The 72,089-nt window shown below is 41.6% G+C and overlaps 2 gene segments (V, D, J or C); both read right to left on the bottom strand.

The window, feature by feature from the left end:
- Positions 1–2,418: 2,418 nt before the first annotated feature.
- On the bottom strand, positions 2,419–3,110 carry LOC127187156 (T-cell receptor alpha chain V region 2B4-like). The segment is given in 2 exon segments: positions 2,419–2,873; positions 3,062–3,110. Coding segments are annotated over 2 exon segments (504 nt in total).
- Positions 3,111–46,812: 43,702 nt separating this feature from the next.
- Positions 46,813–47,311, bottom strand: LOC127187155 (T cell receptor alpha variable 9-2-like). The segment is given in 2 exon segments: positions 46,813–47,147; positions 47,260–47,311. Coding segments are annotated over 2 exon segments (387 nt in total).
- Positions 47,312–72,089: the final 24,778 nt, after the last annotated feature.

The following is a 72,089-nucleotide window of genomic DNA, read 5'->3' as shown; positions in this document are numbered from 1 at the left end:
GACCAAGTAGGCTTCATTCTAGGCATGCAGGGATGGTTTAATATTCAGAAATCCATCAATATAATCCACCATATAAACAAACCCAAAATAAAGAACCACATGATCATCTCCTTAGATGCAGAGAGAGCATTTGATAAAATCCAACACCCATTCATGTTTAAAGTTTTGGAGATATCGGGGATACAAGGCACATACCTCAACATAAATAAGGCTATATACAGCAAGCCAATAGTCAAAATCAAAGTAAATGGTGAGATACTCAAGGAAATTCCTCTAAAATCGGGAACAAGGCAAGGCTGCCCACTCTCTCCATATCTCTTCAATATAGTACTCGAAGTTCTAGCCAGAGCAATAAGACAACAAAAGGAGATCAAGGGTATCCAAATGGGAAAGGAGGAAGTCAAATTATCCCTATTTGCAGATGATATGATAGTGTACATAAGTGACCCCCAAAATTCCACCAAAGAACTCCTACAGCTGATAAATTGGCTGGATATGAAATTAACTCAAAAAGTCAGTAGCTTTCCTATATACAAATGACAATCATACAGAGGAAGAAATTGGGAAAATTACACCCTTCACATTAGCCAGAATCAATATAAAATATTTAGGAGTTATTCTAACCAAGCAAGGGAAGGACTTGTTTGAAAGAAATTTCAAAACTCTGATGAAAGAGATTGAAGATGACATGAGAAGATGGAATGATCTTCCTTGTTCATGGATCAGGAGAATTAACATGGTAAAAATGGCCATCTTACCAAAAGCAATTTACAGATTCAATGCAATCTCTATCAAAATACCTACAAAAATTTTTAAAGACGTTGAAAGGATAATTCTCAACTTCATATGGAAAAACAAAAAACCCAGAATAGCTAAAACAATCCTATACAGTAAAAGATCCTCCAGAGGAATCTCCATGCTTGATCTCAAGCTGTACTTTAGAGCAATAGTAGTTAAAACATCATGGTACTGGCATAGCAATAGGCTGGTGGATCAACGGAATTGAATCGAAGACCCAGATATGGATCCACACACATATGGTCACTTGATTTTTGGCAAAGAAGCCAAATCTATTCAATGGAAAAGGGATAGCATCTTCAACAAATGGTGCTGGTCTAACTGGTTGTCTACATGTAAAAAATGCAATTGGACCCATAGTTGTCACCACGCATAAAAGTCAAGTCCAAGTGGATCAAAGACCTCAATATAAAATCAGAGACACTAAATTGGTTAGAAGAAAAAGTGGGGAAGAGCCTGGAACCACATTGGCACAGGAGCAAACTTCCGGAACAGAACTCCAACAGCCCAGGCCTTAAGGTCAACAATTAATATTCCACTCCTTGGAATATACCCAGAAGATGCTCCAGTGCACAAGAACATTTGCTCAACCATGTTCATAGCAGCCTTATTCATAATAGCCAGATCATGGAAAAAAGCCTAAGTGTCCCTCAGTAGAAGAACAAATAAAGAAACTGTGGTACATTTACACTATGGAATACTACTCAGCTATTAAAAGCATTGGAATTCCCAAAATATGTGTACAAATGGATTGAACTAGAAATGGTCATAATGAGTGAGTTAACCCAGAAGCAGAAAGACTCAAATGGTATATACTCACTAATATCTGGACACTAGCCCAAGGGACATGTTCCATGAAAGTCTTTACATACCAGGAAAGTGGGTCAGAGGGGAGGACATCCTATTGGGACTTTAGGTGAGAGAAGCATGGGAGAATGGGGAAATAGAAGGATCCAGAGGGTCCTAGAAACCTACAAGAAGAACATTATGATGGGCAAATCTGGGCCCAGGGGTCCTGCTCAAACTGTGGTACCAGCCAAGGACAGTACAGGCAGTAAACCTTGACCCCCTACCCAGATCTAGCCAATGGTCAGAACATTCTCCACAGTTGAGTGGAGAGTGGGGTATGACTTTCTCACGTACTCTGGTGCCTCACATTTGACCACATCCCCTGGAGAGGGAGACCTGGTGGCACTCAGAGGAAGGACAGCAGGTTACAGAGAAGATACTTGATACCCTATGAGCATATACAGGGGGAGGTAATCCCCCTCAGTCACATTCATAGGGGAGGGGAGTAAGGGGAAATGGGAGGGAGGGAGGAATAGTAAGATACAAGGGATGGGATAACAATTGAGATGTATTATGAATAAATTAATAAAATATATTAAAAAGAAAGAAAATGAAGGAATGAGATGTGCTACAGGGGTGATCATGGACGTTATGGAATGGTGTGTGGTGAGTCTCAGAACCATGTTTTTGTCTTCCAACTCATGAACATCAGCACATTATGAGTGTGCACACTGTTGTGGAACCATCAGTATGTGAGAAAACAAAAGTGGAAAATATTTCAACTAAACCAAAAGGGTGCATTTCCTTTCAGGATTACTTAATTTCAAAATGTCAAAATATTTTTCCAATGACTCGAGCCTTCTCTACCCCTGGCCTTAATTTCCTTTGCATATGAAATAGAAACATAATTTCTCCACTGTGTGCTCTGTCCCCTCCCTCGGGCCTTGAAGGGCACAGTAGGTTTGGGTGCAGGCTGCAGGTGCCTGGAGAGCACTGTGTGCTCACTGCACAGAGGTAGACAGCTGAGTCACTGGGCTGAGAGTCTCTGATGTGCAGGGAAACATACAGGCTGGCTCTATTGAGGTGAGCTGTGAATCTGCCTTCTTCCTTGTCACCATTGGAGAAGATGGACATCAGTGCCTTGGGGCCTTGCCCGGGATGCTGTCTGAACCACCAGAAGTACTGAGAACTAGAATCAGTGAAAGTGCAGTTGAGAGAAGCTATGGATCCCTCTGGGACACTGAGGGATTCTGGGTCCTGTTGCACCTTCTGCTTGCAGCTCACCCCTGTGCAGAAAGACAAAGGTCAGACAAACAGGCCTGGATGTACATGGATGCTAACCCTCCAGAATGCCTTTTCCATGGGCCTCCCACCCCTAACATGAGATTTAAAACATTTTGTTTCTCCCATGAGCCTGGAAGAGGCAACAACTTTACATCTCACACCTGGATCCTGAAGACATTCCCACACTTACAGTTTAACTGAAGCCACAGGACCACTAGTGACACACTCAAGGATGTCATACTGTCTTCTTCCCTCTCAATGAGGACTGAGACTCTCAACCCTAAGTTAGCAACTAGAAAAAAGACTTGTCGCCACCTGAGCAGCACCAAGCCTTTCCCCCAGCCCTTTCTCCACCCCCTCCTCCTCTTCCTGCACCCTCCTTCTTCCTCTCTCTCTACCCCCTTCTCCCCTACTTGAGACATTTGCTCAGGACTCCTAAGAAAACACTGCCACCTTGTGGGCTCCTGATAGTGACCAAAGAAATAGTCAAACTGCAGACTCTTCTAGCTTTAACTGTTAAAGAACAAAACACTTGAGAGTTTAGTTCCAATATTGAGAGATATTTGCTCCAGGTCAGGATGGGGATGTGAGCAGGTGTGTACACACTCAGCAGATGTTGTCTTCTTTGTTGTTAACAACTGTTATCACACATAGGCTGTCACCCACACTGAAAAACCACCTAGAAATGTCAGCCCTGGAAAACTGAGTGAGGCTTTTTCCACACCAAAAATCAAATCCTTGTCCCTCCACACATGCTCATTCAAACCCATCTTCAAGTTTGGGCATGGCCTGCACCTGAGCATGGCAGTGTATGGTGTGGGAGATGACAAGGTGGGAAGGGGTAGCATTGGGTTGGGTCCTTAGAATCTGAACTGAGACCATGATAGGGTTAAAAGGGCAGGCAGGACTTTTACCTGTTCTTCTGACTGGCCTGGCTCATACCTGAGTAGCAGATATCTGCCTAAGGTCATGGCAGGGTTACTTCAGTGGAGCAAGCAGTGGGATAGGAAGGGATGGTAGTGGATTGGGTTCTGGGGATCTGAACAGAGTGCATGAAAGGGTCTGTTGACAGGAAGACAGCAGGAAAGGCTACCTGCCCTTCTGGCTGCCATGCCCTACACCTGAGCACTGGATCAGATGGATGCTCCCAGTTGACCCTGGCCTCCACAACCATTGGCTCCTGAACAACCACCAGAAGTACCTCACTGGTATCTCCAGTTTGATTATTTCTTGACATCTACTTCTTTTGATGTATTTCTTCTCTTTGTTATCTAGAGCTTTCATGTGTGCTGTAAAGTTGCTAATGTAAGATCTCTCCATTTTTTTCTCATGTGGGCTCTTAGTGCTATGAACTTACCTCTTAGAACCACCTTCATTGTGCCCAATTTGTCCGGGTAAGTTGTGTTTTCATTTACCTGCAATTACAGAAAATTTCAAATTTCTTTCCTAATCCTTGTCTTGACTCATTTTTTATTCAGTACTGATCTGTTCAGTTTACATGACTTTGTAAGCTTTCTGTTGTTTCTGTTTGTGATAGCATCTGCAGTGCCCAAAAAGGGTGTAGGATGTTGTTCCAATTTTTTTAATATACCCTGAGACTTGCTTTGTTGCTGAGGGACAGCTCTAGCAATGCCCAGGTTCAACAGAGGAGATAAGGATTCAACAAGGGAGGAGTGAGTGAGTCAGGCGTGGTAGTTGGGGGAATTTTGTAGCCTCACTAGGACTTGGGGTGCTTCTTTATTTGTACAGAACTCAGTAAGCAGGGATAGTTTGATGTTGTTCTACGGCATAGTTCATATCATGTTTGTCTGTGGACGGAAGTTAAACTTCTTCTGTGTCATAATCTTAGTCACCATTGATAAGCCATGATAGAAGAGTGTCATCTTTTCAGTCATACTGACGCCATAATCTGTCATCATTGTTAAACCGTGATAGAGCAGAGCTGTCTTGTATGGTCATTTTCCCTCATTAGCCCCTTAGCCCAACTTTCAAGAATCTTGCAGTTTCAAGGGTACTCGACAGAAAGAAAATATACAAGCCAGCCTGGGCAAATTGTCATGACCAAGGACCTGTATTAACAGCTTTGAATGGTCACTGTGCAATTGTCATTAGGCCCAAGAAAAACCTTCATGCCAAATCTGCTTTAGTTATCCAATTTCTGGCATAATATGATGTTTATATTTTATATATTTGTATAATTTAGTTATATGTATAATCTTGGTATTCTTTTGTTCCTTGGTCACACAACACCACAGTGGCCCTGCACTAGCAAACTTTTCCAAGAAATGGGGTAGTCCCAATACCTTATTCTCTTAATATTTTTCCACATCATCATTTGTCCATCAGTATAAGCCCCTGTCTAAGACAGAAATAATTCCAGCCAATCTAATTTTGTTGCTGTATCTTTTCTTATAGGGACAGACCATATGTGACCCCCAATCTTATATGTCTCATAATCATCTGAGAGTATAGTAGGAAGAGACTTGATCTGCTGCCAACTCCTCTAGCCAGCCAAAGCTTGCTTACCTTTTTATGTTTACTTTTTTCTTACTACCTTGTTCTTATGTAAATACACAAGCAGATATTTTAAGAGTATCTTGGAGCTGGGGCCTCGGTGGGAGATCTCTGAAGTCTTTTTGTGAGACACAACCTCCAGGGCATAAGGAAAACCTTCAAGTAGAGCCAGAAAAGGATATGTTCCTGAAATATTCTCAGTACTTTCCTTAGGAAGCACAGAAACAATACTCCTGGGAGAGGGCATAAATGATTCATAAGAAATTTTCCATCAACCCAATTCCCCAAGTTGTATAAATATTAAATGCCCTGAACCCACCCCAAGCATGCAGCATGTGAACATCAAGACCAAAAGTGAAAGACAGCAGGACAGCAACTGCATCATGCAGCTCAGGTTTGCTGAGCCTTTGTCAAGCAGCTGTGTTAACTTTATGACTTTCTCTGTTCCTTGCCAAGAGGCATTCTATAAAAGGAGCTCATTAGGTATGTGGGCTTTCTAGGAGGTGATCTGGTATTTTGCAAGATGCATGCAAGATTACTTCCAGCCTCTGACACAATGTCAAGAGCCATTGACTTGGAGAAGTTTGGTAGGCATGAAAGATCTCTGGAAGGGATCTGGTATTTTGCAAAGTCTGTACCATGATGCACCCCAGAATTGCTTTCAACCTCTAACAACCCTGTCAATCGTTCACTGTTGTATCTTTCTAAAATCTGACATTGGTGTGAACTGTCAATTTCTGGGTATTGACTAGCTCTGATTGAAAAAGCTTCCTAATGGGATCTTATTGAAGATGCACTACTACTCGGATGAATTAATCCCTGATTATGGAACTCATGACTTAATTCAAACAATTTTAAAAGTTAAATTGTTTTAGATCTTCTAAAAAAATTTAGAAAGTTTATGGCTGTAAAAAATATTTTTGTGGACCTCCAGATGCCTCATTAGGAAACAGCCTTGAAGGAGATTTGTGGTCTCAAATAAGTCTTCACTTCAGATGGCACCACAAATCCTGTTGTACACCATAAATATAGACAAGTTAGTTTAAACTTCCCATGAACCCATAATATAATGGGACTACCAAGAAATGTCTAAATTAAGTACAAACCTTAATGTCTAAATATACAAACTGTACTGATATAATTCCTTATACCTTGTCACTTTGTGGAATTGTATGCTGTCATTTTAAATTGAAAGACAGATATAATTACTGTTCTGAACTCACTATAAACTAAGAGATAGCCAGAAAATGTGTAGTCAAGTCAGTCCTAACTAAAAAGACTTATATTCTTGTAACTTTCATACCCTTTTAACCTTTATGCCTTGTCAACATTTATCATTCTGAACTCACTATGAACTTATAAAACAGATACATAGTTAAGAAATATTTAGTTTTAAAACATATAACCTGTTGTATTTTAGAATTCATCTGTTTTGCAATTAATTGCCTTTTTAACTATGAGGTAATTCCTCTTTCTCAAAAGCACAGTGACCAACAATAAATAGCATTGAAATTAAGATGTTTCATTTTCCAAGATGGTGGCAAGTAGTGAAGACCTTGCCTACAAGCCAGAGTAATTGAGTCAGGAAATTGCACTGATTTCTTAGCCAGGAACTCCAAGCTCATTCCTCACTACAGCAGGACAACTCCATGCTTTGGAAGGAACAAACTTAGGAAAACCTGTGCTCCCTGGAATAGGCTAAAAAAACACAGACCCCCCCACCCCCAGTGTCGGGGAATAGAGCAGCAGCAGTGGGATGGGCTGCAGAGGGCAGTAGTGAACTATGGGCATCAGTGATCAGCGGGCAACCAGGAGGGACAGTTGTGAGCTACAAACATTGGTGAGTGGTGGAGAGACTTGCATGTGACCCAGCTGCTGGCTGCAAACAACAGAGAGAAGCTGATGGAAAGCAATGACTACAAGCTGGAAGGTGCAGCACAGCAAAACAGGTGAGAGAACCAACGGGCCACTTTGCAAGACATAGACAAATAAGGAAAAGGAAAAGAAATCCCCACACACACCCCACCTCCCCAACCTGGATGGCCATCCCACGGGGCTGGGAATCACAAGCTCTGAGCACACTGCACTCTTTAGAGCCCTGAAGCAGTGTGGACCTCCTGAGGAGCAAAGGATTAACACAGCTTAAACCACACAGCATCTGGCATTCAAACCACAGGCTTACTGTATGGTTGACTCCTCAGAGAAGAACAAGCAGCCAGAGGAACCCTACAATATTGTGGATCCTAGGTGGCAGAGCTTAGACAAATATCGATGCAGGAAGACAGAGTCTGCCAAGACAGTATAGGAAGCAGCTGCCGCCAAAAGGTACTCACCCCAGTGACTACCAGCTCAGGAAGCCCAAGCCCTCTCAGAAGATGCCTACAGGAAAGAATAAAAGGTCAAATAACAAAACCCAAGGCATTATGCCTTCACCAGAAAGCCCAGACAGACACACTAATACAGTGGAATCACAGGAAAATGACCTCAAAATTCTCAAATACAGCTACTTGAGAATTATAAATAGGAAATGAATAAATCCTTCCAAGAACTCCAGGGAAACACAAACAATAGAGGCCACCCAGGAGAAACAAGAAACCACAAACAAACAGGTGAAGAAATTAAACAGTTCAAGACCTGAAAACAGAAATAGACAATATTTAAAAATCACAAATTGAAAAACACTGTAAAATGGAATAATTAAAGAAAGAAGCACGAATCCAACAGACAAGTATAACCAACAGAATCCAAGATCTGGAGAACAGAATCTCAAGGGCTGAAGATACAACAGAAGAAAATGATACAGCTCTCAAAAAAATATTAAAACAGAAAAATTGGTGACACAGAGTATCCAAGAAATCAAGACACCATGAGAAGGCATAACCTCAGCATTATAGGAGTTGATGAAAAGGAGGATGCAGCATCCCAAGGTCCAGAAAATGTCTTCAAGCAAATCATAGAAGAAAATTTCCCCAACCTAAAGAGATACCCTTGAACATACAAGAGGCCTACAGAACACCAAATATACTAAACCAGAAAAGAAATTCTCCCCACCATATAATAATCAAAACACTAAATCTGCAGAATAAAGAAAATATATTAAAGGTAGCAAGGGGAAAAGGCCAAATAACATATAAAGGCAGATGCATCAGAATTACACCTGACTTTTCAACAGAGACCAGAAAAGCCTGGGCTGAGGTCATGCAGACTCTAAGAGACCATGAACACCAACCTAGACTACTATATCCAGCAAAACTTTCAATCACCATAGACAAAAAAAAAAAAAAATATTCTGTGACAAAACCAAATTTAAACTGTATCTAAACACCAACCTAGCTCTACAGAAAATAGTAGAAGGAAACCTTCATCACAATGAAGTCAACTACAGCCAAGAAAATGCAATACATAGATAATCTCACATCAGCAAAACCAAAACAGACACTGCCACATAGAATCACTACTAACTCCACAATAAAAGGATCCAATAACCATTGGTCACTAATATCTCTCGACGTCAATGGCCTCAACTCCCCAATAAAAAGACACAGGCTAAGAAAAATGGATGCAAAAACAGATCTGCTGCATTCAAGAATGGCACCTCAACAACAAAGATAGACATTACCTGAGAGTAAAGGGCTGAAAAAAGATTTTTCAAGCAAATGGACTCAGGAAGCCAGTGGGAGTACCCATTTTAATATATGATAAAGTAGACTTTTGACTAAAATTGATCAAGAAAGATTGAAAAGGTCATTTTGTTCTAATCAAAGGAAAAATCTGCCAAGAGAACATTACTATCCTGAATATCTATGCCCCAAATATTAGGGCACCTGCATTTGTAAAAAGAAATATATTTAAAGTTTAAATCACTCATCGATCCCAACACAATAATAGTGGGAGACCCCAACACCTCACTCTCACCAATGGACAGACCCTCAAGGCAGAAATTAAATAGAGAAATATTCGAGCTAACAAAGGTTATGAATCAAATGGACCTAACAGACATCCACAGAACTTTTTACCCAAACATAAAAGAATATACTTTCTTCTCTGTGCCACATGGAACCTTCTCCAAAATAGACCATATAATTTGTTGCAAAACAAGCATCAATAGATAACAAAAAATTTAAATAATCTGCATCTTATCAGACCACCATGGCCTAGAGCTGAGCATCAACAACAATAGAATTAATGGAAAGCCTCTAAACACATGGAAACTGAACAATGTTCTACTCAATGACATCTGGGTCAAATAAGAAATTAAAGACTTCTTAGAATTCAATGAAAATGAAGGCACAATGTATCCAAACCTTTGGGACACAATGAAAGCAATGCTAAGAGGAAAATTTATACACTAGGTGCCTTCATAAAGAAACTGGAGACATTGCATATGAACAACTTAATGGAATACCTGAAAACTATAGAAAAGAAAAAAAGCAAACACACCCAAGAGGAGTAGATGACTGGAAATAATCAAACTCAGGGCTGAAATCAATAAATTAGAAACAAAGAAAACAATCCGAAGAATCAACAAGACCAAGAGATGGTTCTTTGAGAAAATCAACAGGACAAAAGACAAAGGGAGAGTAGCCAAATTAACAAAATCAGAAATGAAAAGGGAGACATAACAACAAATACTGAGGAAATTCAAAGAATCATTAGGTCTTACTTCAAAAGCCTAAATGCCACAAAATTTGAAAATCTAAAGGATATGGACAATTTCCTAGATAAATTCCACTTTCCAAAGTTGAATCAAGATCAGGCAAACAAATTAAACAGTCCTACGTCCCCTAAGGAAATAGAACCAGTCATGAAAAGTTTCCCAACCGAAAAGAGTCCTGGGCCAGATAGATTCAGTGCAGAATTCTGCCAGACCTTCAGAGAAAAACTAATACCAATACTCTTCAAACTATTCCACAAAATAGAAACAGAAGGAACACTACCAAGCTCATTCTATGAAGCCACAATAACCTTAATACCTAAGCCACCCAAAAATGAAAGAGAATTTTAGACCAATGTCCCTTATAAACGTAGATGCAAAAATACTCAATAAAATTCTAGCAAACCAAATCCAATATCACATCAAAAATCTCATCCATCATGACCAAATAGGCTTCATACCAGACAGACAGGGGTGGTTCAATATACAGAAATCCATCAATGTAATCAACCATATAAGCAAACTGAAGGAAAAAACACATAACCCTCTCCTTAGATGTAGAAAAAGCATTTGATAAAATCCAAAACTCATTCATGTTAAAAGTCTTAGAGATAGCAAGGATACAAGGCACATACCTAAACATAGGAAAGGCAATATACAGCAAGCCTATAGCCAACATCAAGCTAAATAGTGAGAAACTCAAGTCAATCCCACTGAAATCAGGGACACAACAAGGCTGTCCACTCTTTCCATTTCTCTTCAATATAGTACTTGACGTCCTAGCTAGAGCAATAAGACAACTAAAGAGATCAAGGAGATACATACAGGAAAGGAAGAAATTAAAGTTTTACTATTTGCAGATGATATGAGAGTACACAGTAATGACTCTCAAAATTCTACGAAAGAACTCCTACAGCTGATAAACAACTTCAGCAAAGTGGCAGGAAAAAGTCAGTAGCCCTCCTGTATACAGATGACAAATGGGTGAAGAAAGAAATTAGGGAAACCACTCCCTTTACAATAGCCTCAGACAATATAAAGTACCTCGGTGTAAATCTAACCAAGCAAGTGAAAGACCTATATGAAAAAAATTTTCAAGTCTCTTAGAAGGATGTAAAGAAACTGTGGTACATTTACGCTATGGAATACTACTCAGCTATTAAAAACAAGGAATTCCCGAAATTTGTGGACAAATGGATTGAGCTACAAATGATCATAATGAGTGAGTTAACCCAGAAGCAGAAAGAATCAAATGACCTATACTCACTTATATCTGCATACTAGCCCAAGGGGCATGTCCCACGAAAGCCTTCACTTACCTGGAAACTGGGACAGAGAGGAGGACATCCTATTGGGACTCTAGATGAGAGAAGCATGGGAGAACAGCAAAGTAGAAGGATCCAGAGGGTCCTAGAAATCTATAAGTAGAACATTATGATAGGCAGATTTGGGCCCAGGGGTCTTGCTCAAACTAAGGCACCAGCCAAGGACAACACAGGCGGTAAACTTTAAGCCCCTACCCAGATCTAGCCAATCGTCAGAACATTCTCCACAGTTGAGTGGAGAGTGGGGTATGACTTTCACATGTACTCTGGTGCCTCATATTTGACCATGTCCCCTGGAGGGGGAGACCTGGTGGCACTCAGAGGAAGGATAGCAGGCTACCAAGAAGAAACTTGATACCCTATGAGCATATACGGGGGTGAGGGGAGGAAATCCCCCTTAGAAACAGTCATAGGGGATGGGAATAAGTGGCAAATGGGAGGGAGGGAAGAATGGGAGGATACAAGGGATGGGATAACCATTGAGATGTAATAAGAATAAATTAATAAAAAATAAAAATGTAAAAACAATTTAAAAAAGAAAGTGGAAAGACCTCCCATGCTCATGAATTGGGAGAATCAACATAGTAAAAATGGCCATCCTACCAAAAGCAATCTACAGATTCAATGCAATCCCTATCAAAATACCAACACAATATTTTACAGAACTGGAAAGATCAAATCTCAACTTCATTTGGAAAAACAAAAAACCAGGATGGCTAAAACAAGCCTATACAATAAAAGATATGCTAAAGTAATCTCCATCCCTGATCTCAAGCTGTATAATAGAGCAACAGTAATAAAAACAAGATGGTACTGGCATAAAAATAGGTCATTGACCAATGGAATCTAACTGAAGACCCAAATATGCATCAATACACCTACAGTCATTTGATTTTCAACAAAGAAGTCAAAACCATACAATGGGGAAAAAAAAGACAGCATCTTCAACAAATAGTGCTGGTCCAACTGGGTGTCTACTTGTAAAAAAAAAGTGCAAATAGATCCATATTTATCACCCTGTATGAAAGTAAAGTCCAAGTGGATTACAGACCTCAACATAAAACCAGACACACTAAATCTGTTAGAAAAAAAATGGGCAAGAGCCTAGAATTCATTGGCACAGGAGACAGCTTCCTGAACAGAACACCAACAGCTTAGGCTCTAAGATCAGCAATTAATAAATGGAACCTCATGAGGCTTAGAAGCCTCTGCAAGGCAGGAGACACTGTCAAGAGAACAAAGCAACAGCCCACAGATTGGGAAAAGCTCTTTACCAACCCTACATCTGAAAAGGGGCTAATATCTAAAATATATAAAGAACACAAGAAATTAAACACCACCAAACCAAATAATCCAATTAAAAATGGGGTACAGACTGAACAAAGAGTTCTCAATAGAGGAATATCGAAATGCCAAGAAACACTTAAAGAAATGCTCAACATCCATAGCCATTGGGGATATGCAAATCAAAACGACCTTGAGATTCCATCTTACACCTATCCGATTAGGGAAGATCAATAACTCGAATGACAACACATGCTGTCGAGGATGTGGAAAAAGGGGAACACGCTTTCACGGCTGGTGGGAATGCAAACTTGTACCATCACTCTGAAAAGCAATATGGTGCTTTCTCAGAAAAACAGGACCCAGCAACACCACTCCTGAGCATATATCCGAAAGATGCTCCACCATAAACAAGGACATTTGCTCAACTATGTTCATAGCAGCCTTCTTTGTAATAGCCGGGACCTGGAACCAACAAAGATGTCCCTCAACTGAAGAATGGATAAAGAAACTGGCAAATCTACACAATGGAATACTACTCAGCTATTAAAAACAAGGAAATCTTCAACTTTGCAGGCAAATGGATGGAATTAGAAATGATCACACTAAGTGAGATAACCCAGACCCAAAAAGACATGCATGGTACATACTCACTTACATGTGGATTCTAGCCCAACATAGACATCCTCTGAGAGACTTCATCCAACAGGGGATAAACACAGATACAGAGACTCAAAGCTGGACACTGGACAGAGTGCTAGGAGTATAGAGTGGCTCTGCCAGACCACAGAGAAGAGGTCATATGTAGTACAGGGGATGCTAGATGAGCTAGGGTCAGACGTTAGGGGGAGAGTTCCCCTTTCTAGGGAGTAGGGGAGGGAAGGAAAGTGGATAAGGGAGAGACGGGATCAGCAGTTGATGAGGAAGGGTGTGGGATGGGGAGGGGTTGAGGGAGAGGGCTGCAATTGAGATGTAAAGATTCAAACTGCAGAACAAACAGGTAACCTATATTCCTAATGCCACTGCATGGGAATAGCTCTGAGACTGACAGAGATATGAATGTAAATGCATAGAGAGGCTTCATGTTGGCCACAGACTCTCTGTGGCTTATTACTAGAAACCATTCTTAGTATAGCATGAAGGAAGATTTGCAGACCCCTTATGTCGGCTCATACAATAAGCGGGGAACCAGCCTTAATTGTTCAATGCATCCCACACACCTCATACAATCATATATGCTTGTGAGAAATTATGTTTGCAGAACAAAAGAACCGACACTGATGCTGCATCAGACCTGACAGGACACATTCCACTCAGCGTGCCAGATGCTGACATCCTGCATCCTCCTTGTTCCAGCCCCATATGCCCCTGTTGCTGTTACCCATCATATTTTGCCAGCTTCCCGGACCGCATTGTAGGAAGCTTCTGATCCAATTTGGACCAGCATTTCAATCTCCTATTAAGTCAGGAATCTCTCAACATTTAGAAACTGGGCCACAAATGCAATGCCTGGCTTGTTTAACCATTCTCCTCATTTGGAGGGGGGTCTTCTAAGGTATTATTCACCAAAACTCAGCCTGAAAGAACCTCATAAGAATGACGTCCCATTCTCTCTAAGGGGGTTCCGATGGGTTTCTGTTTGTTCTCTTGCTGTACAAGTGCTTATTTTTATCAGGAGGTGTTATAAGTTATTATTGGTCTTATACAGAGAAAAAATAGGCAGAACTTGGGGACATCTCTCTTTTCCTTTATCTTTCATCTGTAAGAAAATAGGAGCTGAAAAAAAAGAAAAGGAGATAAAGAAATACAGAAGGAGGATAGAACAAAAGGTAGATGATTAAACCTACTCCTTAATTCAAGGCCTTAATTGTTACTCATAATGAAGGTTATGTCTAAGTCATTGGTATAGAATTTAGTATATTGGTACAAAACATGGGCACGTCAAATACTTGTTAGATTCTAGCACAAGAATATATATCATAAGTCTAACAGATAGATACGACTCTATAGATGCATGAGGTAAAATAGTTAGATAAGGTCTTCAAAAGCCTCAGAGACACACAGAATATGGCACTTAAAGATGTTTTCATTATCCTAAAGTTTCTTTGGCAACAGGACAAGTTAACTCCTGACAACACCCAGCCAACCTCAAAGAAGATGGTGATCGTCAAAGAACCTCCTTATGGAGATGGCTTCAAATGTGGCAAACCAGCCACAGGGCAAAATGTTCTCATTCCTGCCAAAAACAGAATTCTGCCTAAAAACGGACAGCTTAGATGCAGGCAGTGTCGATGGCCAAACTCTGCCAAGACAAAATAAGCAAGTCCTCAATAGTTCCTGCCTTGCAAATAAGTCTGGCAGAAACATTGGGCCAGAAGGACAAAGATGAGGCTCCAACATTATAGAGAGTGATGGGTGACTGTTAAGGCAGTAAACTGTCTCAGTCATTTTGTTCACTTTGGAAGCTGATAACCTATGCTTCTGGTTCCCACAGGAATTTAAGTCTTATTCCTTCTTAAATCTCTGAGGGGTGTTGAAGAACAGATAGTTTAGTTCTACAATCAAGTTTAGTTGGTTAGGGGATAAGATCTTTTTAGATCAAGATAAAGATATTAGAGTTGGGATAGGATAGATATTGAATTTCATTCAGAAATTTAGAACAAGACAGAAAAGATGCTTACTTCAAGGTTGACAAATCACTATGAATGTAACATTTACAGAACTCATGATTGTCACATGGTTCTCTCTGCTGTATGTAGTTTGTTTTATGCATGTGTAATAAAATAAATGTATATGAAAAAATAAAGTCCGTTGCTCAGTTGTTGACATCAAAAAAAGAAGAAGAAATTAAAATGCTTAACTTCACTCAGTTGAAGTTAAGGTGCTTAACTTCATCCGTGTGTGTGTGTGTGTGTGTGTGTGTGTGTGTGTGTGTGTGTGTGTGCTGTTTACTTTCTATTTCTTTCTTATTTCTTATTTCCCAGTAGATCCACAAATAAGCTAACGGGCTCAGGGCTTTACCATCAGCCTTCTTGGGCTAGCAGGCCTAAGTTTACGTTAGCCTGTGGAGTTTTCAGGAGAGGCCTGCTCCTGCATATGACCTGACCTCAGATCAAAAAACTTCCTTTTAGGCTAACAGGCTACCAATAAGAGACTTGATATCCTATGAGCATATACGGGGGGAAGAGGTCCCCTTCAGTCACAGTCATAGGGGAGGGGAGTAAGGGAAAAATGGGAGGGAGGGAGGAATGGGAGGATACAAGGGATGGGCTAACAATTGAGATGTAATATGAATAAATTAATAAAATATATTTTAAAAAATAAAATAATAATAAAAATACTGTCCAGTTTTCTAATTTTAAAAGCTTCCTTTTAAGACCCCTCTGAAGTATTTGGCTAGAAGCCACTTTTACAGCCCTGCCTGTTGGGAAATTGTGGTCAGTTTAAGTTTCCTCCTTAGCTGCAGTACAGCCAGTGACTAGAGAAGGAATCCTGGGCATCTTCCTTTCTCTCTTCTTTCAATCTTTACCAGTTGCCTGAGCAATCAGCTCAGACAACCCAAGATATAAAGGGAACTGGAAGGGATTCTGCATCCAGCGTCTGAGACCCTACCTTGGACCTTCTCAGAGCCAAGACAAGATATTAACAGTTCACGTTTGATAAGGATATGCCACTTTGTGTCCAAGCATGATGTCAAATTTGGGTAAAATTCCATGAAATGCTAAGAAGGTATATTCTTCTGTGTTTGAGTGAAATGTTCTATAAGTGTCTGTTAGATCAATCTTAGTTTATGATACCAGTTAGTTCCAACATTTCTTTGTTTAGTTTTATCGGGATGACCTGTTTATTAGTGAGACTACAATATTAAATTCTCCTACTATCAGGAATGAAGGTCATTATAAGAAGGCTAGGATCTCCTTAGCAAGGGCTGGGGTATTTCCAGGAATCCCCAGGTGCTTGCTAAACAGGTTCTATCCAGAAAGCAAAACCCTGCGATCTTCTCTAAGAGCTATGTGATGCTTCTTATAAGTTCTGGGGTTCCTCAAGTCAGGCAAAAAGAAAGCCCCACTGAGAGAGGGAGTTCCCCATTACAGACCAAGCTCAGGGGCTACGCGGAAACCTCAGACTTCAGCCTTACCAGCAGAGGCCCACATTTCTCTATTAGAAATCTTGAGACATGAAAGGCTGTAGCCCTCTGATAACCATAGTATTAGGAAGATATCTAGATGCTACCATTTCTGGCACATTTGCACCTCTACATCAGGAAGGACATGCAACAATATATAGAGATCCAACATTCTTCTGCATTCAAGAACATCTCAGCCACAAGGACAGACATTACCTCAGGGTAAAAGGCTGGAAACAATATTCCAAGATAACAGTCACAAGAAGCAAGCTGGTGTAGCCATTCTAATATCTAATAAAATTTCAAAACTCTGAAGAAAGAGATTGAAGATGACATGAGAAGATGGAATGATCTTCCTTGCTCATGGATCGGGAGAATTAACATAGTAAAAATGGCCATCCTACCAAAAGCCATCTACAGATTCAATGCAATCCCTATCAAAATACCTACACAATTTTTTAAAGACGTTGAAAGGACAATTCTCAACTTCATATGGAAAAACAAAAAACCCAGAATAGCTAAAACAATCCTATACAATAAAAGATCCTCCAGAGGAATCTCCATTCTTGATCTCAAGCTGTACTATAGAGCAATAATAATTAAAACAGCATGGTACTGGCAACAACAACAGGCTGGTGGATCAATGGAATCGAATCAGAGACCCAGATATGAATCCACACACATATAGTCACTTGATTTTTGACAAAGAAGCCAAATCTGTTTAATGGGAAAAGGATAGCATCTTCAACAAATGGTGCTGGTCTAACTGGATGTCTACATGTAGAAAAATGTAATTGGACCCATATTTGTCACCGTGCATAAAACTCAAGTCCAAGTGGATTAAAGACCTCAACATAAAACCAGAGACACAACATCAGTTAGAAGAAAAAGTGGGGAAGAGCCTGGAACATATTGGCACAGGAGACAACTTCCTGAACAGAACACCAACAACCCAGGCCTTAACATCAACAATTAATAAATGGGACCTCATGAGGCTGAGAAGCTTCTGTAAGGCAAGAGACACTGTCAACAGAACAAAGTGACAGCCTTCAGACTGGGAAAAGATCTTCACCAACCCTACATCTGACAAAGGTCTAATATCCAAAATATATAAAGAACTCAAGAAGTTAAACACCACCAAACCAAAGAACCCAATTGAGAAATGGAGCTCAGAACTAAACAGAGAATTCTCAGCAGAGGAATATCAAATGGCTGAGAAACACTTAAATAAATGTTCAATGTCTTTGATTTGCATCAGAGAGATGCAAATCAAAACAACTCTGAGATTCCATCTTACACCCATCAGAATGGCTAAGATCAAAAATTCAAGTAACACCACATGCTGGCAAGGTTGTAGAGAAAGAGGAACACTCCCTCATTGCTGGTGGGAATGCAAACTAGTACAGCCACTTTGGAAATCTATCTGGTGCTTTCTCAGGAAACTGAGAATAGGGCTTCCTCAAGACCCAGCTATTCCACTCCTTGGAATAAACACAGAAAATGCTCCAGCACACAACAAGGACATATGCTCAGCCATGTTCATAGCAGCCTTATTCATAATAGCCAGAACCTGGAAACAGCCTAAGTGTCCCTCCGTTGAAGAATGGTGATAGCCGCTGGATGGGCGCAGTTAGCTAAGGTCTGACCAGCCCATTCAGAGCCTTGGACTTCAAACACAAGTGAATTCTTTACCCACTAGCTGGTGGAAGCTCCATCTGGGTTCCTGACTGTATGAATATTTGTCTTTCACGTGACATTTAAAACAGCGCATACTTCTTTCCACAAAAGTGCATTCTGGGAGTTAAGGGACCATGTGGCTAATTTTGTGTGGTGTACTGGCTCATACATCAGTTCGATCTTATACTTTGTGTCATCTATCTCACAGATTATAAGACTAATAAATGTGTATGCCAGAAAAAAAAAGAAAAGAAACGGTGGTACATTTACATTATAGAATACTGCTCACCTGTAAAAAGCAAGAAAATCCAGAAATTTGTGGACAAATCAATGGAACTAGAAGCAATCATACTGAGTAAGTTAACCCAGAAGCAAAAAGACTCACATGGCAGTATACCCACTTACAATTGGGCACTAGCCCAAGAGGCATGTCCCATGAAAGTCTTCACTTACCAGGAGATTGGGATAGATGTGAGGACACTCTACTAGGACTCTAGGTAAGAGAAATATAGGAGATGGGGAAATAGAAGGACCCAGACGGTCCTAGAAACCTACAAGAAGAACATCATGATGGGTGGATCAGGGCCCAGGGTGTCTGCTCAAACTATTGCACTAACCAAGGACAATACAAGCAGTAACATTGAAGCCCTACTCTGATCTAGCCAATGGACAGGAAATTCTCTACAGTTATGTGGAGAGCAGGACTAACTCTAACATGAACTCTGGTGCCCCTTATTTGATGACCTCCCCAGGGTGGGGAGCCCTGGTGGCACTGAAAGAAAGAATAGGTAGGCTACCAAGATGAGACTCGATAGCCTGTGACCATAAAGTGGGGGAGGAGATCCCCGTCGGTCATGTACCTAGGGGAGGGGAACAGAGTGGGGGTGGGGAGGGAGGGAGGAACATGAGGATACAAGTGATGGGATAACAATTGAGTTGTAATCTGAATAAATTAATAAAAATGGCAAAAGCAATTATACAATTGGGATGTAATGTGAATAAATTATAATAAAATAAAATATTTTTTAAAAAGAACATGAGAATTAGTAATGCATGAGGAAATGTACCAAAATTTTCACCAAGTTTTAAGTCTATTTGAGATTATTTGCAGTCTTAGTGAAAGAGAAAATTTTTAATTAGCATTAAAGCAACCAGAACAGCAGATCTCTCAGCTCTCTGACTCATTAAAAGGGCAGGTCAGCAGGTTTGCTAGCCCAAGGCCCCAGATGATGAGTCACAAAGAATGCCTATTGAGTGTTCCAGGGACCTGCTGGCCGTAAAAGATAGGGAGGATACACAAGGACAAATTCCTGAGAGAAACAGGTACCGGGCAGGTCAAGTGAGTAATGAGCCAAGCCCCTCATCCGATCTTATAGTGTTTGCCTAATTCCCCCTTGAGGCCCGCACACAATGTTCCTGGTTTGAGTTTAACCAGGCGTTTCATTAGCTCAGATAAACATCCACCCTCAGGTTCCGAGAGAAACAGGAACCAAGGACTGTTCCCGTGAGATTAAGTCTGACCTTACCCCAGATCTGCTTACACAATTTGCTGGTGTTTGAAACAACCAATTGTTTGTAGCAGCTCCAAAATTTCCTGCTCCCCCTGACCTTTGTCCATATAAACCCCAAGCTCCTGGGCTTCTGGGTCGACCCCTTTGTCTCCTGCGTGAGATACATGGCGACCCGGAGATCCACCAATAAACTGCCTCATGTGTTTACAGCAAGATGGTCATTTGTGTGTCGTTGGGTGTGTGCCATCCCAAGGCTTGAGTGAGGGTCTCCCTTTGGGGGTCTTTCATTTTAGTACCATAAAACATGATAAGCGAATCTAATCATATAAACCATTAAAAACAAAAATCTTCTTATTTAAAAAAATAAAAAGAGTCAAAATCCCATGGGTGCCAGGTATTTTGATTCTGAGACTACAGGGTTTTACACATGATAAGAGTCTGAACTGCAAATTTAAAATTATTTGAAGCGAAATATCACCAATTCCTATAAGAATCTGCGATGCAGAGGTTTGGGATTCCTCAAAACATGGACATGCCAGAATCGGCTCACACAGAAAGGAGAAGGAAGCTCACCCTTCACTACACACATTGCTCTGTACACCTGCTCACCCAGCTGTTCGTTTCCCACTGTTTACTTAAGCCAGCTTATCACAGTGCACAGTAAATGCTTAGCATAGACAATTAACATGAATTTAAGTAAATTTTTAAGCTGCAATCAACGATATGTTCTAAACATCTGGATCATCTTGGGCCTTATCTTGTATACTCTTAATATTTATATATTGGTTTCCACTCTCCAAAGAGCAATGTGACAAATGCTATCCTGGAATGTCAGACATAGCAAAGGGTGTCACTCCAGCCCTGGTGGCAGGTTTGGGGACAGGCTGCAGGTATCTGGGGAGCAGTGTGTATCTGCTGCACAGAAGTAGATGGCTGAGTCTCCAGGCTGAGTGGCTGTGATGTGCAGGGAAAGACATTTCTCTTTCTTATTCAACAAAAGGGTGAGTCTTTGGTTCTGCTTTCTGTCCATATTTGAACGGATGTCGATGATGAACTGAGGACCCTTCCCAGGCTCTTGCTTGTACCAAGGGAAGTAGGCTGAGGCACTGTCTGTGTAAGTGCAGTTGATGACAGCACTGGCTCCCTCCTGGACACTCAGGGAGGAAGGATGCTGCTCCACCTGCTCACCTCAGCTCTCTGCTAGGTGGGAAGATGGAGAGAAAGGTTTCTTCTTTAATTTTTTCTGTACCAAGGAGAGAGAGGCAGGATCAAGCCATTTTTCTGAACATCTAAGGACCATCCACTAACATGCTCTATCACACACACACACACACACACACACACACACCACCCTCAGCTCACAGTCACAGCCAGAGGAAACTGAAGAAAGCATGAATATCTGTCCTCATTGTTCTTATTCAGACCAACTGTAGATGCTCAGTCTCGAGGCAGCTGAGCCACTTGCCAGTCTAGATTGGCCCTTATTGGTTTTTTTTAACATATTTTTATTGAAAATAAAATAATTCATATTACATCTCATTTTCTATCCCATCCCATGCATCCTCCCATTCCTCCCTCCCTCCCACTTTCACCCCAATCCCCCTTCCCTATGACTGTGCCTGGGGGGACCTCCTCCCCCTGAATATGGTGCTAGGGTATCAAGTCTCTTCTTGGTAGTCCGCTATCCTTCCTCCGAGTGCCATTGGGCCTCCCCAACAAAGGGACATATATTGGCCCTTATTGTTAAAACATGCATAGATACTGAACTATTTGCCCAGCCAATGAGAAAAAAAAAAAGCCTGTTCTTTTAAAATTCACTGAGATAGCATTCTATGCATCAGATGAAGTGCACTGCAACCCTGTGGTCAGATTTCTAACTGCTGGATTCTAGTTTGTGTTTCCTTATTCCAGGAAAGGCTGATACATTACGGGAAGAAGAAGAAGAAGAAGAAGAAGAAAAGAAGAGAAGAAGAAGAAGAGAAGAAGAAGAAGAAGAAGAAGAAGAAGAAGAAGAAGAAGAAGAAGAAGAAGAGAAGGAGAGAGGAGGAGGAAGAGGAGGAGAAAGGGGAAGGGGAAAAGAAAAGGAAGAGATGGGGAAGTAGAGGGGGAGGAAAAAGAGGAAGAGTTAAAAGTAAAAGAATGAAAAAGGAAAGACTGCAAATAAATTAATGGGCAAGGCTATATTTGCAATTCAAGTCTGTTTCACTTGCAAAGTAGGCTTCCCATCAGCAGACCAAGCTTAGATGACCCTTAGCAGGCAGAGGTGAAGGATCAAGACCACCCACCCCCCGCGCGCCATTGTCTTCTTTAACTCTCACAAATGATCCTATGAAAAAAGCCTGCTTTTCCCACTGTTGCCAATGATGAAACCATGACTCTGTGGGTTTTAACAGGATTTGGATTTGGGCGTGCTTTGTTCCCTTTTTAGGCACCACATTGTTTCTTACTGGAAAGTGTTAACAGGGACTCAATGCTGTCCTGCTGAGAATGGGCTTCTCAGAGAAAGTGACCAATGGTCTCAAGTTAATCAGTGAACTGGAGTGAGAGTGGGGACCAGAACACAGACTCTGGCATTCTTTGTGTAATGCACTGCAATGTCCCATTGTGCCTAGGCTTTCGCATACGCCACAGCACAATCATGTGGGCCACAGGGATCTCAGAAGACAGCCTTATTACACCTGGCTGGTCCTGATATTATCTTAAATGTGAAGCTTAATGTAACTTCTTTAAGCAAAGGAAAACACATTTTCCTGGAGCTGTTAAAATAACAGTTTTGAATACTGAGAAGCTGGCAATGTCGCATTAGTAGCAATGCAGTTCCAATTTGGTGGGATTTTAGGTTTTCTCATATATATCACTAGGGTGAAGGTACTCTGTATTTTCTTCTCAAGCATGAAGTACATGTTTGCCTCCCAAGATGAGAGGTCTAGCGATTTGAGATCAAGTCATCTCCAAATAAAGCTAATTTTCAGAATAAAAAAAAAAGCAAACCATAGGGGAGAGGAGTAGGGGGGAAGCAGGAGGGAGGGAGGGATGGGAGGATACAAGGGATGGGCTAACAACTGAGATGTAATATGAATAAGTTAATAAAATATTTTTTAAAAAAAAGAGCAAATGCTGATCAGAAAAAAACTTCAGTAGGAGATTTGGTTTAGCAAGCCAAGCCTAAGCAGGTGAGGGAGGGTCTTACCTTCCTAATTGCCCATGTGAGTACCACACTCTCAGGTCTAGCTGTGTCACACAGTCTGTGAACCCGGGTAACAGCTGAATAATCCCAATCCGCACATGCCCACTCCAGCTCCACATCCCCAGCCTAGCTCTGGTTAGTACACACCTGTAAACAAGCTCATCCAGTTGAGAGCCTCAGATATTAAAATAAAATTAATCAAAAGGGATACAGAGGACACCTCATTTTAATCAAAACAACAACCATGAATACATTGCTATCCTAAACATATATGCACCAGGCTCAAGGGCTCCCAATTCCATAAAATATCTACTGCTGGACTTAAAGACACACACAGACTAACATCAATCCATTAACAGTAGGTGATTTCAATACCCCCACTTTCTCCAATAGACACAAAGAAGATGTGGACTTTGCCTTTCTGTGTCTGGGATACAAATAAAAGTATTTTCAAATCTGCAAATTTCACTTTTATTTACAGTTGAAAATATACCACTGTGTATACGAACCACATTTTCCTTGTCTATTCTTCAGCAAAGGACATTTGGCTGTTTCCATTCCCTGGATGCTTAGGGCAGCGATGAACATAAACGAGCAAAAGTGTCTTGGAGTAGGATGTTGAGTCACTTGGGCATATGCCCAGGGCTGATGTAATGGGTCCATATGGTAAACTTAGTTTTAGTTTATTGAAATTTTCCTCTCTGCTTTCAGGAGAGTGGCTGGCTGTACCAGTTTATCTTCTTACCAGCAATGAATGAGGTTTCCTCTTTCCACACATTGCCCAACATTTTTTTAATTTATTTTTTTATTAATTTTTTCTTGTTACATCTCAATGTTTATCCCATCCCTTGTATCCTCCCATTCTTCCCCCACCCCCTTTTTCCCATTATTCCCCTCCCCTATGACTGTTCCTGAGGGGGATTACCTCCCCCTGTATATTCTCATAGGGTATCAAGTCTCTTCTTGGTAACCTGCTGTCCTTCCTCTGAGTGCCACCAGGTCTCCCCCTCCAGGGGACATGGTCAAATGTGAGGCACCAGAGTACGTGAGAAAGTCATATCCCACTCTCCACTCAATTGTGGAAACTGTTCTGACCATTGGCTAGATCTGGGAAGGGGTTTAAAGTTTACTGCCTGTATTGTCCTTGGCTGGTGCCTTAGTTTAAGCGGGACCACTGGGCCCAAATCTGCCTATCATAATGTTCTTCTTGTAGGTTTCTAGGACCCTCTGGATCCTTCTACTTTGTTATTCTCCCATGCTTCTCTCATTTAGAGTCCCAATAGGATGTCCTCCCCTCTGTCCCAGTTTCCTGGCAAGTGAAGGCTTTCGTGGGACATGCCCCTTGGGCTAGTATGCAGATATAAGTGAGTATATACCATTTGAGTCTTTCTGCTTCTGGGTTAACTCACTCATTATGATAATTTCTAGCTCAATCCATTTATCCACAAATTTTGGGAATTCCTTGTTTTTAATAGCTGAGTAGTATTCCATAGTATAAATGTACCACAGTTTCTTTATCCATTCTTCTACTGAGGGACACTTAGGCTGTTTCCATGTTCTGGCTATTATGAATAACTGGCCAACATTTTTTGTTTTGTTGATTTCACCTATACTGATTGGGGTAAGATGAAATCTCAAAGTAGTTTTAAGTTATATTTTCCTAATAGCTAAAGAAAACGTCCACTTTTGAGCTACTTCTTAACCATTTTCATTTCTTTTGTTGAGAAGTCTTTGTTCAGATTCATTGTTTGCCAGATCTTTTGTGCTTGAGTCTCCTGTGGATTCTGGCTATTTGTCCTCTGTCAGATGTGTTGCTAGCCAGGTTCTCTCTGACTCTGTGGTCTTCCTTTTCACTCAGTTGTTTCTTTAGCTGGACAGAAGCTTTGTGAATGTGGTCTGTTTGAGGACTACATCCATGCACTGCTGAATAAACTGTGCCGTCTTTGGTGAGTGGGTGGAATATTCTGCAGATACCTGTTACATTTACTTGATGTATGATGTCATTCAATTCTGATGTTTATCTGTTTGCCCTTTGTCCAGACGATTTGTCTATTGGAGAATGTGGGGGTATTGAAATCCCCTACTGTTAATAGATTGGTCTTAGTCTGTGTCTTTAAGTCCAGCAGGAGATCTTTGAGAACACGTTCAGATACCGTCAACGTAGTGAGCTGCAGAACCACTTCTGCATGACCTCTTGGGTTTGGTCTCTTGCTGTTGATTCAGCTGGCACATTCCAACTTGTTGAATTAACACAAACCTTGCTGAAATCACAGCTGGCTTCTAACTTATGATTCCCCTGCTTCAACTTCCCAAGCGCTGTGGTCACACGCCAGCACCTCCGTGACCACAGTGACTTCACTCCAGTTCTGACAACGCATCTCTTGTCTCTGAGCAGTATCCTCTGAAGATGCTGCTGATGCACACAAGAACACACAGAGGCTGTAAGGGCATGCCAAGACCTGAGTAAGCCATAAAAAATCCCAGCACAGAGAAAGGCAAGTGGACACAAAGTCCCACCCTAACCAAGAAGCCTTTTGCCATTGATACCTGGCAGGAGAGGGGAAATCAGTTTTCTCCAGTGGAGTGACAATAGGTGTATTCACCAGAGCCTAGGGTGTGAGTTCAGGAGTAGTCAACCAACACAGACATTTAGCATGTGCTTTTGTTGTTGTTTTATGGTTTAATGGGTTTTTTTTTTCTTTAAGGAGTTGTTTTGTCTTCTTTGGTTTTTGGTTTCTGAGGGTTAGTTGACAGAGCACTAAGTTGGGCAATGGGAGAGTGGGGAGGTCCTGGGAGGGCTTGAGGAAGAAGAAAGAAGAGAATCAAATACGAACTTCAATAAAAACTTAGTGGCATCACCCAGTTAGTTATCCTGGTACCTGGTGCAATGGTGTGTGATAGCCTCTGGCTTCACTCTATACAACTTTACTCAGTGGCTTGTAAAATGTTCTCTCTGTATCAACTTCATTCTCAAGTTGCCTGATTAGATTATGTCGGGTGCTCTCTAGAAATGTAAAACTTTAAGCTGAGTTTTGAACAATTTCTGAGTTGAGAAAGGACAAAGCTGACACTTGAGCTCTTATAATGCACTATGGTGATAGCAGCAGACATAATGGATTAGTTGAAGACACAGGCTTTATTAAATCTAGGTTTGGTGATTGTAGTAGAACGCTCTTTCTGAAAGGAGTTGATTACTCATACGCATGTGCTTTGTGCAAATCTTCTTTTAATTATAGACGGTAACTTATATAGTAGTGATGTAATACTTTCTAAGACATTTTTTGTAAGTTGTGAAGATCTGATAAAATGAAAGTGGCTTCATGATTGGTGTCTTAGTTAGTGTTTATGGCTGTGAAGAGACATCATGACCAAGGTAACTTATAAATGAGACTTAATTTGGGGTTTGCTTAAAGTTTCATTCAGACTTAGTCCGTCATCACCCCATGGGGGAACATAGCAGGAGGTGGTAGGCTGTTGGAAAGTAGCCAAGAAATGTTCCATTCTGATCAGCAGGCAGAGGAGGAGAACCTGGGCTGGGTATGGGATTTTTAAACCCCAAAGCTCACTTCCAGTGGGACACCTGCTTCAACACTTCCTCCAGAAGGTCTATGCCTCCTAATGTTTTCCAAACAGTTTATCAACTGGGCACAACGCATGCAAACACATGAGCTGATAGGGGCAACATTCATCCAAAATACCATAATTTGTATGTAATTCAGAATTTTTATTTGTACATTTTAACACTGAATCTTCAGTGATAAGGAAAATTAGCTTATATGAACTCAAAGCAGTTGGCATAACATGAACAGTGCTCATGCTCACACAAGCTCAAGCTACATAAAATTCCAGAACAGGGAAAGGGCACATGTCCCACTCCTTACTAAAGAGAGATTGGCACCTGATAGCTACTAGGAGTAAGGCCATCTGTTTTCCTTACACGTATGGCCCCAGTCGACCAACAACACTTCAGTGAAGGCCACACATCCAAGAGATATGAACAGCACAAACTCTGCTTGAAGGTTTTGTTTTTCTCCAAAATCAAAGAAAAGCTTGGACGAGTAAGAAGGATGGGTGGATCTGCTCAGAACTGGTGAAGAACTGAATATGATCCAGGTGCAATGTATGACATTCTCAAGGAAGTAATAAAAGTCTCATTCTCCTGGAGAATCAAAGGATCTGCAAGTGACTGGAACATCATCTCTTTTCTGTTTGTGGTACAGTGTGTCCCTTAAAGCCTTTTGTACAACAATAATCTAAGAACAGTTAAAATTGAAAAAACACATCTATCTGACAGGTCTTTGAACCTTCTCATCTGTTGTTCCAATAGTCGTCATGAGAATTAGTTTCTGAAAATGAGAATCTGTAAGGAAAGGGGTACGATGAAATAAAACAGCAATCCTGATCTAGCTAGGGTTATGTGGAGATGACAGAGATACAGCATTAACTGGGAACCCCAAAGCTTTTCAAAACCTTCTGCAGAGTCAGCCTGTGTCAGGGGCGGGAGCTCCTCACCAAGCTGAAGTTTGTGGCCAGGCTGCAGGCTTGCTGGGAGCACTGTGCCTCAGCAGCACAGAGGTAGGTGCCTGAGTCCTCCAGCTGGGCGTCCCTGGTGTGTAGGGTGCTGTAGCGCTCCTTAGAATCAAATGTTGACTTTAACCTCCCATTCTCCTTTGTTCCTGGAACCAGGTAAAAAAGATTGATGAGGCTGCCCATGGAATTCTGTCGGAACCACTGCATAGTTGTTACGGTGGCAGAAAAATTGCATCTCAGAGCAGAACTAGCTCCTTCGTGGAGACTCGAGGCTGAAGGACTCTGCTCCACCTGCATCCCTCTTACCCCTGCTCAGAGAAAAGAGAGAGAGAAGAAAGAAGTCAAGAATCCATATGATATCTCAGGAGACACCCATGAGGAGCTTTGGGTCAGTTTTGTCTTCTGTCCCTCCCACTGTCAGCAGGAGACCCCTAGCCACATGTGGGAGAGCCAGAACTCACAACAAAGTTGCACCCACAGCAGCCACAGCACAGCTCCCAGGCTCCTCTCCATGGATCCTGTCACACTGCTGAGCTGCCTTCACCCCTGCTCTAGAAAGTGCCCAGCTTACTTCCAACCCCAGCTTTGAAAGTGTAGCTCTCTCTCTCTCTTTCTCTCTCTCTCTCTCTCTCTCTCTCTCTCTCTCACACACACACACACACACACACACACACACACACACACACACACACGCTAGGCACCAATAAAATCTGAGCTCTTTCATCTTGTTGGAAATCCACACCCACAGCAGCCCTTGAGGCTTCACAACTACTGCTCCCTAGCTGTGAATGAAAACCATGCAGGGAAGGAGGAGGCCATGTCACCAACAGCTGGAAAACTAAAGCAGTGGTTGGTTGGCTGGTTGGCTGGCTGTGTTTCCTGGCTTGTTGTAACAGTAGAAGTAAGAGACATTTAAGAGTAAATGTGAGTGAAGACTGACATGGCAGAAAAGCGCTGAGGTCTCAGCACATCACAGAGCATCTAGAGGGATAGTGAGGGGAATCCATTTCATAAATTCCACAATTTGACAGGATTTGAGAAATCAGTTGAATGAAAATTCTTATAAACCTCTGACAGAAGACATTGTGGGCTGAGTAAACACAGTTTCTTGAAATCAGCAGATCACCATTTGCAAAGAAAATGTGTCCTATACAGTTTTCGTTTGTTAAAACAAACAGGCTGTGCATACAACATTCACCACGATCCGTTTTTTTTAACCTCTTCTTCTCCACTAGCTTCCCTGCACCCTGCAGGCCTGCACATTGACGCTCAAGGTCAGAGGTTTTCTATGTGCTTTCCTCTGTTTTTCTGCCTTACTATTTTTCCTCTTCTTAAAAATTATTCTTGTTCCTGCTAGTCTGATATAAGATAATGAACAGTTTGGGTATCACCACTATTGGAATAACTTCTGGGTCAGTGAACTTTGGGGATTTTTATAGAAAAACTTTAAAAATTGAAGTCATGTAGTAGAAATGTTTTCTACTGCGCTTCAGTCCTCATATTGACAGTAAAATTGTGTTTTCCTTGTCTCTGCTTAAGAAATGCTCCTCACAATGGATTTCCAGGCTCAAGTTTTATAGTTCTACAGGATGGCAAAGCAAACAACCAGGAATGAACTTTGCTATCTGTTACCTGACAGACTCTCATGTTCTCTGGTTTCTGTAACTGCACAACCCTCTAAGCAGTGGTTCAGAAAGTCACTTCTGGGAAGCCTGCAGTGCCCCCTAGTGGACCAAGCCATCAACAAAGGTGATTTCATTCCTAACTCCACAAATCACACAAAAGCAACCTCTTCACTCTTCAGTTCTTGATGGAGGAAATGCAAGATGGTCAGATGACATGACGGGCCAGATCAGTGGTTCTCAATCTTCATAATGCTGTGACCCCTTAGTACAGTTCCGTATGTTGTTTGACTCACAACCATAAAACTGTTTCTGTTGCTACTTCATAACTGATATTATGCTATTGCTATGGACTGTAATGTAAACATCTGATATGCAGATGGTCTTAGGTGACCCCTGAGAAAATGTCATTAGAACCCCCCAAAGGGATTGTGACTCACATCTTGAGAGCCCTGGTATGAATGAAGTAGGGGTTAAAAGTGGTATACCATGAAGATTAAACCCCTAAATAAGTGGATAGTACTTATTAGATTTCAATAACTTAGTTCAACGTAAATCCATAAGCACTGACTGAAGCTTTGCTGAAAGTGAACAGTAAGAACACCTAAAGGGGAGGAGACAGTGGTTTGCAATCTAATGAAGAAGACTAAAGCACACAGACCTGACTAAAACACACAGGATCAGAGAAGAGCATCAGCTGCCGCTGTGTGAGCCCAGGAGAGAGTGAAGCCCACACACCGAGAGTCAGACTCTGAAGGAGGCAAGCACGTTTTCTTTCCACACTCACACTTTTCGGGGCTATTTTAAGCTGACATTTGATGCAGACAGAGGGGAGCAGCCGAGTTGCCAGTGTCTGCTCGTTTGTGTGCACATCCAAATGCCCATACTCCTGGGCAGTCTCACTCATGACAAGACTGGTGGGGACACACCCTGCTCTCTCCTCCTATGTCCTTAAATTTAAGCCAAGACTGACATAAGGTTATCTGCTCGTGAATGTAGACAATGGTTTCTCCTCCTGTATACCTTTTTCACTCAGGGAAGCCAACAATTATTTACTGTACAATGCTAGAATAATTTCACCTGAATGTAAATACAGAACAGAATGTCTCAGAATCATCCCCAAAGCAAACATAGCCTTGTGATAGCTAGTTCCTTTTGACTACTTTCAGAAAAAAAATGTAGGTCTTCACTTTGAAAAATAATCCATTATGTTTATTTATATTGTTTTGTCAACAAGAGATTTGGTTTTCTTAATTCAAATATGTTGGCTTTGACCATACATGTGTTACTAAATATTAAAAACCAAGACTTTCTTATACTGAAAACTCCTGAAAAGAAGAAAACCTAGTGAGCTAGCCTAATTATTACCTTCTAGCCAAACTATTCAAAACTCTACTTGTATTTCTTCCAGTTGTTATATTTTATCTCAGACTTGATATTTCTAAAGTACTTGGGAATACCTGAGACTCACTGGTGCTTCATTGGGTCAAATCAAAGCATAAAGTACAACAAAGTCACTCATGTGCATTCGCACTGCAGTTTCCTTATAGGTACTTCTGACATGTTTGGAAGAGTCCCAGCACCAAAACCAGGTGGAGGAGAGCTGCACCACGGAACTTTCATATATAGATTATTTAAATTGATTGTTGACTAATGTAGCCTCCAGAGCAGCTTTCTGAGCTACTACCTGTCAATAGCAGCACTTGGGAACAGTGTAAGAGATGGGACTGAAAGGATAGCAGGCTACCAAGATGAGACTTGATACCCTAGATCATATTCAGGGGGAGGAGGTCCTCCTCAGTCACAGTCATAGGGGAGGGGAATAGGGTGAAAGTGGAAGGGAGGGAGGAATGGGAGGATAACAATTGAGATGTACTATGGATGAATTAATAAAAAAATTATAATGCAAAAAAATAAAAGAGAGGGATGGGCCTGAGCCAGAGCACTGTTTTGTTGGTGATGATGATTTGTTTTGGTTTAGTTTTGTTTGTTTGTTTGTTTGTTTGTTTGAGACAGGATTTTCTGTGTGGCCTTGGTTGTCCTGAACTCACTTTGTAGACCAGGCTGCCCTCGAACTCATAGACATTTGCCTGCCCCTGAATCCCTGAGTGCTGAGATGACAGACGTGGACCACCGTGCCCACTCCAGCTCACCGTTACAATCAATGCCTGTGCTACATTCTCAGAAGGAACCCATGCGTGAAGAAATCTTACATCCATCTGAATGGCATGCTTCTTGCCTCACTCAGCTCTTCCTTATGACATGATAGACTAAGGTCAGATGATAGGGGAGGAGGGCTCCCCCTTTCTGAGGACTAAAGAAGGTGGGGAGGCAGGATGAGGGAGGGAGGGTAGGGATCGGGAGGTGACAAGGGAGGGGGCTACAAGCAGAATGTAAACTGAACAAATTAAAATTAAAAAAAAAAAAAAAGACTAATGCCTATAGGTTTTTCCTTCCAGTCAGATAAAGTTAGATAAAACTCAATTTTGACTATCAGTCTCTGTACTGGTAACAATGTCTGGACCACTTTACACCTGGGAAAGCCACCTCTAATCTTCCAGAAAACACATTTGCTCTGTCCTGGACCTAGAGCTGACCTTCTGGGAGATGGGAAGAGAGCTTAGCAGTAGGTTCATGGTCAAGTTGCTGAGTTCCTTTGCTAGTGTTTCTAGCCCAGTGACTCTTCAGGAAAATTTCCTGCACAGGAAACCAGAAAAGACCTAGAGGCCATAAATGACTTTAAATGTGTCGTGGTGAAACAAGTGTTTTAATCTACATGGGACACTTTGAGACTGACAAGAGCAACTGTTAAATTAGATTAAGAATGAAATTGAAGTCAGAACTTAAGGGTAAAACAATCTCTTTCTTGCACATCCTGACCCAGAAGGCCCCACATTCAAGGCTATCTGCTGGCACAGATGGTTCCTGTCTAGAACCACAGCCTGCCATGCTCAAGGATAACCATCAGCACAAACAGTTCCTGTCTGAGACTGCAGAGATGGAACTAAGGTCAGAAAGGCTACAAATGGGCCCCACACCCCATACATCCTTCCCTGTTTAAACTTTATAAAAACTCAAGGCTGCCACCCCGTGCTACGGGGCACAATCTAAATGCGCACAAAGAGGTGGCTGCTCCTCACTCTCTATTAAAGGACAAAGTGCTCCTGTTGAGGCTGGAGCAGTGCCCTTGCTTCTTTTCTACAACAACCTGGTCCATTCCTGATCTAACAAGAATGTCATAGTTAGACACTGATTTACGCACACATGGTTTCATGTTAAGGTGAGATTCTGCTGGTGCCGGGCCTAGAACTCCTTTCTAGTTGTGTAGCCAGTCTTCAGTTGCTGTGATGCTCTTGACCCTACACCGCTTCTTCTGTACAAAACTAACGTATGACAGGGAGAACCGTCGTGGTCCAGTATGACACAATTCTTCCCCCAAGAAAGAACACAGCATAAAGGAATTTTATTCCTAGGAACAATGGCCAACTGCCTCAAAGTGGAAATATCTATGTGGAAGGAATTCATGCTCCAGAGCTCTCTGGAAGATCAGGCTGACTCAAGGCAACAGTTGTGCCAGTTCTAAACCCAGATGCTACAGGATATTTGATCCCATTGTGAACCCTGAGATTGTAACTGAAAAACCCTCTTTCTTGTTTGGTGTGGTCCAGCCCTAAAAAAACACCTTCAATCTGCGAGCTTTCTGTAAACAGGTGATTATGGTGTGGCTCAGCCCTAACTCATACCTTCGACCCAAGGGCTTTCTGTACAAGGGCTTTCTGAAGCAGGAAGCTGAGAGATCACATCTTCAACCAACAGCACGAAGCTGAGAGTGAACCGGAAGTAGGGTAAGGCTGTAGCTCTCAAAGCGCAGCCACAGTGACTAACTTCCTCCAGTAAGGCCACACCTCCTGTGCGTCCCCTCAAAAGTGCCACCACCTGGGGACCAGGGGTCCAACACATGAGAGTATGCAGAACATTCTTATTCAAATCAGAATTCTTAGTAACAGAATCAATATTCAGATTGGAACCTTATCCTGGAATCTTGCCAAAATGCAATAAAGCCAGAAATAATACATTAAAAAGCAGAACAAAGTTGTAAATGTTTTTATTCTAGATCAATTTTTTACTCTTTCTTCCTCAATGCACTTCAATTTCTATTTATTTTTTTAAAATGCCACACAAATACACAATGAAATATCATATCTGCCCCCAGGTTCCTACTTCCAATACATAAATCCAGAATTAAGAATGATGATCCCATGGGGCTGAAGAGATAGATGGATCAGTGATTAAGAGCACTCGCTGCTCTTCCAAAAGACCTGGGTTCAATTCCCAGCACCTACATTGCAGCTCACAGCTATCTATAACTTCAGTTGCAAGGGGACCTGACACCCTCACACAGGGGAATTATAGGCAGACAAAGCACTAATGTACATAAAATAAAATATAAAGAAAAAAGAATACTCCTCCCTTTATGTCTATCTCTCATAGTAAAATATGATGTCTTACAGGTATATACTTTGGAGTGGTTCAAAGTGTTCTTCTACCATTTCCCCTTGGTGAGGAGATCTGGTGGCTCTCAGAGGAAGGGGAAGCAGGCTATCCAGATGAGACCTGATAGGCTGTGATCATATGGTGGAGGAGAAGTTCCCCTTCTGCCACAGACCTAGCAGAGGGGGAAATGGAGTAAAAGAGGGAGGGAGGAAGCGGGAAATGGGAAGATACAAATGAGGGGATAACAATCGGGCTGTAATCTGAATAATAAATTTTAACAAATAAAAAGTATTATTCTATGGTTTGGAACTGTTTGTTCAGAGTCTTCACATCTAAACACTGAGAAAGTATGGAAATCCTAATTATGATGCATACTTTTCGTAAGTGTGTCTGTGAACAAACCTAAACAAAATATCCAATCCCTCCTATTTAGGTTTTTCTGAACCAATAGCCTACATAAACACTGTCCTGAGAGACTGAGAAATCAAAGTATACTACTAACTCTAAGGGAGATCTGTTACCATATGATAACATTTTCATGTATCATTGCATGACTTGTGGCAAATCTTCAGTGAGCATCAGGGTGAATATGCCATCAGGGTGAATATGCCAACTGAGGGATCGTTTTTGGCACTTCAACTTTAAAAGTAATAAATGGAGACACTGTAGTGATGCAAGCCTATAATCCCATATCTCAAGGTCATGAAACAGGAGGATCAGGAGTTTTAGGCCAGCTTAAGACAGCACAACATAGTCCTGTCTCAAAAATAAATTAATGAATGAAAATAAATACAAAGAGAAAAACTACAAATAACAGAAAATTTTGCCAACTATTTATCTGAAAGAGAATAAATGGACACACCACACACACACACACACACACACACACACACACACACACAAAATCAATCAATACTGAGATTTGGAACAGAACATAGAGTTCTCATAAGAAAAATACAAATGGCCAATAAAGGAAGCATTGAACATCCTTAGTCTTCAGTGAAACGGAAGTTAAACCAACCTGAAACTTCACCACATACCATTCAAAATAGCTATTATCAAGAAATCAAGTGACAAGTGCTGAGGAGGGTGTTGGGAAACAGGGGGTCTTCGTTCACCACCACTGGAAGCGTGAACTGACATAACACCTGTGCTACTCAGGCGCGCCCTGGGTCCCTGGCTCAAGGGCCCCCTGAGCCTAAAAGGAGCAATGTTACGTGACGCAGCTCTATTATTCCCTTATTATATTCTGGAGGATCTAAATCCTAGTACAGAAGTACTCGCTCAGCCTTGTTTATTGCTCCTTTATTCAAATTTGCTAGTGAATGAAGACAGCCTAGATATTCATCAACAAGATATTTCTAGAGAATAGACATAGGAATTTTGTGGCGATGCATATCTATAGATAGATAGATAGACAGACAGACAGACAGACAGACAGACAGACAAATGCAATCTGGCCTCTCTCTCAGCCAGGAATTGCTCTGCTTGGCCTCAAACTAACTCAGAGATCTGATCTAATCTTCTGGTTTCTTCTCATTTTCTGGCCTTTTCTGTCTTCACCTGAGTTCTGGTAAAACTGCTCTCTCTGTAGAACTGCCTCTTAAGGAGCTTCTCTTTTCTCTCTCTTCTCATGAGAATTTGGCATATCCTATTCTGTCAAATCTTCTCTAATTTGTCACCTTTTCTGCCACTCAATTAGACATCATTTTCAAAAATAGGTGCTTCCTTCTACAAACTAACTTTTCCTTCATTTGGAATTAAAGGCTTGTACACCACACCTGGACGTAAGCTTTTCTTTGCCTGATACTTGTTCAATAAGGCTGGCCTTGAACTCAGATCTGTTTATCAATGTCTCCTGGATTAAAGGCATGTTTGTATTCCAGCTCGATCACACAGACCTAGAAGATCTTTGGGTGTGGTCTCTTGCCAACTGGATCACATAGACCTAGGAGGTCTTTAGATGTGATCTTTTGCCAGAACAGCCATGTTATGAATTAACATTCCTCCACAGATGATGATGATGATAGATAGATAGATAGATAGATAGATAGATAGATAGACGATAGATAGATCACAGACACATAGATACATAGATGATTGAGAGATTGAGTGATAGATATTGACAGATAGATAAATAGATAGATAAATATTATTCAGAAATGAAGAAAACAAAATTATAGAATTGGCATGAAAATGACACAATTGGAAAATACTATAGTGAGTTATCCAGACTCCAAAATACGGATACATGCAAATCTTAGCTTCTACTTTTTATTTTTATGTATCTACATGAACGTGAGTGTGTATGCATACCCCAACACTAGAGAGCAGCCCACAGGAAGAGAAAAGGCAGCACTAAGGAGCATGAAAGGGGAGGTAACGGAGCCATTGATATGGAATTAGAAGGGGAGATGCTGGGACTGAGAAGGTCAAGTGAGGATGGGGAACTGGGAGGTAACAGAAGGGGAAGGCCTGGGGAAAGGTCGACCAAAAGTGAGTGTGCATGGAAATGCAGTGGAGAAACCTGTGGCTTTGTGAGCTAGTCTTTACACAATCTGAAAACAAATAATTTTTTAATTGAAATCTTTTGAAAATCAAGGAATGAGCTGTGTTGTAGAGGTGAGGGTGGATGTTATGGCATGGCATGTGGGGAGTCTCAGGGCCATGTTTTTGTTTCCAACTTACCAACATCTGCACATTAAGAGTGTGTACATTGTTGTAGAATCATTAGTATGTAAGAAGAGAAAAGTGGAAAATATTTCAACCAAACTAAAAGTGTGCATTTCCTTTCAGGATTACTTAATTTCAAAATGTCAAATTATTTTTCCGATGACTCAAGACCTCTCTACTCCTGGTCTTAATTTCCTTTGCATATGAAATAGAAACATAATTTCTCCACTGTGTGCTCTGTGCCCTATCTCAGGCCTTGAAGGGGCACAGTAGGTTTGGGTGCAGGCTGCAGGTGCCTGGAGAGCACTGTGTGCTCCCTGCACAGAGGTAGACAGCTGAGTCACTAGGCTGGGAGTCCCTGATGTGCAGGGACACATGCAGGCTGGCTCTATTGAGGTGAGCTGTGAATCTGCCTTCTTCCTTGTCACCATTGGAGAAGATGGATATCACCAACTCAAGGCCTTTCCCAGAATGCTGCCTGTACCACCTGAAGTTGTCGGAAGCACTGTCACTGAAAGTGCAGTTGAGAGAGGCCATGGCTCCTTCTGGGACACTGAGGGATTCTGGGTTCTGTTGTACCTTTTTCTGGCAGCTCACCCCTGTGCAGAAAGACAAAGATCAGACAAACAGGCCTGGATGCACATAGATGCTAATACTCCAGAATGCCTTTTCCATGGGCCTCCCACCCCTAACATGAGATTTAAAACATTTTTGTTTCTCCCATTAGCCTGAAAGAGGCAACAAATTTATATATCACACCTGGATCCTGAAGGCATTCCCACACTTACAGTTTAACTGAAGCCACAGAACCATTAGTGACACACTCAAGGATGTCATACTGTCTTCTTCCCTCTTCACTTAGGATTCAGATTCTCAACCCTTAGCTCATGTAGTCGCACTCAAAAGTTTCCACACCTCCTGTTTTATGAACCATAAAAAGCAGCTTTGCCAGCAACCAGGAAAGTGACTCTTTTCACAGCACTGGCAGCATCAAGCCTTTCCTCCAACCCTTTCTCTACCCCTCCCTCCTCTTCCTGCCCTCCCCTCCTGCCGCCTTCTCTCCCACTTGAAACCTTTGCTCAGAATCCCTAAGAAAACACTGCCACCTTGTGGTTTCAAGATAGTGACCAAAAAAATAGTCAAACTGTAAATTTTTCTAACGTGACTATTAAAAAAGTAAAGTCTCTGAGAGTTCCGTTGGAGTTTTGAAGAAATGTTTGCTCCGAGTCTGGGTGGGGAGTGAGATGAGTGTGTGTACACACTCAAAAGGTGTTGTCTTCTTTCTTGGTAGCAACAAGTATCACACACAGGCAGTCGCCCACACTGAAAAACCAACTAGAAATGTCAGCCATGCAAAGCTGAGTGAGGCTCTCTCCTACACCATAAACATAACTCTTGTCACTCCCATTCAGATCCATCTTCAAGTTCTACAGATGACCTGGACTGTTTATCTAGGTCAGAGCCTAGAAAGACCTGGAATCCTTCATTCCATTCGGAACCAGGAGCATACTCATGTGTTTAGCCCCCAAACTCTAAATAAAACCTAAACAAACTTGTTCATTTGTCTGAGGATTTTATTCTCTTTTCTTGAATAAAGTCCTGGTATGTAGGGAGTGATGGTGAACCACGTAGCTCTTTCTCTCGCCATCCCTCCTGCTGACTCTCGCTCCCCTCTCCATTTCTCGCCTTTCTTGTTCCTCTCTCTTCCTCCCTAACACTTTTGCTTTCTCCTGCTCTCCATTTCGAACCCAGTCATCAAGCCCTATGTGCAAGGGGAATGTCTATGTCAGAGCTGAACTGGGTCCACATAGAATCAAGTCAGGAAACAACTGTCCTGCAGGGGTCTGTGAGAGCTCTACCCCCAGGAGAGTGAAGATCTGTGGAAGCTAGACAGCAGTTGAGATCAACACAAGTAAGTAGCAGTGTTGGTTCATACTTTGGTACCCAGATACTGGATAAATTATTTTTAGGCATTTTTAAGGGCAGTACGATTTGGTGAAAATATTGCTGGTAATAATTAACACATTCCTGTGTACACAATAAAACTAAAATAAATTTACTTGGGGACACAAAGTAAGCTAAATAAAGATTGGGTGTGACAACATAGAAACTCATGGTAAAGTATGAGAGACACCTTCCATAAAGATGGATTCAATAGACTGACTAAGAGAAACAAGCTTATGATAATGATGTGCAGGTGGGGAAGGGATTGCTGAGGCCTTAGACACACAGAGAGGGCAAAGGTCACCAGGCTATTAACCAGTTCCACTCCCAGACTTTGAGATAAATAATAGATTGTACATTCCTTTCTTTCAAGGAACAACCCTGTGTGTTTCACATTCCAGGTTCCCCTAGTGATGTCTGGGAGGACAGGGACCTCGTTGCCTCCTACACTGTCCCATGATGGTCTTCGAAACCTTGCGGAAACTGGTGACTGAAGACCCTTTCCCACTCAAGAGATATGTACTGAGCATCCACAAAACAGGTCTGATCAGTCTCTTCCTTTACCAATCAGTACAAAGGGAACACAATGAGGGAAGGATGCGCACACTCAAACTGTTTTCTACAACAGCTCATGGTGCATGGCAGTAACACCAATACTCACTTCTCAGTAAATATGAGACCCAAGGAAGGAGACCATCACAGTGGTGCACGCTTAGACTCTCAAACTGGATTCGTATTTAAGAGGCTGAAGCAAGGCAGTGTGAGTTTAAGGCCTGCGTGTGATATACAGGGGCCTTGACTCAAAAACAAACAAACAAAGAAACAAAGAAAAACTAAACTTGAAGAAGTCTTTGAAAGATGTATACCTCCCTGTAAGGGACTTGCAATCAGTTATATAAGACTAGATTAATGGTTCCCATGGAAGAGCACGAGGATGGCCAGAGAAAGACACACTGCATTTTCCTGCATGACTGTGGACCTGAAACAAAGCATCAAGTGTGTGGCTGCCAGGTGAGGGGAGTGATACAGAAAAGGGTGGGAGTCACAAAGTAAACAATGGAGCCAAGTAAAATCACAAATTACTAAAGTTTGCACTTCCAAAAGAAACTAAGAGCCCTAGCATTGGGTGCTGGAAACATGAATGGGGAAAAGAGGTTCCCCTTGGTTGGGCTTTAAGCAAAGGAGAAAATAAAAGTTTCAATAAGATGCAGAAATATACAAACTGACACTCTGCAAAGATAAAATTTGAGAGATCTGTGACCCTCAGAGCAAGCAGAACCTGGAGAATGGGAACTCTCCACTTACTATCATGTTCACTGGGGCCATGGTGGGGAATCTTCTTTAGAAAAGTCTCATTGTTGATATCCAATCTCAAAACCCAGCACAGTTCTTACGTACCTGTTGAGTACGCCTGTCCCTTCCTGCACTCTCCTCAGTCACCAGACCAATCCCACATCTACAGCCATGGACCCATCCCATATTGTTGAGTTCCACTTTAGTCTTGTCCAACCTCTTAGTTTCATCTAGGTGGAAAATACCATATACCAGATCATCCTGCCTTATCACCATAAGACACACAGCCAAAGAAGTCTACATGCTCACTTCCAATCAGAAAAACATAAACAAGATGGAAGGCCAAAACAGTGTGCTTCCCATCCTCCAAATCCAGAATTACCTAGGTGAACCTCAGAACATTAAAGAACTATCTGAAAATACGTTAAATAATTCAAGGAGCTTAAAGATGGCACAAACACACAGTTCCATGAACTTAAAATTATGAAATAAATGCTTGAGAGATGCCCAGGAAAACAAAACACAAGGCTGAATGAAATGATGAAGACAATCCAGGATTTGAACATTGAATTCAGTGGAGAGATGGAAATGTTGAAGAGTACTCAAGCAAATATGCAAATGGAATTGAAAACTTAATAAGCCAATGGGGGAAAATCTTGAGGGGAGCCATACAGGTAAAATGGAAGAATAGAAGATAGCATATCCAGGCTCAAAGATAAAGCAAATAATATTTTTTAAAGCTTCAAACACACAAAAGTAATATATAGGAATAGTGAGACACCATAAAAAGGCCGTGTTTTGAATCTGGAGAGATAGCTTGATGGTTGAGAGCACCAACTCCTCTCCCAGAGGACCTGGGTTCAATTCCAAGCACCTATATGGGGATTCACAATCATCTCTAACTCCAGTTTTAAAGAATATGACATCCTTCTCTGGCCTTGTCAAGAACCAGGCACACGTGTGACACACAGACACACATGCAGGTAAAATGTACAGATATAACAACAATAACAATAATAATAAATTTGAAAAAGTTGTCTTCAACTTAGAGGCATAGAGGAAAAAGAATCCCAGATCAATGGTATAGAATACCTCTTCCAAAGATCATGGAAGAAAAAAGACACACTCATGTAGACACAAAAAGCACATAAACACCAAATAAACAAGAAAATAAAGAAATTCTCAGTTGGGTGTGGCAGGACCTTCCTGTAATCCCAGCATGCTGGGAGGCAGAAGCAGGCAGATCTCTGTGAGTTTGAGGCCAGCCTGGTCTACAAAGTGAGTCAAGGACAGCCAAGGCTACACAGAGAAACCCTGTCTCAAAAAACAAAACACAAAAAAAGAAAAAAGAAAGAAAGAAATTCAGGATAGCATAGTTAAAAGACTAAACATACAAAGCAAAAGAAGATCATTGAAAGTTACAAAAGAAAAAAACATAAATTATAAATAAAAGAAAACCCATCATAAAAGCACAAGATTTCTCAGTGGCAAGTTTGAAAGCTGTCAGAGACTGGAGCAATGCATGCCAAATTCTAAAAGACTATACAAGCCAACCAAGTCTACAGTGCCCTGCAAAACTATCTGTCACAGTTGAAGGAGAAAGAAAAACTATCCATGATACAAGCAGCCTGAAAGAGCTCATGTCATGAGACGCTCCACACAGAGAGCCCCGGAAGTGACACTACAGAGTAAAGAGGTGTATAAACACTGCACACAAACTGTACGATGAAAACAAGCGAAGAGATAATCACTGAAGCACAAAGAATGACTAAGAATGCAAACTGCAAAAATACAAAAAGATGACTGAAGTCAACACACACCTTTCAATAATAACCCAGACTGGTGAGGTTATTTTTACATAACTGTGTTTGTTTCTCTGTTTCTCTCTTAACCCAGTTACCACATAAATAATTGAGATTCTTTTGCATTTGCTTAATAATTAGTTTCACAACACAATAACTGAAGTGTTATTATTCTATTCGTAACCCTCTAAGTTAATTTGGTTTTCTCCCAGGGTACATCCCAGAGATACTTGCACTTTGTAGTCTTCCTGATCCAGCTCCTCTCTCCTGATGTTTCCGGGACCTCCAGGGTGGCAGAATCCCCTACTCCTAACTCCTACCTCCTAACTCCTCCTCCCCTGGCTGGCAGGAATTCCAGTCCCATTCCCTCCCCTGCTCAGCAACTGGCTGTAAGCTGTTTTATTAGCATACAAGAGGACAATTGGAGAGCAGAGTTTATGCAACATTGAAACAGGAGATTCTTGGAACAAGGACTGCAAACAGATATTGGGGGTACAGAAATCAGTGTTTAAATTACACAATAACCTTATACCTACACCCAGACCCATGATGACAAATGTCACATGTTCTCTCTCACCTATTGTTCTGAGCTCAAAAAAGTACATTTTTCCTTTGATGAGTATGTAGTATCCTTCCATAACTTTTCTGAAACTATTGAGCTCATTAGCATAGGAGACAACTTCCTCAGCAGAACACTGAAAGCTTCTGTAACACAGAGGACACCATCCACAGAACAAAACAGCAGCCTACAGATTGGGAAAGGATCTTCACCAACTCTACATCTGACAAAGGGTTAATATCCAAAACATATATTTAAAAAAACAAAACTCAAAAAACTAAACACTAACAAGCCAAATAATCCAATTTAAAAATGGGACACAGTACTAAACAGAATTCTCAACAGAGAAATATCGAATGGCTGAAAAGCACTTAAAGACGTGTTCAACATCTCTAGTAATCAGGGAAATGCAAATCAAAACAACTCTGAGATTCCATCTTACACCCATCAGAATGGCTAAGATCAAAAACTCAAGCGACACCACATGCTGGCGAGGATGTGGAGAAAGGCGAACACTCCTTCATTGCTGGTGGGAATGCAAACTTGTACAACCACTTTGGAAATCAATCTGTCACCTTCTCAGAAAACTGGAAATAACTTTACCCCAAGATCCAACTATACCACTCCTAGGCATATAACTGAAAGATGTTCCACCACACAACTAGGACATTTGCTCAACTATGTTCATAGCAGCTTTGCCAGAAACTGAAAAGAACTTAGAAATGCTTCAGCCAAATAATGGGTATAGAAATTGCTCAGAATCTGTGGTACATTTACACAGTGGAATACTACTCAGCTATCAAAAGCAAGGAAATCTTGAAATGTGCAGGCAAATGAGTGGAACTAGAAAAGACCCAGTTAGACATGCATGGTATATACTCACTTATAAGTGAACATTAGTTCAACATAGGTGTCCTCTGCCCAGTTAGACACGCATGGTATACACTCACTTACGAGTGAACATTAGTTCAACATAGGCATCCTCTGAGAGACTCCACCCAAAGAAGGATGGGAACAGATGCTGGGACTCTCCGCCAGATTCTGGGTAGAACGCAGAAGTCAGTAGCTCCACAAGGAGACCATCAAGGCCTGCAGACCTGGACCCGGGGGGGGGCCTGCACAAACGTATGCACCAACCAAGGACAACGCATGCAGACCCACTGTCCAGATGTAGCTGTTGACAGCTCGTTCTCCACGGGAGGGGTCGGGGAGAGCAGGGCTACCTCTCACGGGAGGGGTCGGGGAGAGCGGGGCTACCTCTCACGGGAGGGGTCGGGGAGAGCGGGGCTACCTCTGATATCAACACTGGGGCTCTGGATTTGATCACTTCCTGATGGCCTGGCAGCCTTTTGCAGGCTACCCTGATGAGCTCTAATAGGCTGTCATCAGATGGAGGGGGAGGGGAATAGGGTGGAAGAGGGTGGGAGGGTAAGAATGGGAGAATATGAGCAAGGAGGTAACAATAGGGATGTAATGTTAATAAATTGTGAAAAAGTAATTTTAAAAGAAGCAAAGTGAAGAACAGGAAGTACAAAAAGCAGAAACTTCCACTTATAGAATATTTGATGGAAAAATCAAAGTCAAGAGGGATCTGAGTTTTATTTCTACTTGGAAGCTTGAGTACAGACCTTCTAGCAGGCAGTGAATGAGTTTTGTTTTTAGTTTTTTTTAAGTAACTCATTTTTATCCAAAAAACAGTCCTCATGAAGAACCACATATTTCAGCCTGGTGTCCAGTAACATCATGATGGGATCTTCTCCATGGCCACCAAGGACACATGGAGATGCATAGGCCATCTCTGAGAAAGCTACAGATCATAAGGTCCATAGGGAATAAATCCGTGACGAGAGCCACTAGTACTTGTTAACACTGGGACATACTCTGAAACAGTCCAAAGATATATTGTAAACTTCTGTAACACTGCATGTTTTTTATGATAAACTTGAGTTTCAAGGTAAAAAATGTTCAATGTCATTATTCATCAGGGAAATATATATCAAAACAACTCAGTGGTTTTATCTTACACATGTCGGAATGGTTAAGAAAAAAAAACTCAACTGACAGCACACGTTGCCAAGGATGTGGAGCAAAGGGAACACTCCTCCATTGCTGGTGGGAGTGCAAACTTGTACAACCACTTTGGAAATCAGTCTGGCACCTTCTCAGAAAATTGGGAATAGTTCTACCTCAAGACTCAGCTATACCACTCCTGAGCACATACCCAAAATATGCTCCACTATACCACAAGGACACTAGCTCAACTATGTTCATAGCAGCTTCATTCATAATAATTAGAAACTGAAAAGAACCTAGATGTCCCTCAACCTAAGAATAGAGAAAGAAACTGTGGTACATTTACACAATGAATCCTACTCAGCTATTAAAACAAGGACATCATGAAATTTGCAGGCAAATGGATGGAACTAGAAAATATCATCTTGAGTGAGGTAATCCAGACCAAAAAAGATACTCACAGTATATACTCACTTATAAGCAGATATTAGTCATAAATCACAGTATAGCCCTCCTACAATTCACAGACCAAAGAAGCTAAGTAAGAAGGAAAGCCCAAGAGAGGATGGTTAAATCTCACTCAGAAGAGGAAATAAATAGACATCTGAAGTAGATGGAGGGAAGGAACTGGCTAGGAGAACGGGTGAGAACAGGAACCAGGGATCAAGTGTGAGGAAAGGCAGGGGAGGGCTGGGAGAGAATGGAAATTGTTGGGGACATCTTTGGGACAGGGGAGGCTCCTGGATGTCTATGGGGGTGACCCTAGATAAGACTTACAGCAGAGAGGGACATGGAGCCTAAAAAGGCCACCTCCTGTAGCCAGGCAGGATTTCCAGGGAGGGAGGGGGACACCACACACAAAATCTTCGACTCACCCAGCCAATGACTGACCCAATTTGAGTCGCATGCTGCCATGACAGCCCACCACTGACACTATTAATAATATTCTGCTATACTTGCAGACAGGAGGCTAGCATAACCCTCATGAGTAGTTTCGCCCAGCAATTGAAAAATAGATGCAGAGATTCATAGCCAAACACTAGGAAGAGTACAAGGGGAGGAAGGATTAAAGAGCCAGAGAGGTCAAGGACATTACAAGAAAACCTACAAAACCTACTATGGGCCCATAAAGGCTCACAGAGTCTAAACCACCAAACAGCTGCCATGGGATGCATCTAGACCCCACACACACATATCTAACAGAGGGACAGCTTGGTCCTCATGTGGGACCTCTGAAAGCAGGAGCAGGGGCAGGTGCTGTCTCTGACTCTGTTGCCTGCCCTTGGATCCCTTCCCTATAGATAGGATACCTTGTCTAGCCTCAATAGAAGAAGATGGGCCCCATTTACTTGATATGCCAAAGCAGGTTGATACCCATGGTAGGTCTCCCCTTCTCTGAGAAGTAAAGGAGGGAGGAAAAGAGGGAGGGGAGTGGAAGGGAGTAGAAATGGAGAGGGCATGAAGAGAAGAGGGAGAAGAAATTCCTACTGAGATATAAAGATAATTAATTAATTAAAAATATTTTCTGTGCCTTTGGCCTTGGTGTCCTCTCCTTTCTCTATTCTTATTATTCATAGATTTGGGCTTTTCAACATATCCTACATTTCCTGGATGTTATGTGCCTGGATATTTTCAGATTTACCATTTTATTTGACCAAGGTATCCACTTCTATCATGTCTTCAATGGCTGAGATTCTTTCTTCCATCTCTTCTATTTTGTTGGTGAGGCTGGCCTCCTTGAGCTTCCTGTTTGAGTTCCTAAATTTTGCACTTCCAATTTTCCCTCAGTTTCTGTTTTCTTTGATTTTATTTCCACTTGCAAATGTTGAACTATTTTCTTCATTTCGTTCCATTGTTTGTGTTTTCATTGATTTCTTTAAAGAAATTATTCATTTTTTTTTTCTTTCTAGACCTCTAACATATTCATAAAGGCTAATTTGAAGTCCTTGTCTTGTGCCACAGGTATATTTTGTTTCTTGGGGCCTATTGGAATAGGGTGCTGGCCTTTAATGAAGACACATCATCCTGGATTTTATTGTTTTTAGGTTGGAGTCTAGGCATTTGGGTTTGAGAACTTCTCAGTGCTGATACCTTGTCTTGTCTTTGTCAGACGTGTGTTCTCTTCTTTGGCTTCTGTTGTTTTCTCTGGTTCCTAGACGCGTGAAGTGGCTGTGGATTCCTTGGTAAGGAATGCTGCTGAGACCCTGCCAGGTGGGGACACTAGGGTTCCAGACAGAATGTGGGTTTCTTTCCTCATCGGGTGCTGACACTTAGACGTATAGATGGGCTAGAAGAGGTACAAGGTGAGGAGATCCAAAGTAGGAAGGAAATAAGGATGTGCTACCAGATCAGTCTAGAGCTCTGGTAATGGTGGAAAGGGGGGGTGAAGGGACCACAGCAGGCAGTCTGCTACAGGGCTGATGATGGGACTAGGGAGGCGGGTCAGGAGGGGAAGGGGGACGTCTGAAGATCACCTACCTGCTCGGCTTCCCTTTCTCCTTTCTTTTCCACCCATACATCTTTATTACAGATTTTAGGGTATGGAAAGGCTGTAGTCCTTTGATAACCTGTCCTTCCAAATCCAGGTGTGGAAACATCTCGTTCTTGCTCTGCTCTGACCATGTGTGTGATTTTTCACCAAATAGAGAAACATTGAAGCACACAACACAGACTGTGTAGGAAACAGGGTGATGCAAAAAGCAGATGATCAGACACCAGGCTTTCTTTTGCTTCTCAGAGTTTGTGCTCAGCTCCCCCTGCAGCATCTGCCACTGTGTCACTCAGAGCACAGTAGTACACAGCCGAGTCTGACTCTTGCACCGAGGCTTTCTGCAGGTGGAAGGAGGTGGCTCCTTTGTCATATGTGGCTTCAAATCCTCTGCTGCTTCCCTTGTTATTGGCTGTTGTGACTTTCAAAAGGAGCTGGGGACCTTCTCCAGGATATTGGACATACCAGAAAAGAGTTGGGTATCCTGTGGCTGAATAAGTGCAGTTTATAAATAGGAAGTCGTCTTCTGAGATAGTCACTTGACCTTGTGTCTGGGTCACTGAGTCTCCATGGGTCCTGCCTGGAGGAAGAAGAGGATATCTGTGTCACATTAAGGACAACGATCATAGATGATTAAATATTTTTCTGACATCATAAGAGAAGGAGTGCAAATTTTAAGTCCTTTTACTTACCAAGCATGGACAGTAACAGCATGATAGTCACTAAAGCTGAAGAATCGTTCATCTTCAGTGTCTGCAAAGTAATGTTCTTGAATCTTCCCATGAAGAAATGATAAAATGACATCAAATGATGAAACTGTGAAGCTTATAGTTCACACAGACAGTGATCTGGTGCTAAGAAACTACTCCACCCCCTGGTGGACAGACTGAGCATGGGTCTCTTGCATGTCTCCCAAAGTCAGAAATGTGCTCTCATCATTGGCATCATTTGTAAAGCGTACACCAGACTTCAACATAACATAAACAACGTCCATTAACACATGGAATGTTGTGTTCTCAGGACTCTACATGACGTGAAGCCACTGTAGTAGAGCAGCTGCCGGGTTTTCTGTTTTGGTCTTTACCATAAAATAAATCGAATGCCAAGCAGTGGGTTTTACCAGTTTATTTTTACTGATTCAAATTTATATTACGATATTATGTGGGCTCAGTATTTGAAACTACGTGTTGCTCTTGCAGAGCAACCCAGTTTGATTCTCAGAACCCACGTAATAGGTCACAACCATCTGTGACTCCAGTTCCAGGGGAACTGACTATCTCCTCTGACCTCTTTGGGCACCAGGCATACACATGGTACATAAACACAAATTCAGGAATCACTCATGCACATAAAATAAAATAAATATTTAAAGTTTTCTTAAAATTGTCATGAAATGGAATGATATAAATTAGCCCTAAGAATGTGTAATCACTAGAATCAGGTCATTTTATCTTCTAGAAATTTGAAATAATGGGTTTGTGCTGCCCATTAGTTAGGATGTCATTGATGTCTTGAAAAAATATGTCTGAAGATTAACTGCACAGGACAGCTACAACAGAGGAAGCAGTTCTGACTGCCACGCAGGGATCGCGTGTTGTACCACAGTCTGCATCAAATGTGAGCTATAGCTTGTTCGGCTTTTTTGGTTTTGGGTTTTTTGTTTTTGTTTGATTTTGGGGGTATTGGGAGGGTTGGTTTTGGGGAGTTTTGTTGTTTGTTTGTTTGTTTGTTTGTTTGTTTGTTTGTTAACACTTCTGTAAATGTCATTGTGACCAGTGGTGGCTGGTGATTGATGAGACTTTTTTTTTATTAATTAATTCTTGTTACATCTCAATGGTTATCCCATCCCTTGTATCCTCCCATTCTTCCCTCCCTCCCATTTTCCCCTTATTCCCCTCCCCTATGACTGTTCCTGAGGGGGATTTCCTCCCCCTGTATATGCTCATAGGTTATCAAGGATGAGACATTTTTGACTCTTTCTTGAGGGCCTGTGGACGGCATCCCAGGCAGCCAGATCACGTGAGTGTCTTCAGAAAAGCTTCTTCCCTTGAGTGTCAAAGCTTCCACTCTTGAGACTGGCTTTCAGGGCTGCCATGTTTCTGTGGGAGCTTCTTCTATCCTTGAATTCAGTATTAGTGATTTTTCCTCTCTGACAGAATTGTCTTCTCACAAACCTGTCCTTCCTCACCTTTGTCCACACTCTAGTTCTTGTTGTTTTCTAAGTTATAAATGCAATCTGTAAATGGCAGCCTTTGGCGCAGAACTTTGTCTCTTACAGTTCAAGATAATGAATGCAAAGCCAGTCTGGATTTTCTTCACTCACAACTCTTGTAGTTGCTTTGGAATGTGCTCTTTATGCTGTGTTCTGATATAAAATGTAGAATCACCTATTAAAACAACATTGTCTTATTTCCTTTTACTTTTACAACTTCATATCTATAGGCTTTTGTACAGGTTGACATAGGGAAGGCTTCAAATCGATTGAGAAGGTACTTGGTTACCCCCGAAAACAGTCATGTCGCTATTGCAGCAGTGGGCACTTCTTGCTTATCAGGTTGATCATGTGGCACACAGAGTCCACAGCTTGTAATTCCAATGATGATGTGCCTCCCCTAAAATCATGATGTGCCTCCCCTAAGAGCCTTCCTCCTAGAAGAGAATATTCTAGCTCAGTTCTAATTTGATTTCACTGAATGTTACAGCAAGTTCCATGTTTTCTTCAGAAATAGGCTATTATCAGTTAGTTACATTACATAACCGAGAGCAATGGCGATGGATCATGTGTTGTTTGGAGCCCCATGACCTCACTGGACAATATCACAAGGAGATATCACACACCTGCATCAGAAATTTTCATTTAATAACATAATTTTTATAGTGATACCTAGTACCTTGTTACTTTATAAAACCTGTTGTACTATTCACCCTCCCTTAAGACTTTTTTTTTCTCTCGATGGCTTTCTTGTAGTTTCCTGGCTTCTGAAGTGACTCCACTTTAAGCAGAATAATCTAAACACTCAAAGTTATATGAGAGGTAACATGGAAGTATACTTTCGGGGTATGGGCTCTCCCCTAACTTGTTTTTGTCAGCAGAGCAACAGAAATCAAACTAGGACAGGTGTAACAGTCAAAGCCTATTCTCCTTCTCCTTGTCCTCAAATAACTTCAGAATTGTCTAGACTGGCAGAAGCACCTCCAGACTTTGTGCTGACATGTCCATTAAACCTGATCCCACTCTGGCTGCATAGCTTTATCTTCAGTAAAATATAATTTATGCTTATCTAGTCTACAGAGGAGGATGGCTACAAATGGAATACAAGTCCATTATGTATCTCATTCAAGTGGCTCTCATAACTCCACTTTAGCCAATCAGGAAATGACCATGTCTATTCTATAATGTCTTAATACTACCATGCCAACTTTTAAATTAATTTAGAATTTATAAAATACTTTAAAAGTTTCTTTTATTGTTGCTTTACTATATGTTTGTGGGTTTGTGCATGGGATAAAGGTGTCTATGGAGGCAGAAGTATTGGAGTCTTATTAAGTCTTAAGTCTTATATTAAAAATCAAAAGAGTGGTGTTGGGGAGATGCTTGACAGTTAAGAACACTTGCTGCTCTTACCGAAGGCTCAAGTTAAATTCCTGAAACCAAGTTAAATTCCTGGCACTGACATAACAGCTCACAACTACCTGTAAATTCTGGAGACATAATGCCTTCTTCTGGACTCCATGGGCACCAGGCATATATGCGCTACACACACACACACACACACACACACACACACACACACACCATTTTAATTAATAACTCCTGGTAAGAAATTGAAAGAAGGTGTATCTGTTGTGACTAACTGGCTGTGGTTTTCTATAAAGGTCTCCGTCTACTTCAAAGAGAACCTTCCTTGATGTTGGGTGAAGACTGCAGTTACTTGTGCTTTATAAGGACAAAGGTTTGTAGATTGTTTTTAGTGATTATGCTGGTGGCTGTAAATTCTCCTTAAATAGCAATGGTTTCACTAGTACTGAAGGAGTTAGCTAGGTTTTCAGTACCAGTATACCTCTTTTTGAGCAGATCTTAAGTCCAATTAGAAAGTAGTTGATTACTACCGACTTGTGTGTGAGCCACCACTGCTCCCAGAAGGTTATGGTGCCATGCTGGACATTGATGTAGATAATGACAACAAATACTCCTGGCTCCATTATAAAATCCAATCCTCGAAAAAAAACAATGCTACTTAACTTAACATACTCTCTTGGGTATGACAAATTACAAAAATATTTAATGATAAGATAAACACTTTGATGTCTAAAACTTTCATGTAATGATATTTCCTAACCTTCTTGAAGATGTATATTCCTATTGTCAATGGGCAATAAATTAATGAATTGTTTGAGATCTTAATACTACTCAAAGTAGAATTATGAAAAAAGTAGGGGATTGAGACAGAGTTTCACAGAGGCCTGGTTGTCCTGGACTCACTTTGTAGACCAGACTGGCCTCAAAATCACAGAGATCTGCCTGCCTCTGCCTCTGCCTCTGCCTCTGCCTCTGCCTCTGCCTCTGCCTCTGCCTCTGCCTCTGCCTCTGCCTCTGCCTCTGCCTCTGCCTCTAGAGTGCTGGGATTAAAGGCATGAGCCATCACATCCAGCTCTGACTCACATCCTTAAAAAAAAAAGACATCTTTTTAAATATAGTTTATTTATTTATTCATATTACATCTCAATTGTTATCCCATCCCTTGTATCCTCCCATTCCTCCCTCCCTCCCATTTTCCCCTTACTCCCTTCCCCTATGACTGTGATTGAGGGGGACCTCCTCCCCCTGTATATGCTCATAGGGTATCAAGTCTCTTCTTGGTAGCCTGCTATCCTTCCTCTGAGTGCCACCAGGCCTCCCCATCCAGGGGACATGGTCAAATATGGGACACCAGAGTTTGTGTGAAGGTCAGTCCCCACTCTCCACTCAGATGTCCATTGGCTAGATCTGGGAAGGGGTTCAAAGTTTACTTTGGAAATCTGTCTGGCACTATCTCAGAAAACTGGGAATAAGGCTTCCTCAAGACTCAGCTATTCCACTCCTTGGAATACACCCAGAAGATGCTCTAGCACACAACAAGAAAATTTGCTCAACCATGTTCATAGCAGCCTTATTCATAGTAGCCAGAACATGGAAACAGCCTAAGTGTCCCTCAGTAGAAGACTGGATAAAGAAACCGTGGTACATTTACACTATGGAATACTACTCAGCTATTAAAAACAAGGAATTCCTGAAATTTGTGGACAAATGGATTGAACTAGAAATTATCATAATGAGTGAGTTCACCCAGAAGCAGAAAGAGTCAAATGGTATATACTCACTTATATCTGCATACTAGCCCAAGGGGCATGTCCCATGAAATCACTTACCAGGAAAGTAGGACAGAGGGGAAGACTTCCTATTGAGACTCTAGGTGAGAGAAGCAAGGGACAATGGGGAAATAAAAGGAAACAGAGGGTCCTAGAAACCTACAAGTAGAACATTATGATGGGCAGATCTGGACCCAGGGGTCCTGCTCAAACTATAGCACCAGCACGTGCAGAAGAGACATCTTACAATTACAATAAGGAGCCAGGCATCATGGCACACGTCTTTAATCCCAGAACTCGGGAGGCAGAGGCAGACAGATGGCTGAGAGTTTGAGGGCAGCCTGATCTACAACAGGGCTACACAGAGATACCCTGTCTCAAAGGGCGGGGAAAGTTCTGCAGAGGCATCATCAGGCCATGGATGTAATAGCTTCAGCTTACTCGTTTGTAAGGAATGTTTTCTAATATGGCAGGAGGTGTGCAATACTATCTTCTTTAAAGGAAAAAAAATCCATAAAAACTGAAAGGATGGGGTTTTAACAAGAGCTCAGACCAATGGGATTATTTAAATATCTCCACAAGTAAATTTATAAAATTGGATTTTTCTGTTTTAATTGTAAGTGCGTATTAGCAATAACACTTATTTTTGTTTTCTACAGGCATAAAGGCATTTTCATTTACAGTACCCATAATAGCAAAAATTCAGTTTCATGTAATGATCTGTACCTGTACTTGTTCTATTTATGAGGAAAGGTTTCCTAAAACTCTCACTCGGGATTTCACTTTTGCATCATCTGCTGTCCTCTGAAAAACTATAAACCAGGAATGGTATGCTACAGCTGAAGTTAGTTATTGTATTATGCTGGATGTAACTCAATGACAGAACCCTTGCTGAATGTTCTCAAGGCTCTAGACCCTATCCTCAGAACCATGAGCAAAGGCCATGACCAGTCACTGTGTGTACCTGAACCTCATGGGCCATGCAAAGCGTTCCTTTCTTTGCATTCTTCATCCTTAGAAAGTGTTAAGTTATCTTGCAAGGAACTAATCACCAACAAGCACATCAAATCATACCTTTTGACTTCTTTAGTATATGCTAATTGCATAAATAACATGTATGTGCATCGTGTGTTTTAATCAGACCCATCCTCCATAACCCAGTCTTGCCTACCCTCTCATATCCCACATTTCCCTTAATCTCCCAAATAGTATCCCTTTATTTTCATGTCTTTTTGTTTTCAAATCTAGATTTTTTTCATATGAGAAGAAAATATTCAGTAATTTTCTTTGTGAGTCTGACTTGTTAGCATGACAATCTACAGAAAATAAAAACAAATATTGATGAGAACATATGAGTGAAACAAACCTTGTCCATTACTAGTGGAAATGTATATTTGCACAATCACTATAAAAGTATATTTTATCCACCAGATGTAATTGTCATCTTGGAGGTTTACCACAGTGTAGACTTTGATCTTTTTAAACCCTACTTTATTTGGGGTTACTTATACCTCCTTTTCCCGTCTCCACTCCAATCCTTCTAACGTCCCAACACCAAGTAGGAGAGAAAGAAGGTTAGTGGGGGAGGGGCGTAGTTCTCTTTGGCTACTTCCTGTTGTTTAGGGTCATCAGGTTCTTTGGAGCAATAACAATTTCCACAGTCATCAGGATTTTCAGCCAGCAACAGCAAAAGCAGCAGCAGCCTTCTCTTCCTCCTCTGACTAGCTCCTCCAAACATTCTTTTTTTTTAATTATTAATTTATTCAGATTACAACTCAATTGCCATCCCATCACTTGTATCCTCCCATTCCTCCCTCCCTCCCGCTTTCACCCTATTCCCCTCCCCTAGGTCTATGACCGAGGGGGACCTCCTCTCCCACTATGTGGTCATAGGCTATCAAGTCTCATCTTGTTAGTCTGCTTATTCTTTCTTTGAGTGCCACCAGGCCTCCCCACCAAGGGGAGGTGGTCAAATATGGAGCACCAGAGTTCATGTCAACTGCAGCCGGCCTCCACACATTCTTTTCACAGCCCTTAATCCTCTCTTTCTCTCTGGGCTCTCTTATGTTTTCAACTGGCAAAGACCACACCTCTACACAAGGCAGTTTCCTATTGACAAAGATGACTCACCCTCTCAGGAGGCAGTTGGCTGCTATGGACTAACTGGAACAGCCACTATATCCCACACCTGGGATTAAAACAAAAATATGTTTACATAACATAACTGAGCTTTTTAAAGAAATAAAAACTTCCACAACAGGGCAGAATAAGACCACCATTTCTAGTTCTTTCTGAACCCTGGCTGGACGGATCATCTCAGCTGTTCGTACTCAAAACTCCTCTCCAAGATCACCGATTCAAACTAGCTTCTCTTGGCTTGTGACAGAATTGCCTGCTTGGCCTCAAACTAACTTTCCCATGTATTATAATCCCCTGCTACTGCTCATTCTCTGGCTCCTTCTGTCTTCACCTGTGTCTAGCTTGTTCTCTCTCTGCAACTGTCTCTGTACAACTGTCCCTCTGAACTGCACAAACTGAACCAGCTGAACTGCTACAAACTCAGCTGCACTACACTGCCTCTCAATTGAATCCCCAACTCTCAACTGACTGACTAAATCAAACAATCGCTTTCTGAACTCAACTCCATTGAACTCAACTGAACTCCACTGTGAGTTGACTGGGTGACTCCTCACTGATTGGCTCTCTCTCCTTGCATTGCTCTTTTTCCTGTCCGCTCTTGTGAGAGTGAGGCATGCCTTATCATGTCAAACCTTTCTCTGATTTGTCGCTTTGTCTGTCTCTCAGTTAGAAGTCATTGTTTGGGATTAAAGGTGTGTGTTAAGGGTGTGTCTGCATTCCATCCACAGAGGTTAAAGGAACATATTCCAGCTGGAGGGATTAAAGGTGTATTCTAACGATTTGACTGCATTCCTGCTGGATCACAGGGACCTAGATCTTTAAATATGATCCCTTACCAGAGCAGCCATGTTGCTGGATTAAAATTCCTCTACAAATCACTATAGAATTAGTATGAAGGTTTGTCAAAAACTGAATATAGAATTACCATATGGCTCCACTACACCATGCCTATGTATATTCCTGAAGGAATCACAGTCAGCATAAGTGGAGAGAGACACCTGTGCATTCAGGTTCATCACAACACATACTGCAACCCTGCCACAGACTTTCTAGATGAACTAATAAAGTGCAGTCTCTTCATCTGCACCACAAAAAGTTGTCCTCCCTGCTCTTTCCGTATATAATCTGAGCCCTGGTGAGTTGGGGCCTTAAAACCAGTGCAGAGGACAGACACCATTGAACCTTGTGGAAATTACCCCGTAGATACTGTTCTCAACCAGCTCAGCAGACAAAGCATAAGAAATTTCCCCTTGGTTGCATTTCACCAGCTAGTATGACATCATTCATCCTTAAATGACAGTAGTTAGAAAGTTACTCATATATGACATTAACTGATTTCAGTTAATCTCCAGCAAATCTATATAGTCCTCAGAAGATGAGAGCTGACTCTGAGTCCTTGAAATACACATTCGTGCACTTGCATGAGGTTGAAGCCTATCCAAGATTGTCACAGTAGAACTTCCAATCACAGTAGCCATTGCTTGTCAGGTTCTCTTTGGAGTCCTTTGCTTTTCTTCCTTTGGGTGTTTTTTCTTACTTTAGAATGTCATGTGTCTCTAATTTACTCTATTTCACTTTTACTAGCTAATTTGTTAACATACATAAGGTTAACAAGTGGCTTAGGCAGTGCCTGTACCGGGGTATTCACTGCTACAAAACCATCATTGGTTATAATGTTATGAGTTCAGAAATATCTGTACACTGACCGTTTGAACAACAGACTTAGATTGATGGAAGTTTGTCGAATGCTGAACCAAGACTGGCTGGTCAGGGACACAATCTGCGCTCAGGAGCCAGACTATGATGCTGGTTCATTTTTTAAGAAAGGTCTTTTTAATGAGAAAAAATTGTAACTAGGTAAAACCAGATAGCCAAGTAGGATGCAAAAGGTGAGGGAAGGAGCAGCATTACATCATTTTGACTAGCTAAACATAGCTGATTTTGTTCTGAGTACAAAGCATCTTAAGCTGATTGGCTAAGACGGAGACTTGGAACTTTCCAGTCCCCTCCCCCATTCTGGGAGAGAGGAACATATCAGGGTATTGTAGTTTTGTTCAAATAGAACATATATTATTAACTTAAGCAGAACAGCCAGGCAGAGCCTGAGAACCTTTAAATGCTCCTGGGGAAATTCAATAATATTCCAGCATTATTTAATTATATCCCTTGAAGTCAATGGGATATGGGCTGGAGAGATGGCTCAGAGGTGAAGAGCACTGGCTGCTCTTCCAAAGGTTCTGAGTTCAATTCCCAGAAACCACATGGTGGCTCATAACCATCTTTCATGAGATCTAGTGCCCTCTCCTGGCATGCAGGCAGTCAAATAATAAATAAATCTTTTTTTTTTAAACCAATGGAATATAAAACAGTAAAAATTACGTCACACTTGCCCTTCACAACATCGTCAACTGTAGGGGAAATGGGCCAATCAAGAGTAAACTCACATCTCTAGAAAAGACCTGATGGTAGAGAGGCAAATAAGCAAACTTGATGAGTATCCGACTTTCACAAGAGGAAATTTTTTTGGCAAGCCAACAGTTAGTCATATCTACTCTTACAAAACTATGGATGCTCTTGAAATTATTACATTCTTGTCAGAGCTTGTCATATTAAGGAATAAATTAGTTTTTTATACACTTTTATTGTCAATGATTTAGCAACCACTCAAAAATAATACTTCAAATGATACTGATATCTGATTCTTTCATAATATGAAACCTCTATAAGAATCCATTTGTAAGTTAACCATCAGTCTATCTCCTTCTTTCTCCACCAACAGAGATACACCAAGAGATATCTGCTGTGGTGGCAGGTTTGAGGACAGGCTGCAGGTGCCTATGGAGCAGAGTGTATCTGCTGCACAGAAGTAGATGGCTGAGTCTCCAGGCTGGGTGGCTGTCATGTGCAGGGAAAGGCGTTTCTCTTTCTTATTCAACAAAAGGGTGAGTCTTTGGTTCTGCTTTCTTTCCATATTTGAACGGATGTCAATGATGAACTGAGGACCCTTCCCAGGCTCTTGCTTGTACCAAGGGAAGTAGGCTGAGGCACTGTCTGTGTAAGTGCAGTTGATGACAGTGCTGGCTCCCTCCTGGACACTCAGGGAGGAAGGATGTTGCTCCACCTGCTCCCCTCGGCTCTCCGCTAGGTGGGAAGATGGAGAGAAAGGTTTTTCAAGTCATTAATCTTCCTTAATATTTTTCTGTACCAAGGAGAGAGAGGCAGGATCAAGCCATTTTTCTGAACATCTAAGGACCATCCACTAACATGCTCTGTCACACAAAAACACACACACCACCCTCAACTCACAGTCCATCTGCAGCCAGAGGAAAATGAATAAAGCATGAATATCTGTCCTCATTGTTCTTCTTATTCAGACCAACTGTAGATGCTCAGTCTCGAGGCAGCTGAGCCACTTGTGAGTCTAGATTGGCCCTTATTCTTAAAACATGCATACATGCTGAACTATTTCCCAACCAATGAGAAAAAAAAAGCCTGTCCTTTTAAAATTCACTGAGATAGCATTCTGTGCATCAGCTGAGGTGCACTGCCACCCTGTGGTCAAATTTCTAACTGCTGAATTCTAGTTTCCTCTTATTCCAGGAAAGACTCTGATATATATAAATACACACACGCGCGCGCACCCACGCACGCACGCACGCATGCACACACACACACGCACACAGGCATGCACGTACGCACATGCACGCACACACGCTCGCCCATAGGTGTGTGGACTTATTTCTGGGTCTTCAATTCAATCCTATTGATCAACCTGTCTGTTTTTATGCCAATACCATGTGTTTTTATTACTTACTGCTCTGTAGTACAATTTGAAGTCAGTGATGGTGATACCTCCAGAAGTTCTTTTATTGTACAGAGTTGTTTTAGCTATCTGGGGTCTTTTTTTCCATATGAAGTTAAGAATTTCTCTTTCAAGGTCTGCAGAGGATTGTGTTAGACTTTTGTTGGGAATCCTGAGACCTAACCCATAGGACAAAGCCAACCCTTGATAATACTAATGATGCTTTGCTTTTCTTGAAAGCAGGAGCCTAGAAAGGCTGTCCTCTAAGAGGCCCCACCCAGAAGTGGATGGAAACAGATGCTGAGACCCACAGCCAAGCAGTAGGCAGAGTTTGGGGAGTCTGTTATAGAAGTGGAGGGGAGTGGGAAGGATAGAAGGTTCCAGAGGGAACAAGAATGCCTCAAGAAGACCAAGAGTGTCAACTGACCTGAGCCCAGAGAGGTTTACAGAGACCGAAGCATCTTCATGTGCGTTCCCTAGCAGGTGGAGCAGGGCTCATATCTGGCATGGATTCTGTTGCCTGCTTTTGCATCACTTTCCTCTAGCTGGGCTGCCTTGTCTGGCCTCAGCAGAAGAGGATGTGCTTAGCCCTGATTTAACTTGATGTGCTGGGATAGGTTTGTTGGGGGACGGCCTCCCCTTTAATGAGTAGAACGGGAGGGAGAAGGGAAGAGAGGGTAAGAGGGTAGGACTGGGAAGAGGGAAGGAAGGAGCTGTTATTGGGATGTAAACTGAATAAATGAACAAATTTAGTAAAATTTTAAAAAATAAAAAAGCAATGTCAGCTGTCCTAACTTCCTCTCCTGATGCTGCCAGCCACCTGAATCCCCGCCTAAGTGCTCAGCTCTTAGCCATACTGGCACACTCCCAGCTCCTGGATGACATGTCATCACTCCACTACCCCACCACCCCAACCCCCGACCCCCATCACCCACTACCCACCCCCCATAAAATCTACAAACCCCCTTTCCTTAGCCCTGGCATGCAACTTTCTCAGTCTCATTCTTTGTGACTGATGGACTCACCCAGGAACAGTGCCTAATAAACCTGCCTTTATGTGCTTTTAATCTGGTCTAATGTGGCTTATAGCTGTGTCAGAGAGAGAATAAGAAAAAATAAATAGGAGGGGATCCAAGATGGCGGCGAGCAGTGTGGACCGTGTTTGGAGGCTCCAGTGAACAATTCAGGGAATTGCACAAATTTCTGAGCCAGAAACACCGAGGTCCCCACACCACAGCAGCGGGAGTGCTCCACGGTTCGGAGGGACCAGGGTGTGGAGGACCTGCATGCCCCTGCACACGGGAGGAGCGCAAATTTTCTCAGATCAAAGGAGCAGCAGCAGCAGCGGCAACAGCGTCAGCAGCAGCAGTGGCTGAGGTTTGCAGCTCACAGCCTTCCGGTGGAGGTGATTGGTGTGGTGGCCAGTGGGAGTTGCTGCGGGAGAAGGGACTCTGGGCAGGATTTGGGTCACGTGGTGCCTTGGACCCAGACTGGACTCAGCGGACAGTTCTGCCCCAGAGTCCCGGGTTCAGCTCAGTGAACATTGCCGTGGAGATGCTGGCTCAGCTCAGCAAGCAATTCTGCCCGAGGCACTAACTCAGCACAGCCACAGCTCCCATGCTGTGACAGAGGCTGGGTGGAGTGCTCAGTTCCACCCTAGGCACCAGCTCAGCTCAGTGGCAGCTCCCCTGCTGTGGCGCAGGCTGGGCGGAGCGCTCAGTTCCACCGGAGGCCCAAGCTCAACGCAGCCGCAGTTCTTCTGCTGTGACACAGGCTGGGCGGAGCACTCAGTTCCACTGGCTCTAAGACTCTGGTTGGACACAGTGTGCAGTTTAAATCCAGAATTCCTGGCTGAGTTTGCCAGACAGTTCGGGCCCTGAGTCAATAACTGAACACAGGACGCACTTTGGGCCAAAGGCCCCTAGATTAGCTTGGGTACAGTCCCAGCCCAAAAATTCTGGCTGGACCCTGTGTGCATTTTGGGCCCAGAATGCCTAGCTGAGCTTGGCAGATGGTTCAGACACTGAGAATCTAGCTGAGTTCAGCCCGTGGTTTGGGCCCAGTGTTCCTGGTTGGACTTGGGAGGGGATACAGAAGGCTGTGGATACCTTGGCCTAATCAAATGCGCATTCGGAGAACCACAACGATTTCAGGACCCACAGCACAGGGGAGCTGAGGAACACTGGTTGTGAGAGTCCAAAACAACAGGGCTAACTTCCTAACATACACAAGTGAAGCATTAGAGCTTCCAGCCTAGGGAAATCATGAGAAAACAGGTGAATCTATCATCAGACTCCCTCCATCCAACTCTGGAAGCTACCCAACAAAAACAAAGACAGCAAGATGTCTAAAGGACAGCGTAAAAGCATACACAAAAAAACAAAAACAAAAACAAAAACAAAAAAATCATGGCATCTCCACTTTCCAGCTATCCCAAAGAAAACACCCCAGAGAACTCAAATACAATGGAAATACAAGAAAATGACCTCAAATCCTTAGTAATGAGGATGGTAATGGAGGAAACAAATAAAATTCATAATCAAATGCAAGAGTATGCAGCCAAACAGGTGAGAGACATAAAAGAACCACATAGAGTGGACCTGGAAAAATTGCAGGAAAATGCAAGCAACCAGATGAAAGAAATAAATAAAACGGTTCAAGCTCTGAAGACCTATAAAGAGGCAATGGAAGAAACTCAGGAATATACAATCAATCAGATGAAAAAAATCACAAAATCAGTTCAAGATCTGAAAATGAAAATGGAGTCAATGATAAACACACAGACAGAAGAAAAGCAAAAACGTGAGACCTCAGAGAAGAAGGCCAGGAACACAGAGGTGAGCTTTTCTAACAGAATCCAAGAGATGAAAGAAGGAATCTCAGGTCTAGAAGATACAATCACAAATCTTGAAGCAACCATTAAAGAAAATGCCAAAACTGAAAAACTCCTTACACAAAACATCCAAGAGATTAAGGACACCATGAAAAGAAGAAATTTGAGGATAATAGGCATTGAAGAAAAAGAAGACATCAGACTCTAAGGCCCAGAAACTATTCTCAACAAAATCATAGAAGAAAATTTCCCCAATCTAAAGAAAGAGATGCCTATAAACATACAAGAGGCCTACAGAACACCAAATAGAATTGACCAGAAAAGAAAAACTGCCCGACACATAATAATCAAAACACAAAACATACAGAACAAAGAAAAAATATTAAAAGCTGCAAGGGAAAAGGGCCAAATAACATTTAATGGCAAACCTATCAGAATTACACCTGACTTCTCAGCAGAGACCATAAAAGCCAGAAGGGCCTGGACAGAGATCCTGCAAACCCTAAGAGACCACAGATGCCAGGTCAGACTACTTTACCCAGCAAAACTATCAGTAACCATTGATGGAGAAAACAAAATATTCCATAACAAAAAAAAATTCAAACAGTACCTATCCACAAATCCGGGTTTACAGAAGGTACTAGAAGGAAAACTCTATCCCAAAGGGTCAAGCTACAACCAAAACTACTCAGGAAATAGATAACTATACCATGGCAAAAACACAACTACACAAACGCTCGACTGGAACCAACATCAAAATTAAGACTCTTAACAGTCACTGGTCATTAATATCTCTCAACATCAATGGCCTCAATTCTCCAATAAAAAGACACAGACTAACTGAATGGGTGCATAAACAATATCCAACATTCTTCTGCATTCAAGAAACACATCTCACCCATAATGATAGGCATTACCTCAGGGTAAAAGGTTGGAAAAAATATTCCAAGCAAATGGTCACAAGAAGCAAGCGGGCGTAGCCATTTTAATATCGAACAAAATAGACGTTCAACCAAAATTAATCAAAAGGGATGAGGAAGGGCACTTCATACTCATCAAAGATAAAGTCAACCAAGATGAGATCACAATTCTGAACATCTATGCTTCCAATACAAGGGCACCCACATTTGTAAAAGATCTCCTAAAAAAAGCTTAAACCGCACATCGATCCCCACACAATAATAGTGGGAGACTTCAACACCCCACTCTCACTAAAGGATAAGTCATTGAAACAGAAACTAAGCCGAGAAATAACATCATTAACCAATGCCATGGGTCAAATGGATCTAACAGATATCTATAGAACCTTTCACCCAAACAAGAAAGAATATACCTTCTTCTCTGCACCCCATGGAACCTTCTCCAAAATTGATCACATCATAGGTGACAAAGCAAGCCTCAACAGATACAAGAGGATTGAAATAATACCTTGTATCCTATCAGATCACCATGCTCTTAGGCTGCAACTCAACAACAACAGAAATAACAAAAAGCCTACACATATGTGGAAACTAAACAACTCTCTGCTAAATGACACCAGGGTCAGGGAAGAAATAAAGAAAGAAATCAAGGAGTTTCTGAAATTCAATGAAAATGAAGAAAGGACATACCCAAATTTGTGGGATACATTGAAAGCAGTGCTAAGAGAAAAATTCATAGCACTAAGTGGCTTTAAAAAGAAATTGGAAACATCGCACATAAGCATCTTAACGACACAACTGGAAGCCCTAGGGAAAAAAAGAAGCAGAAACACCCAAGAGGAGTAGATGTCTGGAAGTAATCAAACTCAGGGCTGAAATTAACAAATTAGAAACTAAGAAAACAGTCCAAAGAATCCACAAAACCAAGAGCTGGTTCTTTGAGAAAATCAACAAGATAGACAGACCGTTAGCCAAACTAACTAAAAGGCAGAGAGACAGTATTGAAATCAACAAAATCAGAAATGAAAAGGGAGACTTAACAACAGACACTCAAGAAATACAAAAAATCATAAGATCCTACTTTGAAGGCATATATGCCACAAAATTTGAAAATCTAAGGGAAATGGACGATTTTCTTGATCAATTTCATTTGCCAAAGTTGAGTGAAGAACAGATAAACAAGCTAAATAGTCCCATTTCCCCTACAGAAATAGAAGCAATCATCGATAGTCTCCCAACCAAAAAAAGCCCAGGGCCAGATGGTTTCAGTGCAGAATTCTACCAGACCTTCAAGGGTGAGCTAATACTATTCAAGCTACTCCAAAAGATAGAAATGGATGGAACATTACCAAATTCATTCTATGAGGCCATAGTCTCATTGATACCTAAACCTCACAAAGACTCAACAAAAAAGAGAATTTCAGACCAATTTCTCTTATGAACATCGATGCAAAAATACTAAATAAAATACTTGCAAAACAAATACAAGAACACATCAAAGATATCATTCATCATGACCAAGTAGGCTTCATTCCAGGCATGCAGGGATGGTTTAATATACGGAAATCCATCAATGTAATCCACCATATAAACAAACTGAAAATAAAAAACCACATGATCATCTCCTTGGATGCAGAGAAAGCATTTGATAAAATTCAACACCCATTCATGTTTAAAGTTTTAGAGAGATCGGGGATACAAGGCACTTTCCTCAACATAATAAAGGCTATATACAGCAAGCCAATAGCCAAAATCAAAGTAAATGGTGAGATACTCAAGGAAATTCCTCTAAAATCGGGAACAAGGCAAGGCTGCCCACTCTCTCCATATCTCTTCAATATAGTACTCGAAGTTCTAGCCAGAGCAATAAGACAACAAAAGGAGATCAAGGGTATCCAAATGGGAAAGGAGGAAGTCAAATTATCCCTCTTTGCAGATGATATGATAGTGTACATAAGTGACCCTCAAAACTCCACCAGAGAACTCCTAAAGCTGATAAACACCTTCAGCAAATTGGCTGGATACAAAATTAACTCAAAAAAGTCTGTAGCCTTCCTATACACAAATGACAAGCTTGCAGAGGAAGAAATTAGGAAAACCACACCCTTCACATTAGCCACAAGCAATATAAAATATCTAGGAGTTACCCTAACTAAGCAAGTGAAGGACTTGTATGAAAAAAATTTCAAAACTCTGAAGAAGGAGATTGAAGATGACCTGAGAAGATGGCGTGATCTTCCTTGCTCATGGATCGGGAGAATTAACATAGTAAAAATGGCCATCCTACCAAAAGCAATCTACAGATTCAATGCAATCCCTATCAAAATAACTACACAATTTTTTAAAGACATTGAAAGTTCAATTCTGAACTTCATATGGAAAAACAAAAAACCCAGAATAGCTAAAACAATCTTGTACAATAAAAGATGCTCCGGAGGAATCTCCATACCTGATCTCAAACTGTACTATAAAGCAATAGTACTTAAAACAGCATGGTACTTGCACAGCAACAGGCTGGTTGATCAGTGGAATCGAATCGAAGACCCAGATATGAATCCACACACATATGGTCACTTGATTTTTGACAATGAAGCCAAATCCATTCAAGGGAAAAAGGATAGCATCTTCAACAAATGGTGCTGGTCTAACTGGAGGTCTACGTGTAAAAAAATGAAACTGGACCCATATTTGTCACCTTGCACAAAACTCAAATCCAAGTGGATTAAAGACCTCAACATAAAACCAGAGACACTAAGCCACTTAGAAGAAAAAGTGGGAAAGAGCCTGGAACATATTGGCACAGGAGACAACTTCCTGAACAGAACACCAACGGCCCAGGCCTTAATGTCAACCATTAATAAATGGGACCTCATGAGGCTGAGAAGCTTCTGTAAGGCAGGAGACACTGTCAAGAGAACAAAGCGACAGCCTACAGACTGGGAAAAAACCTTCACCAACCCTACATCTGACAAAGGTCTAATATCCAAAATATATAAAGAACTCAAGAAATTAAACACCACCAAACCGAATAACCCAATTGAGAAATGGGGCTTGGAACTAAACAGAGAATTCTCAACAGAGGAGTATCAAATGGCTGAGAAACACTTAAAGAAATGCTCAACCTCCTTAGTCATCAGGGAAATGCAAATCAAAACAACTCTGAGATTCCATCTTACATCCATCAGAATGGCTAAGATCAAAATTCAAGCGACACCACATGCTGGCGAGGATGTGGGGAGAGAGGAACACTCCTTCATTGCTGGTGGGAATGCAAACTAGTACAGCCACTTTGGAAATCTATCTGGTGCTATCTCAGAAAAATGGGAATAGGGCTTCCTCAAGACCCAGCTATTCCACTCCTTGGAATATACCCAGAAGATGCTCCAGCACACAACAAGAAAATTTGCTCAACCATGTTCATAGCAGCCTTATTCATAATAGCCAGAACATGGAAACAGCCTAAGTGTCCCTCAGTAGAAGAGTGGATAAAGAAACTGTGGTACATATACACTATGGAATACTACTCAGCTATTAAAAACAAGGAATTCCCGAAATTTGTGGATAAATGGATTGAGCTAGAAATGATCATAATGAGTGAGTTAACCCAGAAGCAGAAAGAATCAAATGGTATATACTCACTTATATCTGCATACTAGCCCAAGGGGCATGTCCCACGAAAGCCTTCACTTACCAGGAAACTGGGACAGAGGGGAAGGCATCCTATTGGGACTCTAAATGAGAGACGCATGGGAGAACAGCAAAATAAAAGGATCCAGAGGGTCCTAGAAATCTACAAGTAGAACAATATGATGGGCAGATTTGGGCCCAGGGGTCCCGCTCAAACTAAGGCACCAGCCAAGGACAATACAGGAGGTAAACTTTAAACCCCTTCCCAGATCTAGCCAATGGTCAGAATATTCTCCACAGTTGAGTGGAGAGTGTGATACGACTTTCTCACGTACTCTGGTGCCTCACTTTTGACCATGTCCCCTGGAGGGGGAGACCTGGTGGCACTCAGAGGAAGGACAGCAAGTAGCCAAGAAGAGACTTGATACCCTATGAGAATATATAGGGGGACGTAATCCCCCTCAGGAACAGTCATAGGGGAGGGGAATAATGGGAAATGGGGGGGGGGAGGAATGGGAGGATACAAGGGATGGGATAAACATTGAGATGTAACAAGAATAAATTAATAAAAAAAAAAAAAAGTCTGTAGCCTTCCTATACACAAATGACAAGCTTGCAGAGGAAGAAATTAGGAAAACCACACCCTTCACATTAGCCACAAGTAATATAAAATATCTAGGAGTACTTTAACTTAGCAAGTGAAGGACTTGTTTGAAAAAACTTTCAAAACTCTGAAGAAAGAGATTGAAGATGACCTGAGAAGATGGAATGACCTTCCTTGCTCATTGATTGGGAGAAATAACATAGTAAAAATGGCCATCCTACCAAAAGCAATCTACAGATTCAATGCAATCCCTATCAAAATAACTACACAATTTTTTAAAGACATTGAAAGTTCAATTCTGAACTTCATATGGAAAAACAAAAAACCCAGAATAGCTAAAACAATCTTGTACAATAAAAGGTGCTCCAGAGGAATCTCCATACCTGATCTCAAAGTGTACTATAAAGCAGTAGTAATTAAAACAGCATGGTACTGGCACAGCAACAGGCTGGTTGATCAGTGGAATTGAATCGAAGACCCAGATATGAATCCACACACATATGGTCACTTGATTTTTGACAAAGAAGCCAAATCCATTCAAGGGAAAAAGGATAGCATCTTCAACAAATGGTGCTGGTCTAACTGGAGGTCTATGTGTAAAAAAATGCAACTGGACCCATATTTGTCACCTTGCACAAAACTCAAATCCAAGTGGATCAAAGACCTCAACATAAAACCAGAGACACTAAGTCACTTAGAGGAAAAAGTGGGGAAGAGCCTGGAACATATTGGCACAGGAGACAACTTCCTGAACAGAACACTAACAGCCCAGGCCCTAATGTCAACCATTAATAAATGGGACCTCATGAGGCTCAGAAGCTTCTGTAAGGGCAGGACACTGTCAAGAGAACAAAGCGACAGCCTACAGACTGGGAAAAGACCTTCACCAACCCTACATCTGACAAAGGTCTAATATCCAAAATATATAAAGAACTCAAGAATTTAAACACCACCAAACCAAATAACCCAATTGAGAAATGGGGCTTGGAACTAAACAGAGAATTCTCAACAGAGGAATATCAAATGGCTGAGAAACACTTAAAGAAATGCTCAACCTCCTTAGTCATCAGGGAAATGCAAATCAAAACAACTCTGAGATTCCATCTTACATCCATCAGAATGGCTAAGATCAAAAATTCAAGCGACACCACATGCTGGCGAGGATGTGGGGAGAGAGGAACACTCCTTCATTGCTGGTGGGAATGCAAACTAGTACAGCCACTTTGGAAATCTATCTGGTGCTATCTCAGAAAAATGGGAATAGGGCTTCCTCAAGACCCAGCTATTCCACTCCTTGGAATATACCCAGAAGATGCTCCAGCACACAACAAGAAAATTTGCTCAACCATGTTCATAGCAGCCTTATTCATAATAGCCAGAACATGGAAACAGCCTAAGTGTCCCTCAGTAGAAGAGTGGATAAAGAAACTGTGGTACATATACACTATGGAATACTACTCAGCTATTAAAAACAAGGAATTCCCAAATTTTGTGGACAAATGGATTGAACTAGAAATGATCATAATGAGTGAGTTAACCCAGAAGCAGAAAGATTCAAATGGTATATACTCACTTATATCTGCATACTAGCCCAAGGGGCATGTCCCATGAAAGCCTTCACTTACCAGGAAACTGGGACAGAGGGGAGGACATCCTATTGGGACTCTAAATGAGAGAAGCATGGGAGAATAGCAAAGTAGAAGGATCCAAAGGATCCTAGAAACCTACAAGTAGAACATTATGATAGGCAGATTTGGGCCCAGGTGTCCCGCTCAAACTAAGGCACCAGCCAAGGACAATACAGACAGTAAACTTCAAACCCTACCCAGATCTAGCCAATGGTCAGAACATTCTCTACAGCTGAGTGGAGAGTGGGATATGACTTTCTCACGTACTCTAGTGCCTCACATTTGACCATGTCCCCTGGAGGGGGAGACCTTTTGGCACTCAGAGGAAGGACAGCAGGTTACCAAGAAGAGACTTGATACCCTATGAGCATATACAGGGGGAGGTAATCCCCCTCAGGAACAATCATAGGGGATGGGAATAATGGGAAAATGGGAAGGAGGGAAGAATGGGAGGATACAAGGGATGGGATAAACATTGAGATGTAACAAGAATAAATTAATGAAAAAAAAATTTTAAAGAAAGAAAAAATAAATAAAAATTAAAAAGTCACCCCAGCCCACCTATGCCACCCCTGCTCTTCCAAGCAGAGCTGTGCTCACATCGACTGTGAACCAGCCTAACCAGGTGAGTGATTTACCTTCCTATTCAACCATGTAGGTATCACACTCTCAGATCTAGCTGTGTCACATAGCCTGTGACCCTACTCAGACCAACTCTGAGATGTGAGAAGCTCGGTACAATCAGGTGAGTTCTGAAGATCCCCACTTGCCTACTAGACCTCCACACTCCCAGGCCTAACTGTGGTTACTCCACCTGTAAACCAGCTCATCCAAGTGAACCCCCCCCCCCAGATATCCATCCACTCACATCTTCCCCTACTTTGGGCCCTGTACCCTGCATACCAACACAGACTGGTAAGTTTCCCAGAACCTTCCTATGCCATCCCCACACTCCCAGGCATAGCTTTGCTTATGCACCAGCACAGAGACCCAGACCTGAGTCACAGGCACAAACAATTTTGATTACCACTGAATTAAAATCACTCTTATCCTTGCAATCAATAATGGGTAACTGAAAGACTGCCCTACCAACTCTTAGAACCTGATCTGAAAGCAACTGCTACTCAGCAGAGGCAGGCTACAATATCAGGCACAATAAAAGGCGCCAACATGCCTAGATCATAGCACAAACACACAAAATATATGAAAGGCCAAGACAGCCCCTACTCCCACAAAACCCACCAGTTGTATAGAACTGTTTTCCAATGAGAATTACCTAGATAAACACTAGGACACAGAAGCAGATGATCCTATACGAATATGCCACAAAATGTTAGCCTTTAAACTAAAATTAATCAGGAAAGATAAGGAGGAATACCTCATTTTAATCAAGGGAACAGCTTACCAAGAATGCATTGCTATCCTAGCCTAGACATATAGGCATCAAGCACAGGGTACCCAATTCTATAAAAGATCTACTGCTGTGCTTAAAGACACAGAATAACATCAACCCATTAGTAGTGGGTTGTTGTAGGATATTTAATCTCATTGTGAACCCCAAGATTGTGGACTGTAAAAACCTGTTTCTTGTTTGGTGTAGTTCAGCCCTAACACACACCTTCTTTAATCCAAGAACTCTCTATTTATCGTAGACAGGTGATTGTGGTGTGGCTCAGCCCTAGCACACACCCTTAGTCCAAGAGCTCTTTGTACACAGGATTTAACAAAGGTAACCCTAGGTCAAGAGGTGGAGTAATAATCAGACTGACAGGGATTAATATCGATGTTGTGCTCTGACATCAGCTGGGGAAACTGAGGTGGGGTGTGAATTCTGTGCCTGGCTGGCTGGCGACCCTGTAGACTTTCTCTAAGGGCAACCTTCCAAGCCAGAACTGATAGTTACTGGCAATAGCTTCCACTGATGGTGGCAAGGAGGCACTAGGTCTGATGGCTCCTAGCGGAGGCTTCCATTGATGGTGGCAAGTGTCTAAAAAAGAAAGGAAAGGAGAAAAAAGAAGCACACACACACACACACACACACACACACACACACACACACACACACACACACACACATGCACTTAGGCTAGACGACAAAGTAAGAGAGGTTCCAGCAAGTAGGTTTTAACAAGCTGGCTGTTCTTCTTATCTTATTTTCATCCTTTTTCCTTCTTCCTCTCTTCTTTTCCTTCTTTCTCTTATCCTTATTCTCACAGTTTATATACCCCAACAAAATCTTTCAAGCAGCACAAAACTCACAATGAGCTTACGTTCCATCTCTCTATAAATAAGTAACTACAGTGGATACACGTAAGAAAACCATGTTCCCCAATACCTTCATATGATCAAGTGTTTTACATAGTATGGGCGAGGAACAAACATAGATAACAAGCTATTTCTGAGAACCCACGTGCGTTAGCACATAAGCAACTTGTTACATGTTAACAGAGTATATATAAGCAAGCAAGGAAATTTCTCACCCAGTTTTTCTTTACTGGAAGGCTGCAGTTTGCAGTTACAAAGAAGGAATCAATTATCTTAAGAAGCAATCTTATGAAGCTCTTAAAGGAATAACAAATCTAAATTCTCATATAAAAAAAAATCAGCCATGTCTATTTTAGGTCCTACAGGTGCTCATCTACTCATTAATATGTTTTATTAAATAATATCAAGAAGCTGAAGCTGAGGGTAGAAAATGGAGTAAAGAAATCATCGTCATCTCAGTCACCAGCCCAGCTTGAAGAGTCACCTCAGCCAGTGCTGCTATGGGCCATTGTTCTTGGTTTGCCAACATGAAAAAGTCCCTAGCTTTATTAATAAGGGTGTACTTTCTCTTAACTTCAATTGTCCCCTAAGATTTACTGCATCAGGACCACCAGCAAAAACATCTTTACCTCACTTTGCTAAACAATCTATTCTTCCCTAAGACTTTCTATGTCAGAGCCACTAGCAAAAATATCTTTGCCTAGCCTTGTTGGACAATCTACTTTTCCAAATCCTTTCTAAGGGCGGTGATCATTGTTAGCAATCTACATCTCAGGTCCTTTTCATAAGTGGTGGTTGAATCATTAATCTGCTCCAGCAGCAAAGCCTGAAAGAGATCAAGCACTGTTCTTGCGTATGCCAGTGATATTGCCCAGTGAGGGGCTGGGAGCCCCCTTTATAGCACTCACACAATTCACATATCAAGGGGATTATAAGGAACTCAAACGTAACAGGCAGAGCTATGCTCCATAACAGCATGAAGTCCTCAGGACACATAATTCCCGGGATTATGCCTCACCGAGACACACCCATCATGGGCCGCATTCCATGAGTTCTAGAGCTGTTTTGCTGTTCCTTTTGCATGGACCCCAACAGATTAAGTAGATAAGAGGGACTTTGAGAGAAGAGTATTTAAGACAACGTGGAGGAGAAGAAGGGGCTCTTTAACTTTTTGGCTTTTTGCTCTTGGCTTTTACCTCCTGAGCTACCGGGCATGCTAGTAGGCCTTTTTTGTCAGCTGAGCTAGCAAGCTTTGACCTTTTGGCTTTTTCTATTTGGGATGTGAGCTGAGTGGGAAGGTAAGCTGGGTGCTTTCTCTCCCTCTCTGAGCTGGCAGGTTTTCACCTCAACATCTGGCTCCTGGGTCTTCATTGCTAAAATCAAAAACTGGGATTTTCTTTTTTCATAACAACAGTAGGTGATTTCAACACCCCCACTTTCTTCAATAGACAGATCATTTGGATAAAAGGTAAGCAGGTAGAACAAATAGGCCTAACAGGTATCTACAGAATATTCCACCCAAACACTAAAGAATACACAATTTACTCAGCAGTGCATGGAAGCCTCTCTAAAAAAGATCATATTCTGGGACTGAAGATGAATCTCAACAAATTTAGGAAAACTGAAATGATTCTGTGCACCCTTTATGACTAATCATAATGACTAATGAGACCAATATCAAACAAGTCTGCAATAGTTACACAAGCTCCAGAAGATTAAATTATACTTTACTGAACAGTGGGTGAGAGAGGAAATCAAGAAAAAAATCCTGTAATGAAATGAAAATGACAGTAAAACACACACACACACACAAAGAACCTTCTGGGATATATTAGAAGCAGAGTAGGGGGGATTTATAGCTCTAAGTACTACATTTTAAAAAGAAATCTGAAAGAATACAAATAAATGATTTAAAGAAGCAACTCAGAAATTTAGAAAAATAAGAACAAATGTAACCCAAAACCAGTAGATAAGACAGAGTAACAAAAATCAAAGTAGAAATTAATAAAGCAAAGTTTTTAAAATAAGCAAAAAATAACAAATTTAAAAGTTGGTTCTTCTAGAATATAAGATTGACAGAACTTTCGTACAATTAATCAAAAGAAAAAGAGACGACACACGTTAGCAGAACCAGAGATAAACAGACACCAAAGAAATGTAGAATGTCGTAAAAGAAGCCTTTAAAACCTGTACGTCACAAAGCTAGGAACATAAAGGACAAATTCATAAAGTCACACAGTCAACCAAAGTCAAATCAGAGCCACATGAACTTAATGAGACCAAAGATAAATAAGGAGATTGAACAGTAATTAATACATGACAATACGTGACTCTGTTGGGTTTTGTTTTGTTTTT

This window comes from Acomys russatus, chromosome 3, assembly GCF_903995435.1.
Source record: "Acomys russatus chromosome 3, mAcoRus1.1, whole genome shotgun sequence".
Classification (NCBI taxonomy): domain Eukaryota; kingdom Metazoa; phylum Chordata; class Mammalia; order Rodentia; family Muridae; genus Acomys; species Acomys russatus.
This window is presented reverse-complemented; position numbering and strand designations above follow the sequence as displayed.